Genomic DNA, 67,488 nt, shown 5'->3' on the forward strand with positions numbered 1-67,488 from the left:
CTCATACCACCAATAATGTTGGCTCAGATCATGATACATCTTCGCCGCACTCAGGTGAATAGAATATCTAGAACAATGAGCCTCCTCTAGAATCAATCTAATCAAGTCACCCACCTTAGGCACACTAATCCATCCCTCAATCCTCAAAATACTATTTGAATCAAGCCTAGCCTCCTTAACATCACTCCTCAGTACCTTGTCTCAAAAGAGACATAACTTCTCATCAACAAATTGTCGCTCTCGAATCTGCTCGACTAATAAAGATAAAGCCTCAATAAAAGTAAGAAAACCCCCGCTCTCCTTAAAAACATGCAAATGAACAAAGTTGTTGGCTAACCTCTTAACATACCTAGCCAGGGCCTCTTATCAATACCAATTGCGGTGAGAATTCCCATACTAGGAGCCTTCCTACTCAAAGCATCGGCCACCATATTAGCCTTCCTGAATGATATAGGATAGTCATGTCATAGTTCTTTAGCAACTCAAGCCATCTACGCTGCCTCAAATTCAAATCCATCTGACTAAAAATATACTGAAGACTCCGGTGATTGGTGAATACCTCACAATGCACATTATATATGTAATGATGCAATAGCTTCAATAGAAAAACCACATCCACTAACTCCAAATCGTGAGTACAGTAGTTATTCTCATGAGCCTTCAACTATCTAGAAGCATAGGCAACTATTTTCCCCTTTTTACATCAATACCCCACCTAAACTAACTCTGAAAGCATCATAGTATACAATAAAGTCCACACTCTGCTCGGGTAGAGTCAAAACATGATTCAAAGTGAATAAAGTGTTAAGCTTTTGAAAGCTCTCCTTGCAGTCATCGAACTAATGAAAATCTATAACCTTCTGAGTTAGTCTAGTCAAAGGAGCCACAATGGTAGGGAAACCCTACACAAAGCATCTATAATAGCTAGCCAACCCCATAAAACCCCAAATCTCAATAGGTGAAGTCGGCCTTTTCTAGCCTCTAACTGCCTTAATCTTGGTCGGATCCACTCTAATATCCTTCTTGGACATCACATGTCTTAGAAATGCCCCACACTCGAGCTAAAACTCACAATTAGAGAACTTTGCATATAACTTCTAGTCTCTCAACTTATAAAGTACCAACCTTAAATGGAGAGTATGATCCTCCTCAGTTTGGGAATACACCAAGATATTATCAATGAAAAAATCATGAAGGAGTCCAAATACGGGCGAAATACCCCATTCATCAACTCTATAAACGCTATCGGGGGGTTAGTCAACCCAAATGATATAACCAAGAACTAATAATGGTCATAACGGGTCTAAAAAGTTATCTTAGGAATATCTAATGGCTTATCCTCAGCTGATGATAACCAGAACTCAAATCGATCTTCGATAAAAAGGCTACTCCCTAGAGCTGATCAATACGGGAAAGAGGATATTTGTTCTTGATAGTCACCTTGTTCAACTATCTATAGTCAATGCACATCCTCATATATCCATCCTTCTTCTTCACAAATCTTAAAACTGATCCTTCAACTCCTTCAACTTAGCCGAAGCTATGTGATATAGAGGAATAAAAATAGGCTTAGTGCCCGACTCCAAGTCAATAGAAAAATCAATGTTCCTATCCATAGGAACACTAGGAAGATCAGTAGAAAATACATCAGCAAAATCCTTAATCACAAAAATAGACTCCATAAGAGGTGACTCAACACTTGTGTTCCGAATGAAGGCCAAATAAGACATACACCCCCTATTAATCAACCTCTGAGCACGAATATAAGAGATAACCTTACTAGGATAGGAGTCACTAGTACCCTTTTACTCAATCCTCGGGGTGCCAAGTATCCTAAGGTAACAATCTTAGCATAACAATAAAAAATAACACAATAGAGAAAAAGCCAATCCATACCCAATATAATATCAAAATTTACCATCCCCACAATAATCATGTCTACCCAAATATCATATAAGACCAAGAAAACAAGACAGGATCGATGCATTTAATCCACCACTAAGGGCTCACTCATGAGGTAGAAACATGAGCATGCATGGGCATACAATCACATGTCAAATCTAATCTTGATACAAAATAGGCAGACACATAGGAAATTGTAGACCTTGGATCAAATAACACAGATGCAGGTCGATGGTGGACTGGGATGATACCTATGATAACTGCATTAGAAACCTCAACTTTGGGTTTCCATGAAAAAGCATAACATTGACCTCCCCTACCACCTCCGGCCTGTACAACACCTCTACCTCTTCCCTATGGGACTATAGCACCACCAACACCCCTATCAAGAGTGCAACTACCTCTATTAGTCTGGGATCTACCTCGACTTCTAATTAGCAGTATTGATCCTCTAACAATAGCTGAAGAATTAGGATGGGTTCATCCTTGACCCTGAGATGTACACTGCCATAGAAGGTGATTCGGATCTCTATAAGTATAATAGACTCTTCCATGTGAAAACCTCTGCGATGAACCTGAGGAACATGTTCACCCCTGAGAAACATGTATAACTGCCCTGACTCACCGATCTCTGCTGTAACCCCTGGTAATTATAACCTATACAATAGGACACACAAGGTTTCTAACCACCCTCAGATGCTGGAATAGTTGTATGAACTGGTCCTCTGCTCTAGAAAGAACCACCTTCTCTATACGAACCTCTACCTCTAGATGAGGTACCTAAAAAATGATAGAAGCACAGGCCTTCTTAGGGTCCCCAAACTCCTCTCTCACCATCAACTCCACCTCTTTGGTAGCATCCATGATGGATTGGAAGGAATCCCCCTCAGGGATAGATCGAAATACTAATCTACAGATGGAATAAGTCAAACCTCTTATAAATCTATGAACCCGCTTTGTCTCATAAAGAAGGATGGCTATAGCATGTCTGGACAACTGGTAAGAACGAGTCTTGTACTCAGTAACTGTAAGGCCCTCCTTCCGCAAATCTTTGATAAAGGAGAGAGGGACCCTTCTCATACCCACCCTTATAAGAGCCTAATAGAGAAAAGTCTATGCTCTCTTGAACCATAGCCAGCTCTCTTTGCTCACACTCCAAGGGATGAAACAATCATAAAAAGCACTAGCAAACTCATCCCAAATCACCTACTGTGTCCTATCTGGTCTGGAGCTCAAATACACTCTCCACCACTCTTTAGCTAGACCACATAACTGGAGTATGGCATATCAAACTCCGTGGGTATCGATTAACCCCAATGTGTGTGCAACAACGCATTACACGTGGTTAGGAACTCGTGTGTATCCACAGTTCTCCCACCCTAAAACTATTATGTCTATCTTTTATAACTTTTTATATCGGCATTGCTTATCATCCGTCAACATAACTGTAGGTGCACCCTGAGCTCTCTCCCACTGTACTCCACCCTCATCAACTATAGGGCCCATAGGTGGCTGGCCCACTAGACCCTCAATAACAAGAATCTGATGCTCCTCTAGGGTCTAAGCCTATGCTCTAGTTAGAGAACCCTCGGGTGTACTACCGCACCCACACTCTGAGTGAATCCCTCGAGCTAACCTAATACTCGCATCAAAGTAGCCTAAAGCAATAGTGCAGTATCAAGCTCTAAAGGTACCTAGTCCTCTCTAGCCTCAACCTGTGGTTCAAAAGAAGCCTCTCTAGCACGGTCTCTAGCTAGTATATCTCCTTAGGCATGACCTCTACATGCTTCTGCTAAACGACCATGGCCTCTATCTCGGCCTCTACCTCTACCTCTAGTTGGGGTCCCAACATCAACCTCAGGGATTGCCTCCCCTCATCTACAACTCGCAGTAGCTCTGGTTCTAGAAATCTATCAAAATAGATATGCGATAACTCAACACCAACGCAAGTAACCACGCACAATAAAATTGAAAAAATAAAAAGGAAATTTCTTAAAATTCTCATAGCCCCTCAAAGATAAGTACAGATGTCTCCATACCAATCCTCAAGACTCTACTTAGACCTAGCTTATTCACACATAAGACCTATGAACTTGGGGTTGTGATACTATTTGTCATGACCAAAATTGAGTGTGATGACACTCGTCTCAATCCACCAAAATAAGTCAGCCTAAAATCCAATGGAAAGTAAAATGCGAAAGTAAATAAAACTAAACAAGGTTTAACTTAACAAAAACAAATAAATAATCTCAAAACTCCCCCAAAATTGGTTGTCACATGTACAAGTCGCTAATGTAATACAAAAATAATAAAAAAAATACAATCATAATGTGTTTATCTCCAGAATAGGACTAAAACATAAAGGAAAAGAGTAAGAGATGTCCGTTGGTTGAACACAATACCTACCTCAAAAACTCGAATGATAGCCTCGAATATAGTAGGAAATCTAGAAGATCACAAATGTCCGGGATCATAACCTACACAATTGTAGAAGAAATGAGTGAGTACAAAATAACACGGTACTCAGCAAGAGGACAACTAAAACTAAGCTAAGCTAAATCGAATACAAATACTCATGTTATCCCAATCGAACCTCCTCAACTACATTCTACATAAAAATCAGCCTAACTCTATAATTTGTACGGTCATAATAATAATACAGCCCATAAACATAAATTTACAAATACCATAAAGGTGTGCTGCAATGCAATAAAATGTTGCATGTCTGTCCTCTCAGTACACATTAGCTGAATCATAAAACGGAACCCATGATAGAAATTTCTGTCCATGTAACTTGTCAGGGAGCGTGTGACCCATCCCTTTAAATAAACATATCTTACCACAAAGCATGTGTCCCGACCTTTTTATTTCAAAATACCTGCCAAAGAGTGTGTGGCCTGACCCCTTTGTCTCATATAATTACCAACATCAACACAGTATATCAGAATCAATGAACTTAAGTCATGCTCATACAATTCACAATAATCAAACTATGTCAATTATAATTCACATCTTATATCAATATAAGGTCCTTTTACATGTCCAAAATATGTCAAAATTATCATCACATCAATTACACCAATACAAGTCATCAAATTGTCATTTTATTACCCCTCTTCTTTGTTATTAAGATCAATCACAAAGTCAATTAACTCTAACCACTTTCCATTATACCACAACACATATAACAAGGACTACAAGTATCTAAAAGCTTTAACAAAGGTTAAGGAGTTCACTTGCCTTAAATTCAACCATAACCATTCCAAAATTAGAGTTTTTCCTTTATTTCGGCTCTCTGAATAAATGAAATCTCATCAAATATAAACTTCTAATAAGAATACGAGTTCAACGACACCTGAATCATAAATTTTAGGAACTGAGCCCAAATTGACCCAAAAACTTAAATCCGAAAATGAAAGAGTAATTCTAGAAATTTTTAGATGAAAAAATTATTTATGACATAAGGAACCTATTTGTGAAAACAAATTCAAAATTTGAGTTAAAATCATCTCATAATCACCATTTAAAAAAAGTTTGGGTTCTTGAAAAACCTCCAAAATTTTGGGTCCAAACTCACGAATTAAAGGACAAAACCAAGATATAATTAATGGGGAATGGAAGATATACGTTAAAAATACTTACCCAATCATTTTCCCTCAAAAATCTCTCAAGAATTCATTCAAATCTACTTTCTAATGTTAAAAATGGGTGTTTTCACGAAATAGGAAAATAACTTACTGTCCAGGTCAATTTTACCCTCCACTATCGCGGTTGGGTCTCCGCGAATGCAAAGTTCAAAGTTATGGCTTCATTGTGAAATCGATGGCATTCCGTGAAGGCACAGATCAATAGGTTTGACCCTCTGTGAACACAGTCAACCTCTCGCGAACACAAAGGGCAACATGCAGGACCCTTAGCGAATGCGGTCATGGGATCCGTGAACACGAAGAGGACACACACCATATTATAGAACAACAAAAGTAAACTTAGCAAAAATATGTATTGGACCCTCGAATTCGTCCGGAACCTCATGCACAAAAACCATATGTGCTACCTTACTTTTTTAATACTTCGAACTCAATAGAACTGTCAGAATTTAAATTTGAGGTCTCCTTGATTTGGAATTCATTTAGTCACAACTAAACTAGTTTTTTCTTCAAACAAAAATATTGCGTTTTATTCATCTTCAACAAAAGTACACTATGATTTGAGGGAGTATACAAAAGGTGAATTAACCTTCCCTACTCATTAAGAGGATATCAAGCTATCCTATTTGAGATGAAGAAAATGCAAAAGCTAAGGATGATTACTTGGTCTTATAAAAATGAAGACAAGAATCCTAAATCAACAAGGGAACACCTAATCCTATACAAAAGATAAAAGTATCCCATCCTTACGGGGGATCTCATATAATTTCATTCCTCTTCTTTCATTTGAATCTGCAACTGGCCAAGCATTATCTGTCCATTGTTATTAGGTCTTTAACCTTAGCAAGAAGATCAACAAAATTCTTGTAGAGCTTGTTCTGAGGGCTTGCATAACTCATAAAGGCCAATTTATCTGATACTTTATTCTCTTCTTTAAAACAGTATTGTAGGATGTAGCCATTATTTTCCATATGCCTTTTCAAACTGTCCACTTCCTCTTAAATTCTCCATGGGGTTGAATTCAAGTTATTCACATTATCAACCAAAAGCTTAGAATCACATTCTGCTAGAATAAATTTGTACCCACTATTGATGCACCAATTGATCCCAAACAATAGCACTTTAGCCTCTGCCCAGTTGCTGGTACCTCAGCCTAGACTATGAGAATAGGCAAAAATAATATGCCCTTCATGATTCCTGATCACTCCTCATCCACCATAGATACCCTTCTTACATTTTCCATCATAGTTTACTTTCACAAAACTTATGGATGGTTTAAGACAATTGACCATAATAGACCTCTTAGTATTGATAGAGTTTCTCATAAGTAGGGCTACTTTGTTCCACTCAGGTTTCAAATTGACATTTAGAAATTGATTCTTTACTATCTGAGAGATGGTAGACGCTATATGAATGAGATTTTTATTGGTATTGTGCTTCTCCCTCCCATACTTAGCACCATATCTAGCTTTTTGTAGTTCTCAGATAGTAATAATAGGTAGGCATTTACTATTTAGATTCAAAATTGGATTCTTTGTTTTCCAAGTCTACCAATGTTTGAGAAGTATTCTTAGTGGACCATTTGCACAAGGAATACCAACTAGTCCACAAACAATTTTCCATAAGGTCTGAGCAAATTCTCCCGAGCACATCAAGTGAGAGATGTCTTCTTCTTGGGGTCTTTTACGGAAGCAATATTTAGAAAGAACGAAGATGCCTATTTTGATCAATCTTGCATCTGCATGGAATTTTTCCCTAGGTGATCTCCATAGGATGAAGTTCATCTTAAAGGGAACATTCTTATGTCAGCTCATCAAATCAAACTAGTTTCTAGCCTTTCTTTGTGTAACACCCCTAAAGTTCCTAGCTATAATTAACTCAAAATGACTTGAAAATTTGCATCAAAGATTGGACACGAGACCTTTCATGGGTCTTATTACTCTTCACAGCTCATGAAGAGTCCAGGCATTAGGGAAAAAGAGGGAAAAAAGATCATAGAGGGATCTACAGCCCATAGTGCTTACCAGGACCGTAAAGTTGTATGTGATCCTCAACCTCTATGACCCCAAAGTATGCAAGGACCATAAGAGAGGACCACGATCTGTGGTGACCACCACGATCCATGGTGTCCACCTCTCCAATTTGTCCTAAGTCTAGGATCATGACACTCAAAACAAACTATGGTGAGCTTTACGGGCAGTGGTGTCCGTATGTGAAGATGCCCAACTCAGTTTTAATAAAGGGCATTTTGGTCTTTTCCACCTTTTCCAAATATAATCCTTCACGTATAGGGACCTAAAATCATTCCCTCAGCTTACCCAATAGGGTTTTTCCTCTCATTCACACTTTGAATTTTTGAGAGAAGGGATTAGAGAGAGAAGAAAGAAAGCTAGGGTTTAAGGTTTTTAAGTCATTCCTTCGAGGTTTGATCATCCCTTCTATTTCCAGGTATGTAAGGCTAATCATAATGCTAGAATAAGTTCATCCTCGTACCCAACATATTTGTTTCATTTGAATTGAGATTGAGTTTGAATTCTAAGCCTGTTTGATTGAGTTCTTGAGTTATTTATGTGATTTCTTGTTGAGTTCCTTATATATATGAGTATATCATGTTTATTCTTATGATTTGAATTCCTAATTGGCTATTCATGAATTATTTCCTATGTACCCTAACCGAGTTAATGATTGTTATATTATATGCATTTATACTTGAGTTAAAGAGAATGGTTTTCATGCACTTAATGAACTATGAATTATAAATGAGTTTATGTGCATTTGATTGAGGTTGAAAAAGAATGAGTATTGAGTCTAAATCAGTTAAGTATTGAGTTAAATGATTGATTTGATATAGAGTCGAAAACATATTTTAAATAAAAGAGTTTGATGATTGAGATGAGTTGAGTTTGATGAGAATCCAATAAGACTAAATGAGTTGATTATTCATATTGATTTGATTAAGCTTATGAGCATATTGAGTTTATTGGAAATAGTATTGAGTATTGATTTGGATAAAAGTAAATAAAAACTCGAACTAGATAAACTATGTAGCCAGCGTAGGATAGAGGTCATGCCTCTCAAGACCCAAAAATATGGATTTTGATTAATTATGGATCCATTAAGGTTGATCATCCCTTACATTGGCAAGGTATTGGATGACTGCAACAAGGGTACTGTAAAGTGTTGCATCATCACTAACTCATAAGGGATGGTTGTCATCTAGAGAAAATCCCTTAAAATTAATGATTTGATTTGGTTGAGTTGCATATCATGGTCTTCTTTGAAAGCTTGTTCATTTATAAACTTGAATATTCTTTTGAGTATGAGTTGTGTTTCTTAAGTTGAGTCTATTGAGTTGAGTTTCCTTGATGTTGAGTTGTTGAATTGTGTTTCCTTCAGCTATTTTACATAATCGTAGATTCCATGTATTGATGTCATTTGGCATGTATCATTTATGATGCAGCTATAGGTTCTAGAGATCATCAACAAGCACTCCATCAAAGATCTATTTCCCTTCCTGATAGTGGTAAGACATCCTTGCTTTCGAAGGAATCACATTTATTTCAGTTATTAATGAGTAATTCCTTTTGAGGTAACCGTGAACTTGTCTCAGCACCTTCTTAATAGTTGATAGAAGCTTCATATACAGATTTAGAGTTGAGTTATATTGGTACTTTCAGATTTTGTTTTAAATATTACTTTTAAGTATTGAGTTATGAGATTGAGCTACTTTATACCATGAGTATTTTGAGACTTTTATTTATGAGATTGACTTGGCTTTTAAATTACCCCTTATTGATCTGTTGGAATGTTATCTCACTCAAGTGTCATTATTTAATTTTCTTAAGTCTTTCGCTGAGCATTTGAGTGAGTAATTGAATCAAGTGGTTCACTTGGGGCCAGTTATGGTCTCTAAGTACCAGCCATGTCTAGGGTATCCTCTCAAAGCATGATAAACATGGTATTAGAGCACAGAGTTTACGAGTCCTAGGATGTCTATGAAGTCGTGTCTAGTAGAGTCTTTCTTATGGGTGTCTCATGCACCATACTTATAATCATGAGTCTATAGGACATTAGAAATTGTTTCACTTCTTCACATTCTGAGTTCATACGAAAAAGTCTAACTCTGAAAAGTTTCTTCCTAATTTGTGCGTTTTCACATTTGTAGATAATGCCTCCTAAACATACCGCCAGTCAGAGTAATTCCACCAATACTGAGGTTCCACAGCTTGAGATGCCCCCACCTTCTGGAGTGATAACTAGGGGTCAACCTACCCGATCTACGGAAGAATCCCAAATGCCTACTACTCAGTCAATTCCTACTTTGGAGGATGATTTCAGAGGAGCAATTTCCATGCTCATTTAATTGGTAGCTGCCCAGAATGGTAACTTGAGTTCACTGGCTCCTAGATCTAGCTCCCAAGAGTCGTCATCATTGGTGAGGATCCAAGATTTCTTGAGGATGAACCCACCAATTTTCATGGGTTCTAAGGTTGATAAGTACCCTAGAACTTCGTTAATGAGATATGCAAAATACTGAAGACAATGCATGCTACTGAGCTTGAGGGAGTTGAGTTGGTTTCTTACCAGCTAAAGGATATGTCAAATGTGTGGTACAACTAGTGGGAGGAGGGAAAAGGTGAGGATGTTGAGCCTACTATTTGGGATGAATTTGAGGGTGCGTTCTTTAATCATTTCTTTCCTAAAGAATTGAGGAAGGCCAAGGTTGAAGAGTTTGTGAAACTGAAGTAAAAGGGAATGACATTGAAAGGGCATAGTCTGAAATTCATCCAGCTATCCAGATATGCTTTGGAAATGATCCAGATATGAGATCTAAGATGACAAAAGTTGTCTCCAACCTAGGCAAACATGTGTAGAAGGAGTGTAAAGCCTTATTATTGATTTTTGATATGGATATTTCTAGGCTCATAGTTTATGCTCAACAGGTTGAGGGGGATAAGAATAAAGATATAAAGGATCACTTGAGCAAGAAAACCAAATCAGTTGGGCAAGAGAATGTGCAGAAGCAAGGGAAGGGAAACAAGTCCTTCTTTCAAAAGAAGCTTTCAAACTATGCTCCATCGTCAGCAACTGCGCCTGCACCCAATTATAGGTATGAAAAAAAATCACAGAGCCACCAGAATTTCATAGCCCAGGGTTTTCAATCCTAAGAGAGTGTGGTTCAAGATTCAAAAGGGAAGCCACCTTGCAGTAAGTGTGGTAAACTTCATTTGGGAGAATGTAGAGAGGGCGCCAATGGGTCCTACAAATATGGAAAGATAGGCAATTTTTAGAGAGAATGTCCAATGTGAGGCGACAGAGCCTAATCTTCTACTGCGGCACCCCCAGTGCGAAGTAACCAGAGAGGTTCCACTTCGGGTACAAGTGGAGGTTCAAACTGTCTATATGTTATGGCTAATCGCCAGGATAAAGAGAATTCACCAGATATTGTCAGTGGTATGCTTCAAGTCTTTACTTTTGATGTTTATGCTTTTCTTAATTCGGGTGCCATGTTGTCTTTTGTGACCCCTTATGTGGCTAATAATTTTGAAATCTTTCCCGAGCATCTTTTTGAGCCTTTCAGTATTTTTAATCCTGTGGTGAGTCTATTCTAGATGAGATGGTCTATATATATTGTCGTGTGTCCATTTATCACAAAGATAGTATGGCTGACTTAGTTAATTTAGACATGGTTAATTTTGATATAATTCTGGGCATGGACTGACTTTATGCTTGTTATGCCTCCGTTGATTGTAGAACTTGTGTTGTTAAGTTTCAGCTTCTGAATGAACATGTCATAGAGTAGAAGGCTAGTTGAGTAGTTCCTAGGGGTAAATTCATTTCATACCTTAGGGCCAAAAAGTTAATTTCCAAGGGTTGTATCTACCACATAGTTCGAGTTAAAAATGATAGTGGGGAGACTCCATCCCTTAATTCAGTTCCTGTAGGTGATGAGTTTTCCAAGGTCTTCCCCGATGATCTGCCTGGAGTCCCTCTAAAAGAGAGATGGACTTTAGGATTGATGTTCTTTTAGATATGCAACCTATCTCTATTAAACCATATAGAATGGCTCTCGCTGAGCTAAAAAAGTTAAAAGAGAAGTTGAAATATGTCTTAGATAAAGGATTCATTAGGCTGAGTCTCTCACCTTAGGATGCTCTTGTCTTACTCGTGCAAAAGAAAGATAGTTCCCTCGGGATGTGTATTGAATATCTTCAGTTAAACAAGGCCACCATAAATAATAAGTATCCTCTTCCTATGATAGATGATTTGTTTGACCAGCTTCAGGGTGTCACTTGTTTCTCAAAGATAGACCTCAGATCAGGCTATAATCAGTTGAAAGTGAAGGAGTGTGACATTCCAAAGATAGCTTTTTAAACTCGATATGGTCACTTTGAGTTTCTTATTATGTCCTTTGGTTTGACTAATGCTCCTGCAATATTTATGGACTTAATGAATTGAGTGTTCAAATAGTACTTAGACATATTTGTGATTGTATTTATCGATGAAATTTTAAGCTACTCTAAAAATGAGGAGGAGCATGCAAATCATCTTAGGATTATTCTTTAAACTCTCAAAGATAGGGAATTTTATGCCAAGTTTTAGAAATATCAATTCTAGATTGCTTTGGTGGTATTCTTAGTCTATATTGTATCGGATAAATGTATTCGAGTTGATTCGCAGAAGATTGAGGCGGTAACGAACTGGCCCAAGTCCACATCTCCCACTAATATTAAACGTTTCTTGGGTTTGGTTGGTTATTACTGTAGGTTTATTGAGGGGTTTACATCCATATCATCTCCTTTAACTAAGCTGACTCAGAAGAAGGCTAAGTTAAAATAGTTTGATGCCTGTGAGAAAAGTTTTCAAGAGCAAAAAATGAGGTTTACTACTACTCCATTTTTATCCTTACTCGAGGGAAAAGATGATTTTGGTATCTATTGTGATGCATCCAGAGTTGGATTGGGTTCTATTGTGATGCATCCAGAGTTGGATTGGGTTGTGTATTGATTCAGAAAGGCATGGTTATTGCATATGCTTCCAGACAGCTTAATAGTTATGAGAGAAACTATCTGACCCATGACTTTGAGTTTGCAGCCGTAGTATTTGCTCTCAAGATTTGGTGTCACTACATCTACAGTATGCATATTGATGTGTTTACTAATCACAAAATCTTACAGTATGTGTTTAGCCAAAAAGAGTTGAATATTAGGGAAAGGAGATGGCTCAAGTTACTCAAGCATTATGACATGAGTATTGTCTACCACCCAGGTAAAGCTAACAAGGTTGTTGATGCTCTTACTAGGTTATCTATAGGGAGAAAATCCATGTGGAGGAAGGAAAGAGAGAGTTAGCTAGAGAGGTGCATAGACTTGCATAGCTGGGAGTCTATCTTATTGACTCTAGTAAGGGTGATGATATTGTTCAGAATGGAGCTGAATCATATCTAGTTGCTAAGGTGAAGGAAAATCAAGACCAAGATCCCATCTTATTTCATTTGAAAGATGATGTTCACATGCAGAAGGCCATGGCTTTCGCCAAAAGGGGAGATGGAGTGTTGAGGTACCACAGCCAGTTGTGTATTCCAAATGTTTCTAGCATTCGAGAGAGAATCATGGCATACGCCTATAGCTCAAATGATTCTATCCATCCAGGTTCTACAAAGATGTACCACTACTTGAGAGAAGTATATTGGTGGAATAGAATGAAGAGAGAGATAGCAGAGTTTGTGTCCAAGTGCCCTAATTGCCAACAAGTCAAAGTTGAGCACCAAAGAACTTATGGTGTAGCTCAGAACATTGAGATTCTAGAAGGAAAGTGGGAGATGATCAACGTGGACTTCATCACAGGTTTACTGCAATCTCGCAAGCAACATAATTCAATTTAGGTAATTATGGACAGGATGACCAAATCAGCCCACTTCTTACCCATTAAGATAATAGACTCAATAAAGTATTATGCAAGGTTATATATTTGAGAAATAGTCAGATTGAACGGATTTCCCTTTTCTATCATTTTAGACAGAGGTACCTAATTTACTACACAATTTTGGAATTTATTTCAGAAAGGTTTAGGTATGAAGTTGAATCTTAGTACCAATTTTCATTCACAGAAAGATGGTTAGGTAGAGTGTACTATTCAAACCCTTGAGGATATATTTAGATCCAGTGTTATTGACTTCAAGGGTAGTTGGGATGACCATTTTCCATTTATTGAGTTTTCCTACACTAACAGCTTTCATTCGAGTATCCAGATGGCTCCATATGAGGCTCTTTATGGAAGAAGATATAGATCGTCGATCAGTTAGTTTGAGGTTGGTAAAGCCGTGTTGATTGGGCAAGATTTGGTTCTTCAGTTATAGAAAAGGTAAAGAACATCCAGCAAAGGTTAAATACTGTCCAAAGTTGATAAAAATATTATACTAATGTTAGGAAAAAAGACTTAGAGTTCAAGGTGAATAATTTGGTGTATTTGAAAGTTTAACCTATGAAGGGAGTTATGAGGTTTGGCAAGAAAGAGAAGTTAAGTCCACAATACATTGTCCCTTACTTGATTGTGAAGAGAGTTGGAAATGTCGCCTATGAGTTAGAGCTCCCACCAGAGTTAGATGTTTTCCACCCAGTATTCTATATCTCCGTGCTTAAAAAGTGCTTAGGAGATCCTTCACTCATTGTTCCTGCTGAGAGAATTAGGGTGAAAAAGAGTTTGACTTATGAGGAGATTCTAGTTCAGATTCTTGATCATCTGATTCGCAAACCGAGGACCAAAGAGGTCGCTTCAGTCAAGGTTCTATGGCAAAATCAGTTTGTCAAGAAAGCTACATGGGAAGCTAAAGAGGATATGAAGGCTAAATACCCTTATCTATTCATGCCTTCTAATGATGAAATTGATAGTAATGTTCCCTTTCCCTATCACTGAGTTGATGTTCATTCCGAGTTTGAGTATATGATGCGTATTCTTGAGTACGAGTAGTGATTGCTTGATAGTTTTATTGTTTAAGTATCTAAGTTCTTGATTTGCATGCGTTTCTTGAGTGGATTTCTAGCTTAGTTATCATTTAGAAATAAGACCCTTCATGAGCCATATTGCTCTTTATGACTTATAAAGAGTGTACATGAATAGGCCCGACATCAGGGAAAAAGAGCAAGGAAGGGACCACAGAGGGCTCTACGGCCTATGGTTCTTACCATGAACCATAAACCTATCTCTTATCCTCAACCCCCATGACCCCAAATTATGCAAGGACCAAGGGAGAAAACCATAATCCATGGTGGTCTCCATGGTGGCGACCTCTCCCAATCCATCCTATGTCTAGGACTAGGACACTCACTACGGACCTCGGTGAACTTCACGGGCCGTAGTGGCCATTTGTGAAGGTGCTCGATTTAGTTTAAATGAAGGGAATTACGGTTATTTCCCATATTTTCCCAACTTCACCCTTCATGCTTAAGGACCTAAAATCAATCCCTTAACTTACCAAATAGGGCTTTCCTCTCATTAAGACTTAGAACGTTTGAGAGAAGCGACTAGAGAGAAGAAAAGAAGCTAGGGTTCAAGGTTTTCAAGTCATTTCTTCGAGTTTCGATTGTCACTTTGATTTCTAGGTATTTAAGGGTAATCAAAATGCTAGACTGAGTTCTTTCTCATGCCCAACATATTCATTTTATCAGAATTGAGATTAAGTTTGAATTCTAAGCCTATTTAATCGAGTTCTTGAGTTATTTATGTGATTTCTTATTGAGTTCCTTATATATATGAGTATATCATGTTGATTCTTATGATTTGAGTTCCTAATTGACTATTCATGAATTCTTTCTTATGAACTCCACCTGAGTTAATGATTGTCGTATTACATGCATTTATCCTTGAGTTAAAGAGAATGGTTTTCATGCACTTAACAAAATAGTTTTCATGTTCTTAACGAATTATAATTTTATAAATGAGTTTATGTGTATTTGATTGAAGTTGAAAGACCATGAGTATTGAGTCTAAATGAGTTAAGAATTGAGTTAAATGATTGATTTCAGATAGAGTCGAAAGCATGTTTTAAATGAAAGAGTTTGATGATTGAGATGAGTTGAGTTTGATGATAGTCCAATAAGACTAAATGAGTTGATTGTTCATATTGATTTGATTAAGCTTATGAGCATATTGAGTTTATTGGAAATAATATTGAGTATCGATTTGGATAAGAGTAAATAACATCTCAAACCACATAAACTATGTAGCCAGCACAGGTTAAAGGTCATGCCTCTCAAGTCTCAAAATGATAAACTTTGATTGATTGTGGATTCATTGAGGTTGATCATCCCTTACCCTGACAAAGTATTGAAAGGCTACGACAATGATAGTGCAAAATATTGTGTCATCACTAGCTTTAAGTGATGGTTGTTAGTTAGAAAAAATTTCTTTAAATGAATAATTTGATTTGGTTGAGTAGCATATCATGGAGTCTTCTTTGAATTCTTGTTCATTCATAAACTTTCATATTATTTTGAGTATTATTTAAGTTACCTTTAAGTTGAGTCTGTTGAGTTGAGTTTCCTTGATGTTGAGTTGTTGAATTGTGTTTCCTTGAGCTATTTTACGTACTCCTACATTCCATGTACTGACGTCATTTGGCCTGCATCATTTTATGATATAGATACATGTGTTAGAGATCATCAACAAGCACTCCATTAAAGATCTATTTCCCTTCTTGATACTGGTGAGACCTCATTGCTTTCAGAGGAATCACATTTATTTCAGTTATTACTTATGAGTAGTTTCTTTTGAGATAGTTGTGAGCTTGTCTCGACACCTTCTTGATAAATTATAGAGTCTTCATAGACAGAGCCAGAGTTGAATCAGATTGGTACTTTAAGAGTTTGTTTTAAATCTTACTTTTAAGTATTGAGTTATTAGATTGAGCTAATCTATACCTTGAGTATATGAGACTTTTATTTATGAAATTGATTTGGTTGTTAAATTACCCTTTATTGAGTTGTTGGGATATTAGCCCCCTCGAGTGTCATTATATTTAATTTTTTTGAGTCTTCCACTAAGCGTTTGAGCAAGTAATTGGAACAAGTGGTTTGCTTGGGGTCAGCAATGGTCTCCGAGTGTCGACTATGCCTATGGTGCCTTTTCAAGGCGTGACACTTTGCCTAATTAGATGCCAAGCAAAAGAAACAGTAAATTTACTATTTTTCTATAGAGTCCATACTTGTCTATCATTGCCTTCAGGAGTCAACACAATATTCATAATGTGTATGTGTTCCATCACATGTTCTGGTAGGAAGACATCCCATCCACCCCACATCCATTGCCCATTGACAAGCACTTTTAATAACTTCTAGTTTCTTGGTTTCCTATCTTCAGGAAGCCAACTTCATCAAGCTCCAGTGCCTATGTAATTTTCAAACCAAACTAAAACATCCCCTCTATCAACTTTCCATAGAATATGAGAGTACATGTTACTTTAATTTTGCAGATTGCATTTCAAGAATGAGAGTTCCCGAAATGCCATTTTTTGTCAATGGATGAGTCCTTTGGCAGTACTTAGCTAAAAAGAATTCAGTCCATAGGGAGTTGCTCACCCTTAGCACCCACCACTGTTTCATTATAAAAGATTTGCAAATGTCTTGAAGTCTCCTAAATCCTGTTCCTCCCTCTTCATTAGGGTAACACAAGTTATCCCAAGAAGCCTAATGTATTTTCAAAGTCTCACTAGATCCTCCCTAGAAAACTCTATTGAACATCTTTTTAATTTAGTTGGTAACACTCATGGAGGGATTTATTGCAGCAAATATATGAACTGGTAATGAAAGTAGAACATGTTTGATCAAAATAGCTCTTCCTCCAATTGAAGGGTCTTAGATTGCCACCCTCTAATTTTGCTGAGAATTCTACTTGTCGGTGCCGAAAACATAGCATTAGTCTTTCTTCCTTCATACAGTGGAAAATCTAGATATTTGATTGGGAATTCCTTATTCTTTATCCTAGTAATTTCCTTAATTCTGCTAATGTCATGAACCTGAGCCTTGCTAGATAAAAATATACTTGATTTATATTTGTTAATTTTCTGTCCTGATGCCTTCTCATAGATGGTGAGAGCATTCATCAATATGTCTAGAGATCTCCTGCATCCATTAGAAAAAAGAATAATGTCATCAGCAAATGTAAGGTGGTTAATAATAGGACCTCTCTTATTCATGGTAAAACCAGTGAATAGAGGATTGTTATTGAGGTCATTTAATTTTAAAGAAACAATTCTGTACAAATGACAAAAAGAGAGGGGGAAAATAGGATTTCCTTGTCTTATCCCTCTTTCAGACTTGAAGAACTCATGCCTACTTCCATTAATAAGAAGAGAGTACCAATTACTAGAACATGTCTAAAAATTATGTCTATCCAAATTTCACAGAATCCCATCCTCTTCATCAATATACATAAAAAAGGCCATGACACTCTATCATATGCTTTGACCATGTCTAATTTTAGAAGAACATTGCCATCCACATTTGGTTTACCAATGTCATGTATGATTTCTTATGCAAGTAAAATATTTTCTGAAATGGATCTTCCTTTAATAAATCCACTTTAGTTTCTACCAATCAAGGACGGTAGGATTCTGCTTAATCTGGAATTAAGGACTTTAGAGAAGATATTACTATTCACATTCCACAGATTTATGGGCCTCATGTCAGAGAATTGTTAAGGAGATTTCACTTTGGGAATCAAAGCTATATTCATATGAGCCAATCATTTAGGAAGACTAGCTCCATAAAAGAAGGCTTGAATGGCCTTGGTTACTTCTGGTGCTACTAAGTCCCAACATTCTTAGTAGAATTTAGCTGTGAACCCATTCAGGCCTAGGGCACTTTCAGGGTCCATGGTCAGGAGGTTGTTCCTAATTTCTTCCCCAGAGGGTAGTTCAATCAAGTCTCTATTGATTTCCTCTGTGATTATATTATTGATTCCTTTCAGCTCTGAAAAAGTATTATAGTCAGGGACTTGGCTAAAATTCCCTTTAAAATATCTAACACCAACTTTTGAGACTTCTTCATTCCCTTCTACCCATAATTGGTTCTCATCCATGATTTTGTTGATGCCAAGTGTTCTTCATTTGTCCTTTATGTGTCTGTGAAAGTATGTAGTGTTTGCATCACCGTCCTCTAGCTATTTTACTCTTGCCTTTTGCTTTAGAATAGCTTCTTGGATTTTCAAATAATGCACATATTCATCTTTAGCTTTACTAAGTCTGGTTTTAGAATTTGGATTGTTGTTGATCTACATCTCTTGTTCCAATTTAACAATATCTTTTTCCATCTTGCTTGGATCTTTGTAAATGTCTCCAAATCTTTCCCTGGACTATTTGCTAAGGCATACACTAGTTTTTTGAGCTTTTGATGTAGTACCCACATAGCATTGACATGGCATTCTTCTTCCCAAACTTTTTTCATAACCTTCATAAATCTAGGTTACTATATCCATATGTTCAAGAACTTGAAATATTTAATGTGTTCCTCCTCTTTTTTGAGAACTGGACCAGAAATAGAGTATGATCAGAACATGATCTTGTCAAATATGTAACACGGGTCTTGCTGAAACTATCAAACCAGTCAACATTGTAAAGCACCCTATCTAGTATTTTTCATATAGTATTTGGGGCATCTTTGTTGTTACACTAGGTGTGGATTATACCAGCATATTTCGCATCCTGTACACCTGCATCATTCATGAAGTTAAGAAAATCAAAACTCTTATCAATTCTATAAGGTTTACCCTTGATTTTTTCGCCCGGGTCTGCTATAACATTAAAATCCCTCATGATACACTAGGGTCCTTGTATATTATTGGACATGATAACTAGCTCTTCCACAATGTCATTTTCATAGTAGTCCTGCATTTAGCATAAACCGAGGATAGATGAAAGTTAGAATCAGCATATAAGGTTGAGACTTGGGAAGTAATATATTGCTCGATATTTTTGATAATAATAACAGTGAGATCATTATTCTAACATATAAAAAATTGTTATTAATATTAGTCCATGAACCCTGCATGCTAAGCATTCTCATATAGTATTCTATCAGCATTGACAAAAGGTTTTTACAAACTAATAAAAGAAACCTTATATTGATTTTCGGTATTTTGTAATCTTTCAAACGCACTTTGGGTCCTAACACTCCTAATATTCTTATTAATCATTGGAAACTATTAAAGTTTGACCTATGTATCTCCATTTGACAAATATTATTGCTTCTATCCTTAGAATTGTCCTTATGAGCTAAGGAAATTCCACTAGATTCAAGCATAATAGAGACTGATACTAGATGTAAATCTTGGATCATTGTATATTCTCGATCCTTTGTAATGATCTGTTGATCTTCTATGGCTTTGGTTGCTTTATTTTCTGATTGTCGGTTAGGGATATTATGGAATTGATCCTCTCTTATATTCTTCTCTGAATCTGATACATAGTTCTTGTATTCATCCTTTTTCTTGTCTTCAATGTCATTCACAATCTCCATATCTTGTGAATTCTCCTCTTGTCTTATTTCTTCTTCTTTTCTTCCTGCTAAGTTTTCCTCATCCTTTTGGACTTGGTCACTTTCCTTACCCCCATCTACTGGTTCTTGATTTGCTTCTTTATAGTCACTGAAGATGTTGTCTCAATTTTCCTACTTCTCTTGAGTTCCTTTTCTACTTTTGATTCTTCTTTCATAGAGATGGATGGGAGAATCAACTAGTTTTTTTTGACATTTTTCCTTCCTAGAAGTTGTCTGATTGGTATTTTCCTACGTGACTTTTGTGGTGACTGAGACCATCTTTTTTCCTTTTTTTGAAGCAGTGGATTCCCCCTCGTTCTTCTCTTGCGCTGAAAAGGTAATTTCACCGATGTTAATATCCATAAAACTTGATAATCCTGTAACCTCGCTTAATTTAGGATTTTCCGCTTCAATTTTGTTTCTCATTTCAATAGTTTCCTTCTAGGCAGAGACTTTATTGGCTCTGTATTTATTTTTTCCTTTTTTTTCACTGTCTTCCTATCTTCTTCTTCCACTTCTTCCATATCCTGCATATCCTTTCATATTTCGCTCATTTGACTTATTGTTACTTTCTCTCTCTTTTTTCCTTTATCCTCTTGCATTTTGTCTAATCCATTAGAGTTGAGATTTCCACTCTCCGTTTCCTCTTTCCCGTTAACCTGGTCCTTGGTGGTGGGCCTTTTCCTTAACTCTGGATGAAGTATTCTACATTTAGTGTCACAATGAACCTGAGCTTTACAATGGAAATAATATTCAGGAACATTTTCATACATAACTCTTTGGTTGATAACCTTTACGCTTCCATTTTTGTCATGAACTTCAATTTGGATCTCTGTTACCATAGCTCTGGTTAGGGGTGTACATGGAACGGGTTGGTTCGGATTTTTTACAAACCAAACCAAACCATTTGTGTCGGGTTATTAAATCTATAAACCAAACCAAACCAATAAAAGTCGGGTTTTTCAATATCAATTTTTCTCGGATTTTTTGGGTTTTTTCGGGTTTTTCGGGTTTCTCGGTTTTTTTCGGGTTTTTCGGATTTTTCATAGTATCTAATAAAAAGCAGAGCAGTGCTTCTTAAAAAGAGTTCTAATACAAAATATCAATATATAAGATGGACACAGAACACTGTTTGAAGTTTTAACTTTATAAGATGGGCTTTTTTTGTATATTATTTAGATGAGCTTCTCAAGTCCAAATATAAATGTAAGAAAGAAAACAAAAATTATAAAAAAATAAAAAAACATTTATAAATTACATTTTAATAAATATTTTTATGTATAACATAATTTAAAAGTAGTATCTCTATAATCGGGTCGGTTTGGGTTCAGTTTGACTTTTTTTAGTTAAAACCAAACCAACCCTATAATGGTCGGGTTTTTTTTCAAACACCAAACCAAGTCAAACCAAACCACTAGTCGGTTTTTTTTCCGGTTTGATTCGGTTTGTCGGTTTGGTGCGGTTTATCGGTTTGCCCTGTACAGCCCTAGCTCTAGTTATGTCTATTTTCACTTTGACTTTGACCGGGGTAGGTCTGCTTTTTGAATAGGTAGCTTTTTCGAGATAATTAGAACTCTAATAGGTGTTAAATTCGTCATAATGCATCCCACTCAAAAAAGTGTCAGCTCAATTCGGATAAGTTAATCCATAATAGAGTCAAATTAGTTTCTTCTTCTGGTTTGAAGTCTGTCTCCCATTTCAAAAGCTTCAATTGCATATTGCAGATGTTTAAAAAGTTTCCTACGGTCTTCTTCTAAGTCAAAATCTATAAAGACATGGTGCATATTATATGCTCCTATCTTAGCCGAGCCTTTAAGCTGTACTGATTTCACAAAGTTGTCTCAATTTTTTTCAATTGAAGAACGAATTTTTGTAAATTTACCTATAAGTGTCAGCTTACAAATTTCGACAAGCATATCATTTTCTTCTTTGGAGAAAGAGACAACTATTTTTCCTTCAACCACATCGTACGGACGGTGGGGCAGCGCACCTTCTTTTCTGACCCATTATTTCTACTAGCTCCCAAGGCAGCGATGAAGCTTTCAGTGTCATGTCACTTACATTAGCAAAAAATGTTTTCTTTATGTAAAAGTTTTTTGCAGATAAGGGAGAGTATTTTCTTTTTCTAAACTAGTTTAGGACTCAAAAAAGACCAAAACACCCTTGAAGCTTTCAAAAAATATACAGAAACTCTCCCTAGGCCTAAAACTACCTCATGAATTTAATAGAATCATCGAAAATCCAATCCGAATATTCAAACTTTGAATGTTAACCAAAGTCATTCCTTTGATAAAAAAATAACTCTAACTTCCAACTTAGAACCTCAAATCTCTGATACAACTCCAATTTCTTAAACGACAACTCTCCTAGACTAAATTCCATATTTCGAATCTAGTAAAACTAGTGAATTTCCATTATGAGATTTGTAGATTTGGTTGGTCCCAAATACCATTTTTGAACAACTTAAGCCTCTAAAACTTCAAAAACTCAAAAAATTTCAATGAATTTCCAAAACCAACACTAAACACTGATCAAAAATGACTCAGAACAACAATCGGGAGGGGTAAAATAATTATTTTGTAAATTTTTTCAAAAATGACATTCAGGGTCGTTACATAATACGACAAGTACAATCAATTCAAGTTGCATTTGTTAATCTATCCAATCAAACTAAGGTAGAGCACAAATTTGTTTAAAATCTTCAGTTGAAGTGGTGAGACTCCTTTTGAATCAAGAATTGACATTTCATAGACATCATGAAGATAAATTATCATTAACCTAAATTTTTTTATGTCAATATCTGAACCATTCTTTATATGCATATAGACTCCAACTCAATGACGTCTAAGTATATATATGAGTTAGGATCAATTCCTAAGTATTTAAAGTATATTAGATGTGGTTTACGGTTATAAGGGATTTCTAAAACCAAGCAAAGTCCAAAGGATTTCTATTGGCTAAGTTTTGTCGTACAAATATATATAAGGGTCAACTTCAAACGATCATATCTCTCAGAATATAAAGAGTTAGGTGGACCATGACCTATCAAATTAAAGTCTATGAGTCTTCTTTACAATGCCACCAAGTTGTATTAATTGGAGTTTGGAGTAAAAAGTAATGCCCATTTTATTGGGTATTGTCTTTCTGCTCGCCAGTCGTGCGCCTGAGGTAATTTTCGTGTGCTAGCGTAATGAGGCAGTGGCTACTACCCTCTCCATGTGTTGTTCGCACACCCAAAATGATTTCTGCAAGGCCGCACAGGCCTGAGGCTATTTAATAACCCCAAGGACGTATTTTCTCTTTCTATTTTCTTAGAAAGAGAAGTTATGAAGAAACCAACTTTCCCCAATATTCATCCATCATCCAAGGTAAGATTTGACCGTGGAACTCCATAATTTCTTCACCTTATCACCAATTAATATCTCCTACCCATGGATCTATAGGTTTTAAAGAAAATCCACCCCTAAGGTTCAAGAAATTGATTTTTGCCATCTCTTCCTCCAAAGAACTCATCTTTCTCAAGAATTAGGAATGTATAAGGTATGTAAGAATACTCCTAACGTGGATTGAGTTCATCCTCGTTTCCTATATCTCTATTGAGTTGAGTTTATTGAGTTTGAGGTTCCATGAATTGAGTTCTTGAGTTATCTATAATTTCTATTGAGTTTTTGTATACAAATTCATATGTATTGATGACGTCCTTGAGTTGGGTATTTGAGGTATACATTCATGTCTTCATTCACATGAACCCAAATTGAGATTTTATTTTTTTATTTTATTATGCAGTGATGGAGTTTTTAAAATATGATTTGTGAAGGTTTTTGAATGAGAAAGAGTTGAGTTTTGAGGAGTCCCATAACTACCATTTTGAGTATGAAAGAGTTGAAAATTTACATATGTTCTTTTAAAACATATATTTGAGAATGAGTTGAGTTTGAGAAGATCTTAAATTTTGTTATTTTGAATATGAGTATTTTGAGTGTAAATGATTGTTTGAGATGGAGTTTTGGAAAGGTATGAATGAGTTTGAGAAGTCTTTTAATTAATATTTTGAGCATGAGTTTGAGAAGTCTCACAATCATTATTTTGAGTATAAACGTGTTGAACATTATTACATTAAAACATCTACTTTAAGATTGAACTGAGGAGTTACATTATATTTTAAATACATTCATTGAGTTGAGATTGTATCCAATTTAAAGAGAAGAGTTTGATGATTAATATGAGTTGAGTTTGATGATTGAGTTGAGTTGAGTTTAATGAAAGTCCAATGAGACGAAATGAGTTAATTTGATCATAATGATTGATTTGAGTCTTTATGAGCATATTGAATCTTTTGGGAGTAGTATTGAGGACAAATTTGGGTAAGAGTAAATAATATCTTAAAATTCCATAAACTACGTAGCCAATATAGGATAGAGGCCATGCCTTTCAAGTCCCAAAACGATGGACTTTGATTGATTATAGATCTATAGATGTTGATGTCCAGTACTCTGGAAAGGTATTTGATGGATGTGGCAATGGCATCGCTTCGTTATATCATCACTAGCTCATAAGTGATGATTGTCGGTTAGAGAAACTCCCCAAGAGAAAAATATTATATTTTTTATATATTGAGTTGCATCTCTTACCTGCATATCATTTAAAGCATTATACTATGTTACTTCATGCTTTATTGAGTTGAATCATTTCATGAGTTGCATATTATTGAGTATATTTTCAAAGCACTATTTATTTTTAAACTACATGCTTATTGAGCTGAGTTGAGTATTTTCAGAATTGAGTTCTTTGAGTTGAGTTGAGTATTTATAGAGTTGAGTTCTTTGAGTTGAGTTGAGTATTTTCAGAGTTGAGTTCTTTGAATTAAGCTGAATATTTTCAGAGTTAAGTCCTTTGAGTTGAGTTTGAGTATTGTTAATTTTATTTCCTTTCATCTATTTTACATACTCGTATATTTCATGTAATGACATTTTTTTGGTTTGCATCATTTACGATGCAGATACAGGTACTAGAGATCATCAATGGATGCTTTGTTGAAGATCTATTCCCTTCTTGATAGTTGTAAGACCTCCTTGAGTCCGAAGGAATTATATTTATTTCTTCATCATTTTGATTAGTTCCTTTTGAGGTAGCTGTGGGCTTGTCTCGGTACCTTCTTGATAGTTGATAGAGGCTTCATAGACATAGATTGAGTAGATTGGAGTAGAGGTCCCTTTTGAATCTGTTTTGCGAAAACTATGGCTTATGGGATTGAGTTGCCTTTTAATATTACTTATTTGAAATTATTCCTTCATTGAGTATTGATTGGTTAGCCCACTTGAAAGTTTCCTTGTTATTGGATTGAGTCTTCCGCTGATTGATTGAATAGGTGATCATACAAAGTGGTTCGTTTGGGGGCCAGCAATGGTCTCTGAGTGTCGGCCATGCATAGGGTATCCTCTCGAGGTGTGACATAAATTTCTTGAAATTCTTTCATTGCATGCAAGGCGGTGTGATAAAATTAGTGATTTATGTTGGAAAAAGCTCCAACAAAAAATGATTAGCTAACTTTTCATAAAATTCAAAAAGATAGCATCTTTGCATGTAAGCTTGAAACAATTAAAGTAATTATGGAGAATCTAAATAATGACTATTTCTCATTGCTAGTCAATGAATCTTGTAATGTGTCATGTAAGGATTAAATGATAATTTTTTGCGATATGTTGATAAATGGAGATTTGTGGTGAATAGGTTTATTGGGATTGTTCATGTTATATACTAGTGCTTTATGTTTAAAAAGAAGCAATTGTTAACTACCTTGATCAACATTATTTGAGTTTATCTCATATACATGGACAATGGTATTATGAAGCAAGCAATATGCAAGGGAGTCTAAGTGGCCTTAAAATTTTGATTCAACAAAAAAGTAGAACAACTCATGCAATTCATTATTTTTCTCATCAACTTCAGTTGATTTTTATTGGGGTACCTAAAAATTTCTTCAAGTTAGAGAACTTATATTGCTGGTTTCTAATATCTTAAATGTAGTGGGATGTTCTTTTAAACGCATGGATGAACTTCGAGAATCTCAAGCAAAAAAAGCTCAAGAGGCACTAAATATGGGCGAGGTTGATACTGGTAAGGGCTTGAATCAAGCACTTGGTATTGCTAAAGATGTTGATACTCATTGAGGTTCACACTACAAATCTATTAAGAACTTCAGTATTATGTTTGACTATTTTATCGATGTTCTTGATACTATTGTTGTTGATTCTGAATTTGTTGAAGAACAAGCTAAGGCAACAAGATATATTTCAAAATTTGTCAAATATTTGAGATTGCTTTCATATTGTATTTAACAAGAGATATTTTAGCGATCACAAATGAGCTTAATGAGTCCTTACAAAAGAGAGAACAAGATATAGCAAATGCTATTTTATTTGCTAAAGTGGTGAAGAGACGATTGCAAGATCTAAGGGATGAAGGATGGAATCCATTTATCGAGAATATGTTTGCATTTTGTGTTAAGTATGATATTTTGATACCTAATTTTGATGAGGTCTATGTTAATTTTGAAAGATCTCAATGTAAAGTATCGAATATACTATTTCACATCACTATCGTGTTAAAGTTTTTTTTTTTAAAGATTATTGATTGACAACTTCAAGAACTTAATCACCGATTTAATGGGGTGAAAACATATTTGTTTATTGGAGTTGCATGCTTGAATACACTTGACTCATTTTGTAGTTTTGACTTCAAGAAAATATTGAGAATGATTGAATTATATCCTGATGATTTTGGTGAAAACATGATGGTTATTCTTAAGAGTCAGTTAGAGACTTATATTGTTGATGTTCTTGATGTTGATGAAAGGTTCTCCAACCTAAAAGGACTTGGTGATTTTTCTGAAAAGCTAATCAAGGCAAAGAAGCATTTAAATTATCTCCTTGTATTTTTCCTTATAAAATTTGCATTGCTCCTGCCAGTGGCCACTGCTTCAATTGAAAGAGTTTTTTTGGCAATGAAGTTGATCAAAAGTGAAGTGTGAAATCTATTGGATGATGACTTCATGAATGGAAAAAATATTTAATGCCATTTCTGATGATAGTATTATGAATAGGTTTCAAGAAATAAAAACCCGCAGAATACAATTATAATGATATATTTTGATTAATCAAACTTTATTTTGGTGTTACTTTATTGCTTTTTGCGCATATATTCATTTTTTTATATATATTAAATCTGCTTGTTGAAATTCTGAGTCCGCCACTATTTGGTATACAATATTATCCCCCAACGATAGATATTAAGTTCTATAAATAACATTGAGTTTTTGAATGTCTGAGACATAAGTAATTTTTCGAAAGGATTAGGAGGAAAAGAAAAATGAAAGATGAAGTGAAAAAGATGACAAGAAATAGAGCTTGCCTTATTATATATTATGAACATGTATAACACTTGAATTTCATGAACTACATGGGTCAAGACTGATCAAACGTCTATTTGCTTGGGAATTATGTAGAGGACATGGAAATTATGAGTGGCCACTGGCAGGAGCAATGCAAATTTATGACTAGTTAAGTTCATTGTCATTTTTATATATTAGTCTGGTAATTCTGGAAAAAAAATTGGACAAAAAATGTTATAGTTTAAAAAAGTAATAGTTAATAAAATATTTAATTTAAGAAATAAGTGAAAATGCATCGAAGACATACAATATTGTTCAAAAGCCGCCAGTGTTCGAGCAGATTTCTTTGACTGGATTTTATGAAAGTTTCGACTGCTCATCCTTTTTTGGTATGAGTCAAATCTTGAGAGAGACCAAATGATTATGCTAGTGTTTAGTCTTAAATTTTTAAATATTTTTATTGAATTATTTTTATTTTTATTATATATTTAGTTATGAATTTTTTTAAGAATATTTAATTATTTAAAAAAATATAATTTATATCTATAAATTTTAAAAATTATTAAAATATCAATATATTTATATTATCATTTTATAATAAATATGTTTCATATAAAAAATCTTATAACATAATTAATAACAATCAATAATAATAAAATAACAATATAAGTAAGAACAATACATTAATAACATATTTAAACTTATCATTGATTCGATTGAAATTATAATCTATTAAAAATAAATTATTCTTTTTTCAATATTGTCATTCAAATTTTTTCAAAAAAGCTAGATAAATTAGTCGAAATAAATAAATGATATATATTTCTCATAAAATATAAAAGTAAGTTTTAAATATTTGAATCTTTGCAAATAGTAAACTTGGCCTGAATACTAATTTTTTCTATTATTTGAGAATTTAGGATGTTGTTAAATATATTTGTGAAGTTATATGGTTCCCCAAAAAAAAAAAAAAAAATTCCTGCGGGCCGGAATTATGACACGTGATTTTATATGTCACCTGGGAAGGAAGTTTCGTCCAACACTTTCCTGATCGTTTTTGGCTTTTCGTCAAGAACTCAATAAAGTAGCAGCTACCCATTGCCTTAATGACTAGTAAATCCACAATATCTGTTGATTTCAACTTCTGGGTTCATCCATAATCAGATTTTGAGCAATATACTTTGTGAAAGATTAACTTTTTAGTCTGAATTTGAGTTCTTGATTTTGCTTGAAGCTTCCTTTTGGTTTAAAATTTTGTGGGTCTGTGGATTTTCCCATTGAAAGTATGTCATCAAGTGTTTTAAGCTAAGAAATGAGCTAAAAATGTCATCTTTTTGCTTTGCTTAAAGAAAATCTTCAGGATTTTTGTAGCAATTTGAAAGTGGAAAGAAGTTATGGAGAAAGAAGTTAGTTTCCAAAGTGAAAAAATGGAAAAACAGCAAAATGGGGTTATGGAAAAACAGAAAAGTTTTAGGGTGGTAATGGAGAGGCAGGTTAGTTTTAGTATTGATAAGAAAAGGGAAAAGGAATCACCAGGGAAAAGATGGGATTCCCCTCTTCACCTTGCAGCTAGAGCAGGGAATTTAGGAAAGGTAAAAGAAATTGTTCAAAAGTTTGATAGTAGCAAAGGAATTAAGGAGTTGTTGTCTTTGCGAAACCAGCAAGGTGAGACTGCATTATATATTGCTGCAGAGAATGGACACATTTTGGTTGTTGCAGAGATTTTGAAACATTTGGATCTTCAAGTTGCTTCTCTTGTGGCAAATAATGGATATGATGCATTTCAAGTTGCAGCAAAGCAAGGTCATCTTGGTAAGTTTCAATTAATAATATGAAGTTTTAATCATAATATTTTTTTGGATTTGATGTTGATGCAATTAATCCTTCATACATATTAGTAGTCGTAATATTTATCCGGTAGTTTCTTGTCCTTCAATTTCTATTACTATCTATTGTCTCTTCTTCTTCGATTATGGCACTATTTTGTAGTAGTTACTGTTCCTTTCTTTTTCCAGAATGGTTTGTCATGCTTTCTGTAGTTTTTTGTCATGGTTTCTTCACTTCCGCTATTTTTGTTTTCGATCTCAATTACGGTGATCAAATCTGTGTTATGCTCCATTATTCTCAGTAACATGGTAATATATATAGAGAAGTTGTGAAACTGTATTGTTCAAGACCAATATAACAACACAGTTGAATAACATGATGGCAATATAAATCTCTGCATCAAGAATAGGCTTGTACCTGCCATCAAGTTGATACTATTGCTTCAATGATCCTAATGCAAAAAATATTACGATAGTCGATAGTTTAGGTGTTTGTTAGGTAAAAGGAAAATTCGGTTGGTAATTGCTTGAAGCTTGTTCTAATGACACATGTCAAACTGGAATTGGGAACGTACTTTTCTTACTAAGACTCCTTAGTAACTTGTTTCTTGGTATGACATTGCAGAAGTACTGAAGGAACTATTGCATTCGTTTCCAAACTTGGTTATGGCCACAGATTCATCTAATTCTACAGCCTTACATACAGCAGCTGCCCAGGGACACGTTGATGTCGTAAATCTGCTTCTGGAGATTGATTCGAACCTTGCTAAGATAGCTCGGAACAATGGGAAAACTGTGCTCCATACAGCAGCAAGAATGGGACACTTGGAAATAGTTAAGTCCCTTCTAAGCAAAGATCCTGAGATTGGCTTTAGAACAGATAGTAAAGGCCAAAGTGCCCTGCACATGGCTGTAAAAGGACAAAATGTTGGCATTGTGCTCGAATTAATCAAACCGAATCCTTCTGTATTGGCCTTGGAAGATAACAAAGGAAATAGAGCTCTTCATATTGCAACAAAAAAGGGACGGCCACAGGTTTGTCTCTGTTTGTATGTATGTTTTCTGTTAAAAAATTATTCCAGAATTCATGTGTTTACTGGTTATGGGCACAGATTTGTTTATGCAGCTATATTGTGTCAAAATTGTTTGTGAATACAGATTGAACTTACAACCTTTTCTTTCGAAAAAGTGGAAGGACCTTTCATATGTGCATCACAGAAAATAAACTGATAATTCCAGTGAAAAGCAGCATATCTTTAATTATCACACATCAAGTCTTCACAGACCGTTTTCTCTTGTTATGAGCAACCAAAATGTTGTGAATGCACAGCGATGGTATTGTGGTTTAATTTTTCATTAAATAATTCTTGTTTAATCATTTTTGCTGTAGGTTGGATAACTGTTTAATTTTATCTTCTTTAGAATTTTCTAATTGAAAGTGAAGCTATGGATCTCTATTTTAAAAGAAAACTAACGTTAACTTGCTTTGTCACCACAACACCCTTTTTCCTTCAAAGATTTCTCGTCTCAACTTTCACTTTCTTAGTACCCCTAGAACCCAAGATAATCTGAACTAAATGGCAAGCTAACCGACTTTGATGCCTCCTAAATCAAGAAAGCGCACAAGTACATTTGCAAAAAAGGGCTGCTACTGTAGTGATGCTAACAAGTTGTCATTTTTACTGAGATCAAGAATAACACTACTAATTATTGTCCACATATGTTTAAGAAACAAAAAGATTCAGTTCTTTGGTTGATTAAATGCTCTATTTAGGCAATCCAGTGTCCTTCTCGTGCTCTCTCTGTTTCTAGCATTCATGTTTAAATGATGCTATTTTGCAATTGCAGATGGTACAATGTCTGATATCAATTGAATGCATCGATCTGAATGCCATTAATAAGGCTGGAGAAACAGCTCTTGATATTGCAGAAAAGTTTGGAATGCCAGAGCTTGTTTCCGTTCTGAAGGTGGCGGGAGCTACCCATTCCAAAAATCAAGGCAAGCCCCCAAACAATACTAAGCAACTCAAGAAGACTGTTAGTGATATAAAACATGATGTGCAGTCCCAACTCCAACAGAGTCGTCAGACAGGCTTCAAAGTACGGAAAATTGCAAAGAAGGTGAAGAAGCTCCACATTAGTGGTCTCAACAATGCCATTAACAATGCCACAGTTGTTGCTGTCCTTATTGCTACTGTAGCTTTTGCTGCCATCTTTACTGTGCCTGGCCAGTATGTTGAACAGAAAAAAGATGGCTTTTCGCTTGGTGAAGCAAATGTAGCCGATAAAGCAGCTTTCATAATCTTCTTCTTGTTTGACAGTATGGCCTTGTTTATTTCCATTGCTGTTGTTGTTGTCCAGACCTCTCTGGTTGTGATTGAACCAAGAGCAAAGAAGTTACTTGTATTTTGGATAAACAGGCTCATGTGGGCAGCTTGTCTCTTCATCTCAGTGTCCTTTATTTCGCTTGCTTATGTGGTCGTTGGATCCAAAGAAAGATGGCTTGCTATCTTTGCAACTGTGATTGGTAGCACCATAATGATCACTACGATTGGCTCCATGTGCTACTGTGTGGTTCGACACAGGCTAGAAGAGTCAAAGATGAGGAATATAAGAAGGGCAGCGACACATTCACATTCGTATGCAATGTCTGTGGCATCAGATACAGAGCTCTATGGTGAAAACTACAAGAGGATGTATGCAGTCTAGGAACAAACAGAAAACTTTTTGCCTATGGTGTCAAATCTCAAGCTCTATGGATGAAGGGGACAAGTTAATATATGCAACTCTAAACCATGAAGTTTGATGAACGTCTATTCATAGCACGAGGTTCCAAATGGTCTAGCATACTAAGGATTTATGCTAGTTAGGAACTAATGAGAATGTTTCCATTAGTGTTAAGGTGTTCTTGCACCACTAAAATTTGCAACCTGAGGCAAGTCTTGCTTAGAAGTTCAAGATAGAGGCTCCAACAAATCATTCAGTTTGTTTCCACAACATTTAGTAGTTCAAGAGCAAGTTATCATGGAGTTTGCTGACTATATTGGCTACACGAAGTAGCAAAACCGGAGAGCAGCTTGGTGACAAGAAGGTGTAGATGACTGATGGTAAAAGTTTTTGTTCGCGGTACACAAAACAACTTCTAAATGAAAATGTACAAACAAAAGAAGCTATTTTGTGATATAATTCATTGTAGTTCATCTCTTTATAAATTGCATGTTTTTCAGCTCGTTTGCCACTCTGCTCTTTTGACAACTTCTAAATGAAAATGTACAAACAAAAGAAGCCATTTTCTTACTCCAATTTGACAGTAGCATCTTTGCATGATCGAATACTAACTTCTCACTCTGCTGACCTTTGATTTTGTATGCTTCTGATCAGTAAAAGAAGAAGAGAAGTTTGTCAACTAACAAACTGAGTTAGTTTTAACAACTTTCCTGCTAATTCTTCTTTCAACTAACTAATATGCTGAGCTGGTTCGTGGATCTGGATTTTCGTGTATCAGTTATTTTAGTTTACTCATGTGGCATGGAGAGATTTTCACAGGTGCTCCCTGAATTTATAAAACATAAGTATAGGACTGTGAAACAACTTAACCAAAAATGAACTGCAGTAGCAATATGCATATCTAGAACAAAATTGTCTTTCTGATAATTGCACAAATAGATCTCGGATGATCAAACTGCAAAATTGATCATAGAATTTTCAGTTTAAAAGTAGCATATCAATACAGAAATTTAAGATATGATTCTACAAAAAATAGGTGGGCGACTTTATACCCCTCTATCGAGATTTTTGAGGTGGAAACTCAGCTCCATACTAAATCGTCTATGAGTATTTACATCAAATATCCTATCAAGTAGTAATGCCAGCAAAGAAATCCCAAGACTTAAACATCTGAGCATTGTCTTGGAAACCCCTTGTGAATCGAACTTTTTGTTTGTCATGCAGGACTTCAGGTAGCTCTATCAAGGACCTCGAAGGCTTTGATGGTCAGTCATCGATTCAGAGCCACTTCCCACATGTCGAAGTGCAGATCTATGGTGAGAGCTACCACCTTGGCTTCTTCTTGAACTGCTTTTTGAAGTTGTCCGAACTGCATTAGCTGAGAAGCTGTGGCGAACATTCACCTTATGTGTTCTTGCCTCTGTCGAACGACTGGCTGTCACATTGATCAGCAAAATCACCTCCTTATCTCTGGTATCCTCACACCACCAGCTTTGTGGAATCCCATCAACAGTTTCTTCTAATTTATTGAACTCTTCATGACGTATCAAGATTTCAGCATCTTGATCTGGTTTGATGATGCCAGAAGCAGGTGTTACCTGAATAACAGAATCATAAGATAGCATTGTTTGCAGAAATAAGTTTATTTTTAGTTTTAGCTTAAGAGAACAGAATCGAGGTAAACTTGGATTCTCTTAATGATACGAACAAAGGAATGGATAGATTTTACACATCAACCAGGGGAAACTGGCTGCTTAGCTTATCAGATTGGTCATTGCCTTCTCCATCAGTTTAACTGTTGTGTGTTAGACAATATATTTTGTTTATTGTATTTTGAATATTGCACTATTTTGTTGTTTGTGGTCCTTTCTCGTAGGACTTGCACTGCCCCCTTGTTAGCTGCTGTGTTTTTTCCACTATTTTGTTCTTTGTTGTACTTGGTTTGCTGCACTTGAGCCAAGGGGCTTTCGGAAACAGCCTCTCTACCTTCACGAGGTAATGATAAGGTCTGCGTACACTCTATCCTCCCAGACTCCAGTTCTGGGATTTCATTGGATATGTTGTTGTTGTGTTGGACAATATATCATGTTGTAGATATAGCCCTTCTCCTAAGTATGATACCACAACTATCTGAGAATCAGGTACGGCGGCCAATCATCTAGCTTGCATTTTCTTATGAAGACTTTCCTCCCAACCAAAATTACAATATTAGTACTCCCTCCGTTTTACTTTGTTTGTTTGGCTTTGACTTGGCACGGAGTTTAAGAAAGTAAGGAGGACTTTCGAATCTTGTGGTCTTAAACTAAATTTCTATAGAATGTACCAAAATGCATTCTAATGTTAAAATTTAAGAGCTGCCCAAAAAGAGGAAAGAGACATTTTTTTTAAACGAACTAAAAAGCAAAGTAAGACAAACAAATTGAAACAGAGGGAGTAATAATAGTGATAAAATAAACTCATTGGACTCAAGAAGAGGTGTTAGAACTTGGTTAAGCATATGGATAGACATGGTCTTCCATGGTCTTGAAACATCGTAACATGTACAGGAAGAGAGAGTTAAGAGCATCTAGGAATTGAAGAATTACCTCAAGCCACCGCGGAAAACCAAAAGACGCTCTGGGATGATACTCTGATGCTTGCTCATCCTCTTTGATGGTGGATTGACCTCCACAGGTTATCTGGAAAAAGAGTTTGTCTTCTTTGCTTCCGCTGCTGATTCTTAAGTTGTATGTGTCTTGATTCTGAAGAACTATCTGGCTAGTGCTAACTAGAGTTTCCGGAATATAACGAAATTCTTCTAGTAAAGACTTGATTTTTTCATTATTCTGGAAAATCTCCCCAAACTTTTGTCTCCTAACTGATCTATCAACATGAGCAATTTCAACATGAAACTTGCACCTTACAGGTTTATGATCACTTTCTGTGACTTCCATACAAGCCTCATACCTACAACACGTAACAAAAATATAAAGTTTCAAGGTGATGCAAGCAAGAAAGGCTGATGTGACGAAATGCCTGAGGGGACTTGTAAACTGCATTCCACAACATCTTAATCATTCAGAATTGCATTCAAATTTAGACGTCTTAATCTAAATAAAAACAAATGCAGCCTTACTGTATAATGGAAGCAACTACAGGGCATTGTAAACTGCATTCCACTGAAGGAGTTGCTCTATTGTCTCGATAAAGTACTCGGTCACACCAAGCTGGAATTCGTTTCTTCTCCCCAGAATCATAGCCTGAATTTGAAAAAAGAAGATGTATCTAACTGGTCCTTGAAACGAAACGATTGCTTGGAAAGGAAAAGTAAGAAGATGAGTTGATTGCAAATATGTCTCACCTCCTAATCCTGGTTTTCCCCTTTCAAACTTGTAAGTTGGAGGAAATCTGATGATTGCTTCCCTCATCCCTTGGAAAACCTTACCAGTTTTCATTTCTGCTCTCAGTTGATCTTTTTCTCGAAGCCAATCGAAGCATCTTTGTGACACGAAGTCCCTTGCTTCATCATACGATATTCCAAAAAGACGATAATTGAAATCACCAGTGAATATCACCAAGTCAGCTTCACCAAGCTCGGGTCTTCCCTCGTCAGGATTAATTTGTGCAGTCTGTGTCATGATAAAAAAGAGTTAGTTTTACATGAACTAAATTAGACAACAAGATGTGATCATTACTACAACAACTTCAGGCCCAGACATTTGCACCGCGAAGCATCTGAGCAGAAGACGAAACACCAGCTGCAAGAGAGGAGGATCCATGTAAGTCAGATGAGTAAAAGAGCCAAAATCAATACATGGAGAAGATAAAAACAGGTAAAAGGAGCATACCAACAGAATTATTTAGAAGGCTGGAGGATTTGGTGAAAACCATTGTTCTAAATATATGGTTAAAATCAGCATTGCGACGATTGACTGCTTCTAAATGTGCAGCAAAATGACAGTTTGTAAAGCACATTATTCTATCAAAGACTCTTAACCTCAGACCAACTCCACCCTGCATTTTAAATGTGTAACCATGATACAGTTACACTATACATTGTATTGTTTAGAAGGAGAAAACAACAGTTCCTGACCGGTTAACTTACCTTATTACCAATTGCACGTCCTATTCCACACGCAACTGCTCCAACATCTAGGTCCCCAACATGATTCCTAATAGATTTTCTCACCCTGAGTTGTAGAATGCAATCAAGATTATTAGTATACATAGGCAGGAGTCAATGGGACTGCTATTTCACCCCCATTTAGTCAGAAAGATTAAGCTTAATGAAGGATGAGGTTCCATGAGGTAGAGTTGGGAGGACTTCAGCCAAACAAAAATAGAGAAGAGATCACCCAAGTCTACAAATGTTCGTACCATATAGCAATAAGCAAGGCAGCTAGTTGCCTTGATCCTACTCGTTCAAAAGTTGATCCTTCGTTCAGTGCCTTCCCTATAGCATCCTGCCACCATTGTCCAACAGAACTTCCTTCCAATCCTACCTAAAGTTGACATGAGTTATTAGGATACTGCTACATACACATGAGTATACATCTAAGTAGAGCATCATACTGTTAGCTCTCAAGTCCCTACCAATCTCTTTGATCAAGTTCGTACTTATTAAGCAATCAGATGCAAAAATTTGACACCAATAGTACTAAGACCGAGAAAAATCAAAGCAGTTGGATACCACATCTAGATGATTGAACCACCTGCAACCGTTATTTTCTTAACAAATTAAGCTTATTGAAATTCTCAGTTAATAGATCCCGGAGTTTTTCTTCCTACAAAATGAATAGATCAAGTCTTCTTTCACCTAAAGACACTACTAGTAGTTGCAGAAGGTGTTTGAATTTGTAAGGGTGTTAATCGATAGCTTACAGTTTCTTTTGCAGCAGACATAGCAAGAAAACCTGCTCCCATTTCTACTTCTTGCAACCCAACAACTATAATCCCAACATCTGAAACTGTTGAACCCAGCCATGTTGCAAGGGCTTCCTGGGAGGCCCTTCCTTGACCAACATTCCAGGTTCCAATTAAAACCCTGACATTTTCTTGACTAGTGTATGAATTTTCTTTCTCAGCTAATTCTGGTCGTAAGATGTTGTCAATAGGTCCTGGGGACGTAAGGTTCCATCCACGTAAACCACCATGGTTTGCCAAGCTATAAACATAGTCATTCCCAACTGCCATTTTTATTACAGGCCCGTTGTGTGCAACCCAACCAGCTAGTAAATTCCCATCAAGGTCCAGCACCTGTACCATACCACTTACATAGCCAACCCAGATTCGAGAACCATGAGAACATAAGCACAGAACTGCACAACGGTGGTGATGAAAATCTTGCAAACGATTGCCATTCCCATCCCACTGCACAAGTAAGCCACTTGAACATCCACTCCAAATCATTCCATCAGCTGCAAGCACAAGAACCTCAGTTTTCTTACTATCTTCTACAAATGCCCCCTTTGTTGCAACTCGACGAACAGCATCTGCAGCTCCCATTATAGCATTACGTGACCGCTGCAAAAAGCTAGTTCCCTGTGACTTTTCCTTTTTAGATTTAGAAACAAACTTAACATTCAAATCGTCTTCCGTTGATTGGTCTTGCACTGATGATATATCAACCCGGTTCTCAATCTGACCTTCTACATTGTACACTTTCAGGAGTTCCCTATTCCGTGCATCCCTGCAGTTTCCCAACTATCGGAGTTATTAGGAGTGACAACTAATCTGTAAAGAAACTCTGGACTATTTCCTATGACTTAGACGTCGAAAGAATGCATTGCATAAAATTTCAGATGGAAGCAACAATGAGGACCATACCATAATGAGAAGGATAAAGAACCAGCTGCCCACACTTTCGCTCGTACATGATCAGATAGCATACACTTCACCTCAGAAGATGAGATGTTACATACACCATTTACTGTAACTAGGCTCCTAAGGTCAATCGCTGACCTTTCTACGAGTAAAGCAGCCATGTGTTTTTCCTCTGGTGATAAAGAGAGGGATTTTTCAACAGATTCCCATGGCCAGACCTTTATGATACCACCCTCAGATCCAGACCATATATCACCTGGATCAACAAGCAATTAGTCATAGTTGTCATTTGGAACACAATTAGAAGCAAGAAGTCATTCACCGGTATTTAAAATGCTGATATAAGTTATTAGCAAGTGAGTTTCACAATGATCTGTAAAACAGAATAACATTGAAGAAATTTGAAAAGGAAAAATCATACATTTCCAAGAAATTAAGAATATCTTGTTGGCGCATAAGCTTTGAGACTGTAAGTATATCCCAACCTTGAGCTCATAAAGAAGAGAAATTTTCTACAAATTGCGCTAATAGCAAACATTGATACACATATGTGAAGGAAAAGTAGATATTACCATAAGAAGATATGACCATCGAAAGAACTGAACCCCGATGAGCCTGCCAAGAGAGGCCTTCCTTAAAAGGAGAATCATCAGAATTAGGTTGGTCCATCCTCCAAGATCTAATCTTTCCATCCTTATGTCCACTCCAGACTAACTTACTCCCACTATCAACTATCAAGCATATAGCAGGCGATGTATTTACTGACTCATAAAATGGTGCTGCATCCTCGTCTCCTCTTTTTGCTCTTCCATTAAATCCCAATCCTGCCTCATATTGATCCGAGAAATTCCAAACTCTTACACCACATTCCTGTCCTGCCCATAGTTGTGTTTCTGTACAGGCAATAGTCCTCAAAAATCTCCCAACCTGAAATTACGTTTCATTAAAACAAGGAGAAAATCAACACGAAGACATCTACTGTTCATCAAGACAACTCTTCCATTTTAGATATTTTTTCAACTTAATTCTATTTATTACTACATACAATGGACATCCTCAGACAAATCTAAATGAAGGAGGTTATAAACATGGCTGCTCCCATTTCACTCACCACTTCCTGTCATTTTGCCACTCAAACTAGAGCTCCATTTGGATCAAGGGCAACGCAAGACTATTTGGTAAGACAAGTGTATGAATCACCTCAAGAGTATAACCAAGGATAAAATTACTCCCCCTGTTTCAAGTTTGTTTCTCCTCCTTTTTTTTTCTATTTAAAAAAGAATGTGTCTTTCCTTTCTTTTTTTTTGCAACTTTTTAATTCTAATTTAACACATCACATGTTTAAAATCACAAACTAAAAGATATTTTGATATATTCTACGTATCTTTAGCTTAAGACTATAAAGATTCAAAATTTTATGTCAAATCAAATCAAAATTAGACAAACAAATTAAAACAAATGGAATAACATATTGTGCTCAAACGGGAGATTTTTTACCCTTCCCCAAAAAAACATAAACAATAACATTACAACATTGACAAAAGTTAAAAACAAATCTTAGCAGTTTAGTTGGTTGATTATTGAAGTTTCGTTTCGCCTTATTAACGAGAGTTCAATTCCGCACCTCGTAATCTTTTCCATTGCCCATTCCCCAACCCTGATGTAATTTTTTTTAAAAAAGACAAAAATTAGGAGATTTTGTTACCTGAGTTTCTCTAAGAGGATGAGGTCTCAACTCATGGCAAGATGGACGGGACGGATGCACAGCAGCACGAGTCGGGACTTTAAACATCCCAACTCCACCACCAGATGCAGCAAATTCCGGCAACGGAAGTTGTTGATCATCATCCAAACAATCAGGTATCACACCAAGCCCAGTAAAATTCTGAGACATCAAATGGAAATCATGTCGATCACTTCCACCAACAACAGATGCACCGGGAGCAGCAGCAGCAACAGTTGTACTAGTACTACTACTACTACTAATAGTAATATCATTTGAATTCATCGAATAAGGATAGAAACCTTCATCATCTTCAGATGAATCCTCATATAGGCCGGAGTTATTAATGCTGTTTGGCATGAAATCAACGTCGAGGCTATGATTCCTGATTTGATGGTGACGTTTATGATGCGTACCTGTATTTGTACGGAGTTGATGGCTATACGAATGTGCTTTTCGTCGTGGTGGTGGAGCTTCGGTTAGACCTTCTAATGCATTCTTTTCGTCATCTTCAAATTTCTCAACCACGTCCATTTGTATTGTATGATCAAATAAAATTGAGAAAATTATTTTCTTGAGCGACGGATTCAGAATTTGAAATAGAACACGACGTAACGTGATGGGATAAAAGAGAGAGATAAAAAAAGTAAGATTGAAAAACAAAATTGGGAAAATATGAGTGAAGAGAGGAGAAAATGGACATGCATGAAAAAGAAGAGGCAATTGAGGAGGGAATTAGGCGAACCTTGCTCTCATTGTACGGACAGAAATGTTCTCATGAAAACTGTCACTCTTTCCTAATTTGTTTTTCACATAAATAATTTTGTATAACCAGAAAAAAAATATTCTATTTGGGGTGTGTTCGGGTTGAGGATTTTTTTTTTTTTTAGGAAATTAAGTTATTGAAATTTATCTTTAAAATATTTCTATATAATTGAGATAAATATCATTGGAGATGAAAGTGGGATAGGATTGGGTTGGGGGGAGGGGGGGGGGATGAAGATGACAATAATTTTATTTTTTTATATTTTTCAATTATTTTTAAAAAAAAATTAAGTACTACTATTCTTATAATTAAGTGTTTTTTATGTGACATTATTATGTATCGAAGTCAATAAGTTGGATGAAAAAGTTAAATCTAAGTAGACAAAATAGTAATGGAGGAATTCCTTCCCCCAAATTATATATATTACGTATAATGTACAACCTTTTAGTAATTGACTTTTAATTTTCTTCCAACGCAATTTTAGGTTGTCATCTTCGATTTTACCATAATCATTTTTTTTATTATTAATTAATTTGTACAAGAAGTGGTATATTATTATGCAGGTAGTTTAATTTGTTTTTCCTTTATCTTTGTTTAGAGTGCGTATCAATACCAACATAATTTTAATTTTTGATATCAATAATAAAATTTTGTTCACTATATTTAATATTGCTTTTTATTTGTTAGTGTAATGGTGAGTTATCATGTTCCTCTTTAAGTACACTATTTATCTTTAAAATTTTATGTTATTTTTAAAAAAAAATTGTACCTAATAATAGGGGACACACACACACACACACACACATATATATATATATATATATTATTAATTAATGTGATATAGGCACAAGTCATATACACTTAACTAGTATATATATCTATATTATTATAAAAGCACGAATATAAATGTTGATTGACCAAAATATCCACTAAAAGTTTATTTACTTATTTTCCCTTTTAAGTTAAAATTTTCTTCATCTAAAAAAATTACTAATGGGTATAAACATAATTTTGTACTAGGACTAAACAAAACATATTTTCTATTAGGACTAAGTTTATTGTAGGATACATATCATCCTATTAATACTAGGAGTTTAACATTAAATTTATTTCAAGTAAACTATGAGTAGAAAATTTCTACACGTTTAATAATATTGGTCGATCAAAATATCCATTAAATATTAAAAGACTTTTATATTCTTAGGAGTAAATATTTAATAGTTATAACTTTAATTAATTTCAAAGTCCCACATATTTGCATGATAATTAAATTATATTTATTTTAAAAAAATAGTAAATGACAATTTTGTCGATTGTAAAAAAATAGTAAAGGATAATTTTATCTATTATAGAGTCTTTCAATAAAGGCAGTGTCCAATCAACAATTCAATGAGATACAACCTTCCATCATTAACATTTTTCCTAAATTTAAAATGATTCGAGACCCAACTCTTGAATTTTGGGTCGAATCTCAATTTGAGTGTCGGATCTCGAGTTAGAAATTGAGGTAACATTCCGGGGTGTTAGGGTTGGGTCCCGAGTTAGGTGTCAAGGTTGGGTCTAGAGTTAGGTGTTAGGGTGGAGTTTCGTGTCTCAGTCATGTTTTAGATCAAAAGTTGAGGTTGGTGTCGAGGTCAAGTATCGGAGTAGGTCCTTAATCAATCGTCGGGGTCGAGTGTCAGGATCAGATCCTAGTTCGAAAGTCGGATCTCGTGGTCGGATCATGATTCGAAAGTCAAGTTCAGAATCAAAAGTTGGAGTTGGATCCTTTGTCGGAATCGGGTCCTAGGTCAGATTCGGAGTCAGATCTCGATTGGCAAGTCAGATACATGGTTTGATGTCGGGGTCAGATCTCAAGTTGAAAGCCGAGCCGAGTCAGGAGTCAGAAGTCGGAGTCAATCTCGTGTTGGATGTTAGGGTCGGGTGGATTTAGATTCCGATTCGAAAGTTGGGTGCAGGGTCGAATCTCAAGTCAAAAGTCGAATCCCGATTTGAGATTCAGATCGGGTCCTAGGTCGGGAGCTGGTGTCGGAAATGCGGTCCCAAATTAGTGTTGAGGTCATATGTCGGGTTTGAGTTTCAAGTCGTGTCTAGAGTCGAATATCGAAATCGGATCTTGAGTCAAAAGTCGAGTCTCGAGTCGAGTCTTGAAAAAAGTGTTGGATCGGGAAATGAATCGGGAGTCAGGGTCAAGTCTTGGTTTGAAAGTAGTGTCTCGATTCATGTATTGACTGTCGAGGTTGTATATCGGGGTCGAATCTCAAGTCGGGTATCGAATATCGGAATGTGACTCCGAATTAGTCATCAAAATTCTTTTTTGTATAATAATTAATAAGAAGTAACTGGTTAAGTTGTTGTCATGTGACCAAGAGGTCACAGGTTCAAGCCTTGGAAACGGCTTCTGGCAAAAATGCAAGATAAAGCTGCGTACAATAGACCCTTGTGGTCGGGCCTTTCCCTGAACCCTGTGCATAGCGAAAACTTTAATACACCGGACTGCACTTATATATATAACACTAACGAAACTTCAGACAGGCAGTGTCGTATACCACTTTTAATTGCAAGCCACCAAAATTTGCTGAAGTTAAATTGTAAGCACTATGTAATAGCTAGTCATGTAATTTTAGATTCTTGTATTACAAATTTTGATATTATAATCTAACAACCTTTTATTTTATCTTCATTTTTATTACACACATTTAGTTTAAATTTTGAAAAATAATTTGTATTTATTCTCAAGTGCTTATACATAAATAAGTTAATTACTTAAAATCAATTAATATGTCACCTTCTTTAATTATATATTTTACCCTCAATAAATCATAATATCTCAAGGTTGTTCCAATTGAGGTACGATACACATTAGTCTTAATTTATCACCTCATTTAATTGTCCAAATTATTCTCAATCAGTCGTAAAACCTTAATAAAACATTTGTTTTTACAATAGCAAAAGCAATTTTAAAAACAACTTGCTCTTGTCTTTGGCTTATACATATCATCATGGTGATCACTACTCTCCCTAACATTGACTGTTCTTAATTCCTTTGAAAAATTCTCTTTTACATAGTTTTTTGTTTTTTATACCCTTATGTTCTGTGTTCAATTAGTTAATTTTGGAAGATTCAAAGAGAAGTCATGTTGACTATTTCCCTAAATAAAAATAATAGGCAATGGAAACTATGTTGCTAAATCTTGGAACATTGGAGGGCATTTTTTTCCCTACTAGATGTTATTTTAATAGGGAAAGAGGTTCACCACAAAGATTATTTTTTGAAAAATAAACTTCAACGTGCACACTTCATAGATATTATGTAAATTCGATTCCTTAACTTTGCTATTTAATTATCCATTAATAAAATAAGGACATTATCAAACATATTTGGAAGCTTAAATTATTTTCGAGTACATAGATTGCATTATGTGTTCTTAATAAGGAGTTAAATCCTTTTATTGTTGTCAAGATTTAAAGAATAATTTCTCTCATGATAGAATGAGAAAAAAAAACAATTTTGTAATAGTGGCACTTCAAGTTAAAGAACTTTAGTGAATTCTACTAGCGATGCAAATCACATTTGACACTTACTTTTATTTTCGAAAACAATACAGAAGAAGAGAGGAAAAAGAATTCAAATTCCAATTTTAAAAAAATTGAGGCAAGACTTCTAAATTCATGTGCTTTTATTATACTCCTTCATTTTTCACCCATTAGATAGTCCATAGATCATTAAATAAAAACCTTGTCCAACAGAGAATTAGATTTCAAAAATTAAAGAAGAAAAATGGAGGAAAATAAAAAGAAATAATAATCTTACCATTAGCTGGTATTTAGTTGGGGAATCACAGAATTAACATCCAACTTTATAAATTATGTGATAATAAAATATCTTGAGTTTTATTCAACCAGATAAATTACTATATGAAGAGAACTAGAGAAGATTGCCCTATGGCCTATACTACATATGAGAGACATGTCATTCTCTTAACCAATGTAGGACCCTATGGGGTCGTTTGGTACAAAAATAATAACGCATGGATTAATAATACATAAATTAGTAATGTGGGGATTAATGATGCAGGAATTATTTTATATCAAGTGTTTGGTTCATAGATTCTCACCTAATCTTGTGTTTGGTTTAAAACTTTATAAAAAGTTTCTTTCCAATAATATCATGGAATTATTATGGAATTTTTTATTTCATATAATTGGATCAAGATAAATAATTGCCGGATAATATTAATTTTTTTGTGGCCTCCTGACTAGCTAAGAAAAGAACAATTTTGTCGTCATGTTTGCTATTTTCTCACTTGAATTACTTGAGGGTAAGTAATTCTCATCTTAATAAATTGATCACTCACAAAACGTCAATTTTTAATTTAATAAAGATAAACCATCTACTTTTAAAACTGAAAAGATGGTAAACAATAGTAAAATCGAATAAATCATCTACGCTTACACATAAAAATTGCAAGTTTTAGTTGTAATATGGAGTTAATATCTTAAAAGGTCACTTAACTTTGAGAATTTATCTAGCAAAGTCATTAAATTTTATTTTGTACCAGTAAAATCACTCAATTAGGTCTTTGTGTCAACAAAATCATTCAACTAAATTAATTATCAAAAAAAATTGACATGGCAAAATATTTTTTTATATTATGTAAATGAACCCACAAATAAATAAAATTTGTAAGCTAATTTATTTAAACAAATTTACAAGTACAAAACTACAAATATAAAACATAAAATCAAGAGAATAAATAAATCAAGAAAATAAACAAAATGAATAAAAGTATTTGAGGGGTATTTTTGTCTTTACATATTTAATTTCATGATATTAAATCCTATGTATTACTAATACCACCAAATGGAAGGTATTAATAATACATCATATAATACCATGTAGGGTGTATAACTAATACATGGATTAGTTATACATAGACCCAAAGTTCCTACCAAGCATAGTTCTAAATAATACCATACATAATACATGAACTATTTCTTCTAATACATCCTGCCAAACGACCCCTATATCATTCATTCTAACACTCAAGACTGGGTGTTTGGGGTGAATTGACGGAATTAACTTCGTTTGGTGAAGTGTCCATTTTGATCTGTGTATTTAGGAAGGATCCCTTTTGATATGTAGCACGCAAAAAGTGTCCATTTTGAGGTTAGACTCGTATGGAACTTATCCTCTTGGTGATCTTTTCAAGAAACTAATAGAGAGATTTTTCGACGATGAAGTTGATTAAGATTAGTTTACATAATCAAATGAATGATAAGCTTTTAAGTGGTTGTTTGGTGCCTTAAATACATTTACAAATATGAAAACTCGGTCAGGAAATCTGCAGCTGCAATTGAAAGAGCTTATATAGAAAAAAAGAAGTATTTAATACGATTTTTAATGAGGCTATCATAAATACATTTCAAAATATGAAAACTCATCCAGGAGAACTATAGTAATTTACAAATGAGTTGTGTTTTATTAATACGATTAGTAATATGCCGATATAATGATTTGTTATTTGTTCACTTTTCTTAAATATGAATATCACTTGTGAAAAATCTTGGGTATGCCACTGCAAAGGTGAAATGACATTCAGAGCAAGGATTTGCATATGGACCTTTTCCACCTTCCCAGCTTCTCTCTTCCCTGCAAAGACAACAAGAAAAGCATTGTACTTTTAAGACTCCTAGCAAAGGGAGAAATTGTCTAAAGAGAAAAGGAAATACGCAAGTGTCACTGCCTAACGTTAAGCAAATTTACTCACTCTCCGAGGTGGAATAGCCAAGTGATTCTCCACAATCGACTCTGCCCTGATCCCCATTGGATGCAAGACTTCTTCGTAACTAGTCAGAGAGATTGTAAAAGTTAGTAAAAGAAGCTAGCTGAAATTCAGCAACATTAATGCCACAATATGATAAGTCTCTGAGGGGAGCATATCTAGAAATACACTAAAAGAAAATAGAGATTACTCGGAAACTGATACTTTATATGGAGGCCCCCCTTCATGGTCGCTTATCTGAGAAACAAGAAGAATCTCATAACCAAGGAAGAAACTAAAGGAAATAATGTCAAGAATAGCCAATCTACCAACTCATGGTCAATTATTACAGTGAGCTAGCAGTACGTTTAGCATATAGTAGATGTGACCTGCAAGGCTACAACACAACTATCTTTTGCCCTTTCACCTTTGCAGTAAAGAGGGCATGTAACTGATGTTTCCATCAATACTGCAAAAACATTACAACAACAACAACAACAACAACCCAGTGAAATCCCACATCGTGGGGTCTGGAGAGGGTAAAGTGTACGCAGACCTGACTCCTACCAATGTAGGACGGCTGTTTCCGAAAGACCCTCGGCTCAATAGAAGCATAGGAAAAAGGTCAGACAAGAATATTAAAAGTAGGAAAGTAGATAACGAAAGAGTTCCAAACAATAGTATAATCAAAGCTCAAAAAAACAGTAGATATCGTCAAATAATACCATAAATAACATAAGATAGCATAACATAATATACATAACATAAGTAACATAAATCAGAGTACAAGAAATCATAGTGCGTTAATACGCCTACGGATAAGGGGGAATAATGCCACTATGTACTAGCCTTCTACCCTGATATGTATCCGCCACACCCTCCTATCTAAGGTCATGTCCTCGGTAAGTCGTAAATGCGCCATGTCCTGTCTGATCACCTCTTCTCAATATTTCTTCGGCCTACCCCTACCTCTTCTGAAACCATCCATGGCCAACCTCTCACATCTCTGCACTGGTGCCTCTGGGACTCTCCTCTTCACATGCCCAAACCATCTCAGTCGCGTTTCACGCATCTTGTCTTCCACCGGGGCCACTCCTACCTTGTCTCGAATAGCCTCATTTCTAATTCTGTCGCTCCTGGTATGCCCACACATCCATCTCAACATTCTCATCTCGGCAACTTTCATCTTTTACACGTGGGAGACCTTAACTGGCCAACACTCCGCCCCATATAACATAGCTGGTCTAACTACCACTTTGTAGAACTTGCCCTTAAGTCGTGGTGGCACCTTCTTGTCACATAACACACCGGAGGCGAGCCTCCATTTCATCCATCCTGCCCTAATACGATGTGTGACATCCTCGTCGATCTCCCCGCTGCCTTGCATGATAGAACTAAGGTACTTAAAACTACTTCTCTTTTGGATGGCTTGGTCCCCGAGCCTAACTTCCGCGCCAACCTCTTGAGGAGTCTCACTGAACTGGCACTTTAAGTACTCTGTCTTGGTCCTACTCAACTTAAACCCTTTAGACTCCAAGGTGCGTCTCCAATCTTCCAGCTTAGCGTTAACTCCGCTATGAGTCTCATCGATGAGGACAATGTCGTCCGCAAAAAGCATACACCATGGCACCTCACCTTGAATTTGTCGTGTCAATACATCCATCACCAAGGCAAATAAAAACGGACTAAGAGCTGATCCTTGATGCAACCCCATCACAACTGGAAAGTGTTCTGAATCCCCTCCTACTGTCCTTACCCTGGTTTTGGCACCCTCGTACATGTCCTTGATCACCCTTATGTATGCTACAGGTACACCTTTAGCCTCCAAACATCTCCATAGTATCTCTCGTGGGACTTTATCATAGGCTTTTTCTAAGTTGATGAATACCATATGCAAGTCTCTCTTCCTCTCCCTATATTGCTCCATTAGTCTCCTCATAAGATGGATGGCTTCCGTAGTTGAGCGTTCCAGCATAAATCCGAACTGGTTCTCTGAAATAGACACGCCTCTCCTCACCCTCATCTCCACCACTCTTTCCCACACTTTCATAGTATGGCTTAGAAGCTTGATACCTCTATAGTTGTCGCAACTCTGGCTATCCCCCTTGTTTTTGTATAGAGGGATCATGATGCTCGACCTCCATTCTATGGGCATCGTTGCCGTCGTAAAGATTACATTAAATAACCTAGTCAACCATTCCAAATCTACCGAGCCCGCACTCTTCCAAAATTCTCCAGGGATCTCGTCAAGTCCGGTCGCTCTTTCCCAGCGCATCCTACGAACGGCATCTTTAACCTCATCGCCCGTAATACTCCTACAACCCCCAATATCGTGACTACTTCCTGTATGTTCCAAATCTCCCAACACAATTTCTCTGTCCCCTTTGTCATTCAAAAGTTTATGGAAGTATGACTGCCATCTTTGTTTGATAAGGGTCTCCTCTACCAATACTTTTCCGTGTTCGTCTTTAATGCACTTCACTTGATCCACATCGCGTGCCCTTCTCTCCCGGGCCCTGGCTAGCTTGAATAATTTCCTATCCCCGCCTTTCTCTTCCAGTTCAGCATAAAGGCGTTCAAAAGCTGCCGTTTTTGCCGTTGCAACTGATAATTTCATTGATATATACAGTAGGATACTGAATTGGAAAACTAAATGTATCCTCTATTGTATCTATTAAATGAGCATAACATAAAACTTCGTTGTGATATAAGAAGAATTCCATCCGTATTATTAACTCTTTATTCCAGAAGAATTTAAATGATCACAAGTTGTAAACGAGAAGGGAAGAAACTTAATGGAAAAAGAACTATTGACAAACCGGAAAAATCAGTGTAATAAGCTCCCCGTCTGGTTTTAGAAGATCTCGAATTTTACTGGCCCATTTTGATCTCATATCTGGCTCAATGGCACAAAAGAAACTGCCAATTTGAAAGTAAAGCTATCACACAACTGGCCATTTCGTAAGATGAGAAAACACATGGTCATGCCAATCTTACGTGTAGTCAAAGATAAGATCAAACAGTTGAGTGGGACGCCAGGTGAAGAAATCTGCTTCTAGGAAAGCAAAATTTTCTGCACTTTTTGATGATGAAAACAGCTACCTTGTGCAAAAATATGTGTAGATACTTTGAGAAAATATCAGAATGTATGAACCAAAACAACAAAATTACTACTATAAACCTGTCCTCTGAACCAATTCAAGACATTAGAACTAAGGATTGAAATGGGTCCTCAAGAACAACAGACAACTAATGAAGCATAAATGTTTGTGTTGGCTAGACTACTACTCTGAATCACATTTCTTTGAGCACAACGACAGTAGAAATATTCAATGCTCAGTCTCATGGTTGAGCTTCTGTGTCACTCAAAATTCTGGACAAAAAGGTGAAACACCCAAGATCAAAATTCACAATTTCCATAAAGGAGCACTATCAACAACCAAGCTGAGAAAGACATAGCTAAGTGATCGAAGAAGCTTATAACAGACCAAAAGCTAACAATCCCCCCCCCCCACCTTAAAGTGAAAAATGTAAATTTATCCACACAACAAAACAAAAGAGGGTAATAAAAATACACATGCAATAGAAAATTTAAGTTTCATTCAGAATCTGTAGCTGGTTACTTCTAGCTCCTTATCAATTTCTATTATATAATATTTAGTTCCCAAGGATCCGATACTCTTTCTTCCTACTTCCTATAATAAATTATTGAACATGCCAAATTACCTAAACCAACCTCCTTCCTTACACCACAATGGTGTCTCTTAGCAAACATTACCCTCAGACATCATCACCCCAGGGTTGCACAACAAAGAAAACATAAAGGGACACAATCAGAAGGACATTCAGTGATAGCCTTATCTAGTTAAGATGAAAAAACAACTTCCATCACCCAATCTCCTAGAAATTGTTCCCACCATATTATCTCAAATGGTTACCGACCCAAGGCCTTAATAATTGGATTCTGACAAATGGCATATCTCTAGTAGTCAGGATTCTTTTAGTCCACAAGAAACGAACTTCTAACATAATCTTTAAAGAGATGTTCGTTCAAATGATTGATCCTTACTAGTGAGATTCAAAATCTTCAAAAAGCAAAGGAGCAGAGTCGCAGCGGAAACAACACAGATTGTTTGCAGAAGGGAAATTTTTAGCCAAAGATGCACCAATAAGGCAAAAACAGTCTTGAAATCATTTAGTTTCCACTGCACATTGCATTCAAAAGTAAACTATACCTCAAAAGAAGGGTAAGTAGTGAAGAATAAGTAGAGAGGTTGCATAAATATTGCAGACTTGTAACATAAATCTTTGATACTGTTTCTATAAGGAGGTGTTGGCAAACCAGATCAAAGTAACTCAAAGTAATAGCTCTTACTTTTGTAGCTTGCTTAATAGCATTTTCTGATACATCCAAGCCAACAACAAAGCGTTCAGGGCATGCGATTGCTACCACATCATGACCCTGCACGACATATACTTCAACTAAGTGAAAAGAAACAGTACCAGAAGTTTAGAACAGTAAAAAGAAAGAAAAGAAGCTTTACGTGCTATTAACCAGTACAAAAAAGGTGGTTCTGCGTGTGATGAAACCAAAGGAAAAATTGAAAGACCTAATTGGTTGATTATACCAATGAATATTAGGGTGTATAATAGCCTTTCTGATATGACAATTTTGGACTCATTTCTTGCATACAAAAATACATGCTTGATCTCATGGCGTGTTTTCGAGCGTCTATCAAAAACAACCTCTCTACCTTCACAACGTAAGGGTAAGGTCTGCGTACACACCACGCTCCCTAGACCTACTTGTGGATTACATTGGGTATGTTGTTGTTTTTTATCTCATGATGTGTATTAATTAGAAAAAAACGTTCTACTTGACTTTTTTATGAGGAAAAACTCAGAAACTATAGATTTCAGCCGTCATTCCATAGTTATGGTAAAGTTCTCCATCCCTTTTTTTTTGGATGACTGTGGTGTCCGGTCAACTTTTGCACAACAGGTATTAGGTAACTCTATCCACCAAAACTAGAGATGGAAAGAATTTCCAAGTGTTTTTATTTTTATCTCCCGTGAGATTTGAACCTGAGACCTCAGGCTTCAACCACTTCACTGACCACTAGTCCACTACGCCACACCTTTTGGTGCTAGCTTCTCAATTTCTGGACATTACCAGTAAACAAAATTGCAGAGAACCCTATATTGTTTTTTTCTTTAAAGACAAATCATCAAGAATAACAATAAAATTGCCCTAATTAAGAAGAAGAAGGGGTTTCACAGAACAAGCTGCAAGACACAATCAATAGGTAGAAAGAAAATAACTTACACTGCCACAACCAGGGACCAGAGCCCTCCCTTTAGGAAGTGCACCTGTCTGATGAAGATGAACAAGAATTGGGGCAGTCTGACCCAAATCCCAAGGTGTCACTCCTTTCTCCCAACATTTATCCCAACCACCTATCATTACAGATAATCAAATTTGTAAATTGAAAAAAAAAGATTCAACTTTTCTTGAAAAGAAGAAGGAAGGGGTTTTTACCAGAAGGGTCAGAATGAAGTAGCTGTTGTAATTTGTCGACATTAGGGTTTGATGTATTGCTTCTTGCCATTGTGAGTCTACTGAGAGGAAAAGTTAACGGCAAAGCGTTAGAGAGAAGGCCATAGCAGGTAGACAAATGGGTTCTCATTGGTGAAGCGTTAGGACGTAAACACACTGATTACCATCAGTTTCTGCGTCAACAATGGCAGTTCCCATACGGGTCGGGTCATTGTTTGGACTGGGTGTTTTTTTGGGGTGACCGGGGAGATCTTTTAGGCATGATATTGTAGGCTTTGCCCTTTAAATGGTCTCCAATGATGAAGCGTGAGGACGTAACACACTAATTACCATCCATTCTTGTGTCAACAATGGTAGTTTCCATATGGATCGGGTCGATTATTTAACTAATTTTGGAGCAACGGATCCTTTAGACATAAAATTGCATGTTTTGTCCTTTAAATGTGTCCTCGTGATGAAGCATGAGGACGTAACACATTGATTATCATCTATTTTTGTGTCAACAATGACATTTTTTATACGAGTTAGGTCGGATCGATCATTCATACTGATTTTGGATCGAGGATCCTTTACGCATAAAATTGTACGTTTTGTTCTTTAAAAGCATTATTCTTTAATTTTTGGAGTAACTATAATTTGGACCATACTTATTATTAGTAATTATAGCTTGTCAAACAGCTAATTTACATTAGATAATGTATTATATAACTTTATTTATGAATTATAGCACATATTTTACTTTTATACATATTAGTCTTATTATTCTTACTAGAAATAGCTAAATACATATACAATACATTTCTAATAAAATTTTGATATAATAACGCATCAACTAATTTAAATAGCATTTGAATATCTGAAATTCAAGTATAATAATTGTAACATTGTTAATAAGAAAAAAAAATAAACAACAATTATAATACCTTTTGAATTCAATATATTACATGTATTATAGGCACGTTTCAATGCACATGGTGAATGTAAAATTAATTTTTTTTATACAAATGTATTATAAGTATTATATTTGAGTTTCAAACATTCAACCTGACCTAAGGCCTAGTCGTAACACGACGATCGAAACCCCGAAGGGACTCCAACCAAGCCTCTTGACATATCGTAAGCATGCATAAGGTAAAGTAAATGCGAAAATAATGTAAGAAGAGTCTAAACATGATCATAGAAATAAGAGTAACTTGACTACATAGCCTCAATGACATAGGTCCAACAAATGCCTCTACTACATAAACGGGTGGGGTCTAAGACATGTCCCTAACTCACCTTAAAAACGAATTATAACAAAGTCTTTGAAATGAAACAAGCAACTCATAACTAGTCCTCGATAGATGATGAATTATCAAACACTTCGCCGATAAGGAAACTCTACCAGCCACGTGTGATAGAAGCGTGATCCTCAGCCCCGACATTATGAGACAATGTAGGCAACAAATATGCATTATTACGTTTGAATGTACTAAGTATGAGGACATGACATGCAACATAAATCATAAGATAAAACGATCAACTTAGTACAAGAGAAGATACGTGAAGTCATGAGAAAACCATAATGATCAAAGCATTTGAAAGGCATAGTTGTAATCATGAAAGTACATAAAAGGTCATACATATGTGGGATAGAACCATAAATGACAATAAGATCATGCGAGCTATAACATCGAATCCTGATATCTCCTCATACAACGGAAGAAAGGGGAATCTACTTTCCAAGGTAGACTATACCCCGCTAGGCGGGCCTAAATACGCTATATGTGGATCCACTAGCTAAGCCATGAAAGCAAACCTACGGTGGCATGTAGTTTAGGGGACAAGAGGCTGCTACTAAGGCTTTTGATAAGGCCCTCACCTCAAATCCACTAGGTGCTAAGTCAAATCCCACGGAATATATAACATAATAAACATACTTAGCATATATCATAACTTGTTCATAAACTTCATAATTCATAGAATAGCTCATTTCATAACATAATTGCACTGTGAGTATTAACCTTTCATCATCACAAATCATACTTGAATATTTTATATCATTAGGTCCTAGGTCACCACATAGAGCCGTAAGTCACCTTTCTTCATAACTTGCATGAAACTCATGTCTTGAACATACTTGTAACTCATGATCATAATTCATACTTGAATTTAGAGTAAAACTCATATGCATAGTCAATTTGAATGAAAACAATAGAGCACTTTGAAATCATTGAATTCATATTCATACTTCATAATATCATCATTAAAAATAGCTTTATGCATGGGCAAATCATAATTCAACTTGAAATCATGTAATTCATGTAGAAACATAATCATAATGATTATTTTTAATGATTAAAAACATAATTAAAACAACTAAATGCAATTCATCAAATTAGGGTTACAAACCCAATTGAAATTCATAAGTCTTTGAGTAGAAACCTTGGGAATCAATGGGTGAAAGGGACCCATGGATCAATCCCTACATACCTTGAATGAATTTGAGCTTAGAATTGAAAAACGAGACGAGCTTAGAATTGAAAAACGAGACTTGTTCTTGAAGAAACTCTAGACAAACTTGATGAAGAAGATGAACCCTTGAATGAACATTGGGAGAGAAGTCTTAAAGTTGTTTGAGAATTAATAAGGGAAAAGAATAGGTTTAAAAGTATTTAAGATATTTTCATAATGAATCTAGTCCCAAAAAGTCCACATACATTAATAAAAAAATAAGAAAATGACTGGATTACCCCTCATTTAACTGGGATTGGACTCACTACGGAGGACCCATCATGGTACGTGATGCTCATCACGGCCCGTGGTGGTGTCCATTATGCTAGCCTTGGACTTGGAAATCTGAAGTTGCGGGGGGAAGGTTTCAGAACTTCCTCCACAAAATCCTTCACGGTCCGTGGAGTGCATTACGACCCGTGAAAAAAGGGTGTGGTACAGGCCCTGCAGATGGGTCTGCAGGAGTTACCACCACGGAATCCACCACGGTCTGTGAAGCTTTGTACGGCCCGTGGTGGTGAGGCATGGTCCTTGCCTTGAGATCATGTTCTGAGGTCTAGGGGAGGGGCCACCATGGAGGGCTTCACGGCCCGTGGTGCTCACCACGGTCCGTGGTGCCCGGTCATGGCCTTCACTTTGTAGGATTGAGCCTCAGGGTTATCACTATAGTGGCTCACCACGAGGCGTGGTGCTCACCATAACCCGTGATGGCCTTCCATGATCATCACGTGGTACCAAAATTGCAGGTTTTCAGAAATTTTATGTTTTGATCCTCATTTTCTGACTTTTCAAATTTCAGGGTCTTACAATATCTCCCCCTTGGGAACATTCATCCTTGAATGGGACTCAAGCTAGCATGAATGGAATAGGAAAAGAACATATCAGCCCAACATGAATGCAAAATATCTCGATAATGCATAAAACATGAAATCTTCAATCTTAAGCAAAAAAATAAGGCGAAACCCATCGGTGGTCTTATAAATGGAATTGGATAAGTATGACTCTATTTAGGTGATTGTGGACCGATTAACCAAATCAGCTCATTTCCTTCCGGTGAAGACTAGCTACAATATGGAGCATAGATTGTTAGGTTGCATGTGGTGCCTATCTCTATTTTATCGCATCGGGGTTCGATGTTTACCTCTCACTATTGGGAGGCATTGCAGCATGGTTTGGGTACGCGACTAAAGATAAGTTCAGCATTTTATCCTCAAACTGATGGCCAGTCTGAGCGGACTATTCAGGTGTTGGAGGATATGCTTAGGGCCTATGTAATTGATTTTGGTGCCTGATGGAACCAACACTTGTCCTTAGCCCGAGTTTGTCTACAATAGCAGTTATCACTTCATCATTCAGATGACACCATTTGAGGCATTATATGGTCATAGGTGTCAATCACCCATAGGGTGGTTTGATTCAGTAGCGATTGATGTATTGGATACTAACTTAATCAGGGATGCTATAGAGTGGGTACGTTTGATTCAGGGTCGACTATTGACAGTCCAGAGTCACCAGAAGAGTTATGCTAGCAAGAAGGTTCGTCCCTTGGAGTTCATGTTAGGTGATTGTTGTAGCTTAAAATATCACCCATGAAAGGGGTGATGAGGTTCGGAAAAAAGGGTAAGCTTAGCCCAAGGTTTGTTGATCTATTTGAGATTCTGAGGAGAGTGGGTGGGGTGGCTTATGAGTTAGCCTTACCCCCTAGATTGTCAGTCGTCCATCCAGTGTTTCATGTCTCCATGCTTCGCAAGAATATACCGGATGAGTCCTATGTGATTTCTTATGATGCGGTGGAGTTGGGTCCGTATTTGACTTATGAGGAGGAACCAGTAGGTATCCTATACACGCAGCTTCGTAGGCTCAGGACCAAGAAGATTGCTTCGGTCAAGGTGCAGTGGCAGCGCCTGCCTGTTGAGAAGGCGACTTGGGAGTTAGAATCTGATATGCGGGCCCGATACCCTCAGCTCTTTGAGACTCCAGGTACTTTCATTTATCTTATGTTCGAGGAAGAACATCTTTTGTAGTGATGGATGTTGTAATGACCTTGAGGGTCATTTATAGAAATTTATGTGAAATTATCATTTTACCCCTACCTTAGTTCCCCCAAGTGTTATTTGTTCAGTTTGTGTAATTGAATGTGTTAAAGTCTTAATAGTTAGTGAATTGGGCAAATTCTTGAATTTTATAGAGTAAAGAGGTGAAAAAGTAATTTTCGAAATCAATCGGAGCTACGGGTCTCAGAATGGGATTTCATCAGTTCCATCAGCTCCAAAATGTGGAAATTGGTCTAGAAGAGTCGTCAGAATCAAATTTGGGGTTGACATGTGAATTTGAGGTCTCAAGTTTGAAAGTTAGTTTTAAATTAGTTAAGTTTGACTTTGGTGAACAAATCAAGTTCAGAGACTTGAATTGGATTTTTGATGATTCCATGATTTCGTAGGGTGATTCTAACACTAGAAATAGCTTTGCTATAATTTTTAGAGACTCCGAGGGTATTTGGGTATTTCAAGTGCCGAAACTAGTTTAGTTGCGATTTATCAGATTCGGGTCAAGTAGACCTTGAATTTGAATTTCGATGGTTTTATTGAGTCTGAAACATCAAATTTAGTTGGAGTGTATATATGATTTGTGTGTATGGGATTCCGAACGAATCCTGAGGATCTGATCGGAGATTTGGAATGTGGATTTTGAGCTGGTGTTGGTTGCTGGTGCCACGCCTCGCAAAAGAGAGCCTTGGTCTCTTAAGAGACCATCTCTAAAGTGAAATGGGTTTGCTAAATCTAAGGGTCGCGAAAGCGACCATTGCTCGGCTAAAGTGAAGCCCGTGTTTTAGAAGAGGTCGCTTTAGCGACACCTGAAAGGTCCAAAAACGAATTTTTAGTCTTTTCTTCTATATTTGATTTTCAAGAGTTTGGAGGGGCGATTTGTGAAGTATATTTTCAGAGAATTTTATTTGGGTAAGGATGTATAACCTTAATCCTTTAATTTTCTTCCATTATCTTGTGATTTCACCTTGAAATTCATGGTTTTGAACTCAAACATTGGAGGTTTTTCATGCTACTTTTAAATATTGATTTCTACCTCAAATATTACTCCATTTTTATGGTTTTTTCACCTGTGAACTCCAATTTTTGTGTAGAAGCTAATTTTGAAATAAAATTTCATATTCGACCCTTTTAAAAAATGATCAATTTTTAGATTATTTTACCCCCAGTTCTGAAACCTATCAATATGGGTATCATTGGACTCCTTATGACGTGTATGTTTTATTCTTGATAGTGAGTTATCATTTTGAGCATTGAATTCAAAGGTTGTTCATTTGATAGAGCGTTCGAGTGCGGTTTTGGCAGTTGAGGTAGGTTTGGCTATCCTTCTTGGGGCTGAGTTGGGGTGATTAGTCAAATTTTATATTATAGACTTTGGGATGGGGTAGTAGCATAGTTTGAAACTGATAATTTATATTGTGATGCCCGTGTGGGGGCTTATATGTGTTGTATAGCCCTTCTGGGGGCCTTATGTGATGTTTCATTTATGATTGAGACTGTGTAATCCATGACTTAACTGAGTTAGAGATGAGAAGAGGTTATTTGACTTGTGACGCCCATCTAAGGGATTGAGTTGGGGGTTTTGAACATGCCTGAATATTGAAATATTGTTGAAAAAGGGGTGAACACTTAAATTTGAGGCATTTCCTTCCCATTATTGTCTATTAAAGGTAAATATCATGTTTACGTTAAGTTTTGAGAATTTTGAATCTTGTATTACATATTGAGTTGTAAATTTCCTCCATGTCTTATATGATGTGAATGCATTCATCCTCATTCATATTATTATTGATCATTGGGAAGTTGAGATCTGTGAAAATTCTTTTTGAGAAAAAAAATGTGACACCTTTAAACCCTTATATCTTGAGTCCATACAGGATCATGCATAAGGAGCCCTTTGTACTGCATTTTCAGCCTGCCTCTTACCTTCCTCAGCAACAACATCCTGCAGCAACAAAGTCACAAAACTGCAACTTTCAGGGAACACATACAAGACAATAGTAGTAGCTATTACAATCTGCAGAATTACTTGCCTTTGTGTTTTTCTGTTTGTTGGTGCAGGGTGATTTGTATCAAGTGGACATGTCCAAACACCTCCAAACTTTGCAGGATTGCATCATATACTAATTTGGAAAAGCTCAACAAGTTTCAGCTCAAAAGGATAATTGGAGACGTTAGGCGAGCGACCTTGAAAAAATCAGCAGTCTTAAGCCTAAAGAGAGAGAAACTTGGTAATTGGAAGCTCCAGCTTGGGATTCAAGCCTTCAAAATTTGCAGGGATAAAGAAAAGGCCATATATGCAAACATCATGAAGTTTCAGGTCAAACGGATAATTGGAGACGTTAGTCGAGCGACTTGGAAAAAGTTAATAGTCTCCAAAGCTCTTACTGAGGTCTCTTCTTTTTTGCTAGTTTGTGCAAGCCTTGTTTTGTTTGTTTTTGGTTGTTGTATTATTTCAGGTGCCTGGAGTGATGTATCAACATCCTTTAACAACAAATACATAGAGAAAAGCACAAATACAACTTCCTACCACCCTGCAACATCTAAGCTTCAGCAGGGCAGCATGTGCAGGGTGAGATGCAGCATGAGGACCTGTCCAAATGGCTCCAATCTTTGCAGGGGTTCAGAAAATAATATATTGACAAGGCCCAAGAAGTTTCAGCCCAAACGGACAATTGGAGGCGTTAGGCGAGCGACATTGAAAATTTCAGCTGCCTTAAGCCTAAAGAGAGGGCTTTTCTTCCAACTTGGGCAAAAAATCGCCAAACCTTGCAGAACTAAAGAAAGGGTTGTTTGGACATATCTTAAGAAGTTTCAACTCAATCGGATAATTGGAGACGTTAGTCGAGCATCGTTGAAAATTCTGACAGACTACAAAGCACTCTTGGAGGGCCTATCCTTTTTGCTAGCTGGTGCAAATCCTTGTTTGTTTTTGGTTGTTTGTTGTATTGGTGCAGGTTGCTGGATTGATTCATCAACATGCATTGACAACAACTACATAGAAGATATCACAGATACAACCATCACATCAATTATAATCTCCAAGACCACTACACAAGGACCATCCTGCTGTCTGTTTGGCTATTTCCTACCTAGGATTAGAGTAGCCTTTTTCTTTTTCTTTCCTTTCCTTCTACTTCTTGACTGTGCAGGAACTTGTACACATGCAACATATCAATCCACAGTTGGAGGGCCAGCTATGTGTACTGCATATTACAGCAGTGGCATGATGGAGTACTTCACTATTACAGGACTCTCCATGACTGAAACAAAAGGATTGTGCAGAAATGGAGACCCCTCTTATTTTTGGTGCTTGTTTGGTTGTCTGTATTCCTTTGATTGTTTTTGTCTAGGTGCAATAACTATTGGGGAGCCACACACAAGCAACCTGAACCAGATCACAGGAGAGGGCCTTTTTTTGTGTGAAGCATGCTCCAACAAGTTCCTTAACCTCAAATACTATGGAAAAAACTTGGAGTTGCAGCTACAAACACAATCAACAAGAGGAATTGCAACCAGCCACAGCATCCTTGCAACCAAGAGTGATATTTGGGACTGCTTTAGAGAATTATTCCCCACTTCACATTCTGAACTGAGGAGACAACAACCTGGCAGCTTAGGAATTCACCAACACACCAACACTACTCTCATCCCAAAGTCTTTGATGCAGCACCTGCAATAGCTATCTTACACCTCAAGCTTCTTGGAGCTCCTTGGTAGGTCCACTTGTTATGTGCAGGAACAGAAACATGCAACAACAAGCAGTCGAACACATCAGCTAAGAAGGAAAGAAGAAGCTGTACACAGGCACATCAAACAGCAACAATGGACCCTTCCAAAGTGCAAGCCACTTTCAGTCAAACTTCTAAGCCAGGGATGCATCACCAGCATTGTGATTCAGTCCTTATTCTTCCACAACAACAGCCCCAGCAGCAGTATCCAACAACTTCACCCTGCAGCTCAGAAGGACAATCTACAATTCTTGTTAGCATGTTGTATTGTTTTTGTGGACATGTGCAGGTACTTTAATGAGCTGAACACTTCAAAGGAGCTGATCACTCTCTTTTTGGAGGCAACAAGAAGCTATGTACAGGTCCACAAAGAGTCAAGCAGAGGGAGACAACCTTGTACTCAAAGCCCATCCTGGTTGGCACATAAGGTACCTTCAAAGGAGCTGATCAACTCTCCTTTGGAGGCAACAAGAAGCTGCCTACAGGATTGCAACAGCCCTCACAGCTCCCATACTTGTTTGTCTCTTTGGTTAATTGTTGATGCAAGTACACAAAGTCTCAGAAAAAGGGAGACAACATCCACACATGCAAGCTGGCAGACTCTTCTTGGAAATGCTAAAAGGGCTGCAGTAACCTGGGGATGCTATGGAGCAGCACTCTCAGCTTGCCATCCACACTCTTCATTATCAACACACCCCAGCAACAACTTCATCAATCTGCAGCAGACAAGAAACAAATCTGCAGCCATCCCATATGCAGCCCACATTGAGAAACTACAAGTCACTAGTACCTGGTACAGCAGCCTCCAGATTTGGTTGCTTGTGTATGTTTCAGGTTTTGTCTGCTTGTGTAGGTATCCCAAGGACTTGACCATCATCCAAAAGAGGGATCTATTACTGAACTTAATCACTGCAGCTAGAGAGACAGCAAGGAGCTGGTTACAGAACTACAACAACCATGTTTGTTTGTTTCCTTGGCTACTTGTAGGTGCAGGTCTGCAGCAACCATACACTTGGAGCAACAATTCCAAGGCTGTTAGCTACTATAGCTCCATATACTTCCTCTCCTTTCAGCCTCCTTAGCTGGTAATCATGATACTGATAAAAAGGCACACTTCACCTGGATTTACTTGGTACGACAAAACTAAAAAGAGCAAAGATGAAAAGAATTTCCCACCCCATGCGAGATAGAAGTTTCGTATACTTGTTCTTCTTCAATGTAGCTATGTCTGATACGTAGCATAGTTGGAATAGGACTAGTGTAGGTTACTTTCCTTTTTTCTCATGGAAGGGGAGAGTCTCCCTCATTTATGCTTTCATAGTTGAATTGTACCGGGAGGAGTCCTCTCACAGGTTTACTGCTTTCTAGTTATAGTTAGCCCTTATTTGTTTCGGGGATGAGTTAGCCGACCTTAATAGGTTAGCTGACTTATGAACCACCATAGGATCGGAGGTAAGGTTTATGTCCCCCTCCTTGTATTTTTACTTTTGTTATTTATGTTAAGGCTTGGGGGTGTTGCTCAACCCCTGACTGTGCACGAGAGGTGGGAGCCTCGTGTAGGGTCTGTTCCCATAAAAAAATAAAAATTAACCGAGGCAGTTTACGGCAGGGTAGTGGATACATTGTGATCCCTTGACCAATAGTTGGTGGCGAATAGAAGAGATATTAGTATCATGAGTCCTTGGCCACAAGATGGGTGGTGAGGTAGTGGATACATGCAGATTGTGACGAGGTATATGGTCTGTGAGACCCCTATGGGTCCTGCTTGGTAGCACAGCTCGGTAAATGTATACTATAGGTTGTGCGACAAACTTGATCCCACCGTACCATCATATCATTTCATCATCATAATGCATTGCATTGCATTGATACTTGTGATATTTATTTTATATGTTAATTATGATATTGAACTATATTTATGTATTTATTTTATTCACAACGTTCTATATAAATAGCGGCAGCGTAGTCGAAGTGAGACTTTTCTGCATGCAGGTGGAAGCGTTCCTTAGTTTATTTCATAGCTTTTAATTAATTCCTTATATTCAGTCGGTTAAACTTACTGAGTACATGTGGATTGTACTCACCCCTACTTTTGTGTCCCTTTTTATGCAGATCCTAGTCAGGGTATTTCACGTGGCAGTTGATCTTCTTCTCTGGCAGATATTTTATCATTCAGACTAGTGGTGAGGTCTTGCGATTCAGACCGCGATTAGTTCTATCTTTGATTTCCAGTCTATACTATTATTCGAAAACTTATAATGTATATCATATTCGATCATTTTGTTAGATGCTCTTTAAACTTATGACACCAGATTTTGGAATAATTTCGTTATTGTCCTTTATTTTGTGTTTCTTTATAGCCTGACATCCCTTAGGAGACTCATATGGTTTTACTTTTTGGCTTACACATCGGGATGAGGTTTGGGATGTATTCTATCATGATCTCAATTTTTGGATCGTGAAAATAAGAAAGGAGGAGTGGAGCATGATCAGATTCAGATCTGGATAATGTTCCATCTCAGCCACCCCAAAGCTACTAAGAAAATAAGCATTTATTAAATATCTATCCAGCCTCTTGAAAATACACTCTTGGTCAATTCTATCATTTCACAAAGTATAAGGACTTTCTTCAAAATTGATATTCAAAAGATCACAAGAGTTCACGAAAAAACAAAATCCTCATATTTCTGAGGATATACAGATAAACGTTCAATCTTTTCATCCTCATAAAATATCACATTAAAATCACCACTAATCAATCAAAGGAGGGTCATAGATGAATTGAGATAATAAATTTCATTTCTAGACTCAGCCTCTCATGAGCATCACACTTTGTATACACTGCAGTGGTCGCTAAAGTTTGCCAGTCTCCTGAAAGTGTAATTGTAATGATATTTGTTATTCTATATCAGAGATAACCCCAATCTGCACATGATCTTAAACAAATATTTGTATCTTTTCATTTTGATTGTAATTAGCATACTGCATCTTCATCCTTCTCTTAAATTTATGAAGTTGTCTGACATTTTGAAATGACTCCATTAAAACAATAACAATAAATTTGTGATATCTATGAAGCATATGAATTCTCTGAAATAAAGTTTGAGTCTTCACAGACCTTACATTCCAAAACAAAGCTTTTAAATTTATTTAAAACTAGCTTTTTACCCCTACTAGGATTGTCCCTAATAGATTGATGTTCAACTTTGTTTTTAACTTTTCTGCCTTTGGATTTGGTTATTGGTGATAATCCAATAGCTGACATAATTCTGTCATCAGTGTTCTGATTATACTCTTTTTGTTTATCTTCTTCTTCTAAGTTCCTTTGTTGTGCTTTCAAATTATTACCTTGCAATGAGAGACAATGTTGTGTAGCATTTGAACTGAAAAGGCCTTCTTGTTGATTACTAAGGAGATCTCTTCTCTGTATAGAGCCTCATCTAATTGCAACTAAGATTTGTCTGCACATCTACTTTCAACTACATTATTGAATTCTCTAAATTTATCAATTTGAAGAGGTATTTCAAACTCTGTTGTGGGTACCATCTTTTGTAACTCTGTATCCTTCATGTTGTGCAGATTTTTTCCAACTTTTTTATTAACCACGGGCTCTTTTTCAGGGGACTCTTGGATATTTTCTTTGAAATCTAATTTTCTTTGGCCCTCCTTATCATGCATGACTATAGTATTCTCAATAATGTTCTCATGTTTATTCAATCCATCAGTTTTTATTAGAAAAGTGCTTGTAACTGTATTATTGACCTCAGAAGCATTTACATCATCTATATTGTGGCTCTCTTCCCCTTGTTCGTCATGTTGTATGAGATATAGACTTCTCTACTGTCTGTTGTTTGTTACTCTTTACCCCATGAATAGCTTCCTCTATCTGTTCCTTGTTAGGCTCTTCCTCACCTTGCAAAAAATCAAAAAGGTTCTCAAAATTGACCATTTTAGCTTGGTTACTAGTTTCTTCTTGAGGCTCTCCTATTGACTTCTTTTTCTCAGCTCTGAACCTCGTATTAGTCAGATTCCATTTAGAAAATACTATCTTCCCATTGATGAACCTCTTTTGAACTAGAGTCTTACTATTAATATCTTCAGCCAAAGCCTCTTCAGCGATATTTTCTTCTAACTTCTTCCTTTTTTTAATTTTGAATGTAAATTTCTACACTCCACTTCCTCATGCTATGCAAACTTGGTCAAGTCTTATAATAGTATCCAAATTCAAATGGAAAAGATTCCCCACTACAGATGCTAGAGAAAATAATGATTCTTTCACATAAAAGGTAGGGAGTACACTTGAAAATGATATCCATGCCATAGCTTATGTCATTTCTTCCTCTATAGTAAATGTAGTATCATAAATGAACGGTTTCATTTGATAGGCTATATCATCTTTTGCAGTTATGTAATAAATATTTTTTGATAGCATGTTCACATAATCTCTATTTGATTAAAATGCATCAAAATATATCTACTCCTTAAAAATTCTATTCTACAATATCCTTTCACTTTACATTGTTTAGGAATTACAACCCTTAAATATTTCAGATGTGGCCACCCATAGGAAAACTTTCCTATTACTACTAATTGCAATTCCTCAATTACATTCATCTTTTGAACTTCCTCCTCCGTCCAAGTAATTCTTGATACATATCATTATTATATCCAACAGCTTTCATCTCCATTGATTCATGTGGTGTTTTGCTGCATTAGAGCCTCATCGAAGGTTTAATCAAATCAACATATTTTTCTTTAGCATTAGTCTTTTCCTCCTCAGATATTATTTTACCATTATCCTTCGTAGCATCTTGAGCTTCAATTTTACTTTATTTCGTAGGCAAATTAGAATGAACTAATTCAGGGAAATTATTTTAAGATGATAAATCAGAAGACTGATCACCCTCTAAGGGATGATTAGTGGTCGAACCGGTCATGTCAGTGATGGAGAAATTGGTAGAAAAGGCTAGGATTTAGGGTTTAAGGCTAGGGTTTATTGCTTGAAATTTTTTATCTCGCTTAGGCAAGCATTTATTTTAATTGATTTGAGAGATTCCATCAAAATTAAAAATATTTTCAAATACTTTGTTAACGAAAGAAATATATTTAATCCTATAATATAACTAGAAGTAAATTTAGTTAATCGACAAATAGAGGAATATATTTAATCCTAGCAGCTCAATTACAAAGAAATCAGCAAATGAACATAAAGAGAGGGGAGGGGGTCACATAAAATTAAGCTAGTGAGTAAATGCATATTCAAATTTATACAGGTGTCTCTATCAAAACCACTTGCTAAGTATTAAAAAAATGAAATATAAATACAAATAGAAAAGAGAGAAAAGTAAAAGTATGAAAAAAGAATATTTTTTTAGGGGAGTCGTGGAAGGATCGAGGGATAAGTTGTATTGAGAAGAAAACATACTTTGGATACCTATTGTACTATGATTTATTAATAAATTTGATCTAGTGAATATATCATACATTTATTTACCCTTAAAAAGGTAGAATTGAATTTACATTAAGGGGTTTAAGAGCACACATATTAGATCGATTGTATAATAAAATAACAATGTAATACAAGCAATAATTGGATAATAACAAGTACAAGAATTATAATAAAGAAACTAGAATGTGAAATATGCATTATAATCTTATATCGTATCCTTGATGATAATTGCTAAAGAGTTTGAGAGTTGAGAGCCTTTGTAGTAAATCTTATCAAAACGTAGGTATGGATTGCTAATTAGAAGTTGTGGAACCCTATTACAAATGACTAAGTGAATATTTATAGAGAAATCCTAAGGAGCACCCTCCCTGAAACTTGTAGCTCCAACATCTTCTACTCAACCACAAACTCTTTTGTTGTGTATCGGTTGACGAAAACCTCAATCCCTTCCATGATATGCAAACCTACAAGTTTATCTTATTCTTATCTTGTTCGGGTACGGTCCAATATCCTATCTTGTATCTTTGAAGCTAGATGAATTACCATCATGATGTTGGTCCCGACGGTATCAGGTCTGGAACCTTTCGAAGTGAGTTGCTTTTACCGATCATGTTACGAGATGTTATTCAATGCTCTTCATTGGGATGCTTTGACTGATCATTTTTGTCACATTCACTACACCAGTCGTCCACCCACTCAAAATCATTTTCTCCCCATACAGATAATCCTCTAATTTTTGGCTACTCATTGACTCGAAATTGGGCAGTGAAAGATTTTTTTAGTTTCTTAGCGGAAAGGCAAGTGAAATGCCTCTTAACATCTGATGGAACACGTATTCTTTTTCATTTAATTTACATCCACATGTTTTCTTGCGATTGGCTGGGAATCGAGCAAAACCTAAAGTTACTCTTCTCCAGGATCTATTTAAACAATGTTTCACTATTTTTTTTATATTTTTCAAACCTTTAAATTAAATATTCTTCTCTCCATCTATTAGTTTTCTAATCCTCATCGGAGTTTCATTCAAAAACATACTCTTTCTTTGCTCGTTCTCTTTAATAGAATATTGTTATGTCAACTCCACATTCACCCCACTAAGCTATGATCCCTATTGATCGGAGGAAAATCATTAAGGCTACTTTGCACAATCGGAGATCAGTGCCTCGCCGACAAAAGTCCAAGTAAATCAAAGAATAATAGGGATAGTAAAAAGAGTGACCTTGTCGAACCCTTGATAGACACGATCTGTTCGCACCAGTCATTCTATGGCAAGGATGTACAACCTTGCATCCCATGACGAAGTATATCGATAATTGAGATAAGTTGGCTGGTGTTAATTAATACTTCTTGTATCCCCATAGTTTGGATGTATTACACATGGGAAAATCACATTTGATTAAGGCTCCCGGTTCAATAAAGAGGCAACCTTGACACCACAAAAATTTCTAAGCTACGATCTCAACTATTCTTTGTATGCATATAGACTCATACCAGATGATTTCTAGTTGTTCATTCATGTTAAGCTTCATTATCAAGTGTAAGAAGTATGTCAAAAGTGATTTAGGATCATTAGGGACCTCTAGCACTAAACCGAGTTCCAAACATTTCTTACTAGCAAAGTTTTTCCATGAAATCATGCAAGGGTCCACTTCAAATGATCATATCTTTTAGAATATGAAGATTTAGGTGGTTCATGACCTACCAACTTAAAGGTATATGAGTCTTCTATTCAATGCCATTAATTTTGTTCCAATCTGATCCAGATTAAAATGTTATGATCATTTTACTACAGATACTCCATCCTGATAAATCTATTTTCATTCCTCAAACTAGAAATTATCGATCGTAAAACTATTTACCAGCCATGGTTCTAGCTCTTGAAATTGGATCAAAGGCTTGAAATTCTCGCCTGAGTTCCAAGAAATCGACAAGTCGTGGATCATTCTAGGGTCGTAAAAGGTTTGTAGACTATATATATCACCCGTATATCATATATATTAGCTGTATATCAAATTTTTCAGATTTCATTAAAATAAAAACGTTATTTTGTGTTTCATTTCTCATTTTTAACCCCTTGGTCGATCCCAACAACCCTCAAGAGCTTTCTTTAACCCTATTAAGTCTTTATAAGTAT

General features: G+C 36.2%; 3 protein-coding genes across 11 annotated transcripts; 1 reads left to right on the forward strand and 2 right to left on the reverse strand.

Moving 5' to 3' along the window:
* The first annotated feature begins 28,458 nt into the window (after positions 1-28,458).
* LOC129888993 (ankyrin repeat-containing protein At5g02620-like) lies at positions 28,459-33,871 on the forward strand. Of its 4 annotated transcripts, none has more exons than XR_008766769.1 (4): positions 28,459-29,282; positions 29,922-30,331; positions 31,145-32,842; positions 33,248-33,871. XR_008766769.1 is itself a non-coding variant. In XM_055964087.1 (3 exons), the coding sequence occupies exons 1-3, from the start codon at positions 28,865-28,867 to the stop codon at positions 32,003-32,005; spliced, it is 1,689 nt and encodes a 562-aa protein (XP_055820062.1). In that variant the 5' UTR covers positions 28,459-28,864; the 3' UTR covers positions 32,006-33,871. The 4 variants fall into 4 exon arrangements, 1 of the variants encoding a protein (XP_055820062.1); XR_008766770.1 differs by having other exon boundaries at positions 31,145-32,450; XR_008766771.1 differs by having other exon boundaries at positions 31,145-32,403.
* On the reverse strand, positions 33,265-40,281 carry LOC129888992 (type I inositol polyphosphate 5-phosphatase 12-like). Its single transcript, XM_055964086.1, has 12 exons — positions 39,531-40,281; positions 38,398-38,752; positions 37,829-38,081; positions 36,884-37,691; positions 36,380-36,504; positions 36,108-36,192; positions 35,851-36,016; positions 35,720-35,760; positions 35,364-35,631; positions 35,139-35,262; positions 34,609-34,969; positions 33,265-33,621 (listed from the first exon to the last, which is right to left on the reverse strand). The coding sequence occupies exons 1-12, from the start codon at positions 40,080-40,082 to the stop codon at positions 33,265-33,267; spliced, it is 3,495 nt and encodes a 1,164-aa protein (XP_055820061.1). The 5' UTR covers positions 40,083-40,281.
* A 5,410-nt stretch (positions 40,282-45,691) lies between these two features.
* Positions 45,692-51,973, reverse strand: LOC129888994 (thiocyanate methyltransferase 1). 6 transcript variants are annotated; one of them, XM_055964088.1, is made up of 8 exons: positions 51,619-51,970; positions 51,406-51,536; positions 50,455-50,541; positions 49,077-49,177; positions 48,899-48,998; positions 46,305-46,337; positions 46,086-46,164; positions 45,693-45,967 (listed from the first exon to the last, which is right to left on the reverse strand). In XM_055964088.1, exons 1-8 carry the CDS (start codon positions 51,764-51,766, stop codon positions 45,756-45,758), a joined length of 891 nt encoding a protein of 296 aa, XP_055820063.1. In that variant the 5' UTR covers positions 51,767-51,970; the 3' UTR covers positions 45,693-45,755. The 6 variants fall into 6 exon arrangements, 4 of the variants coding, with proteins under 4 accessions (XP_055820065.1, XP_055820066.1, XP_055820063.1 ...); XM_055964089.1 differs by having other exon boundaries at positions 45,768-45,967; positions 46,291-46,337; positions 51,619-51,968; XM_055964090.1 differs by lacking the exons at positions 48,899-48,998; positions 49,077-49,177 and having other exon boundaries at positions 45,692-45,967; positions 51,619-51,973.
* Positions 51,974-67,488: the final 15,515 nt, after the last annotated feature.

This window comes from Solanum dulcamara, chromosome 5, assembly GCF_947179165.1.
Source record: "Solanum dulcamara chromosome 5, daSolDulc1.2, whole genome shotgun sequence".
NCBI classification, from domain to species: domain Eukaryota; kingdom Viridiplantae; phylum Streptophyta; class Magnoliopsida; order Solanales; family Solanaceae; genus Solanum; species Solanum dulcamara.

Coding starts and splice junctions, on each gene's coding strand:
- LOC129888993 (XM_055964087.1), top strand. CDS start 28,865: ATGGAGAAAGAAGTTAGTTTCCAAAGTGAAAAAATGGAAAAACAGCAA. Junction 29,283..29,921: donor AGCAAAGCAAGGTCATCTTG/GTAAGTTTCAAT, acceptor ATGACATTGCAG/AAGTACTGAAGGAACTATTG. Junction 30,332..31,144: donor CAAAAAAGGGACGGCCACAG/GTTTGTCTCTGT, acceptor TTGCAATTGCAG/ATGGTACAATGTCTGATATC.
- LOC129888992 (XM_055964086.1), bottom strand. CDS start 40,082: ATGGACGTGGTTGAGAAATTTGAAGATGACGAAAAGAATGCATTAGAA. Junction 38,082..38,397: donor GATGGTCATATCTTCTTATG/GTAATATCTACT, acceptor TTGTTGATCCAG/GTGATATATGGTCTGGATCT. Junction 34,970..35,138: donor GTAGTTGCTTCCATTATACA/GTAAGGCTGCAT, acceptor TACGTGTTGTAG/GTATGAGGCTTGTATGGAAG.
- LOC129888994 (XM_055964088.1), bottom strand. CDS start 51,766: ATGAGAACCCATTTGTCTACCTGCTATGGCCTTCTCTCTAACGCTTTG. Junction 51,537..51,618: donor ACTTCATTCTGACCCTTCTG/GTAAAAACCCCT, acceptor CTGTAATGATAG/GTGGTTGGGATAAATGTTGG. Junction 48,999..49,076: donor GATCTTATCTTTGACTACAC/GTAAGATTGGCA, acceptor TCAAATTGGCAG/TTTCTTTTGTGCCATTGAGC.